Source organism: Arachis stenosperma, chromosome 10 (assembly GCF_014773155.1).
Source record: "Arachis stenosperma cultivar V10309 chromosome 10, arast.V10309.gnm1.PFL2, whole genome shotgun sequence".
In the NCBI taxonomy this organism is placed as follows: domain Eukaryota; kingdom Viridiplantae; phylum Streptophyta; class Magnoliopsida; order Fabales; family Fabaceae; genus Arachis; species Arachis stenosperma.
Window position 1 is genome coordinate 75,574,324 of NC_080386.1, and position 72,089 is coordinate 75,646,412.

General features: G+C 38.4%; 1 protein-coding gene and 2 non-coding genes across 9 annotated transcripts; 2 read left to right on the plus strand and 1 right to left on the minus strand.

Annotated features, from left to right (window-relative positions):
* The first annotated feature begins 6,336 nt into the window (after positions 1–6,336).
* Positions 6,337–6,440, plus strand: LOC130958793 (small nucleolar RNA R71). The gene has a single exon (XR_009077898.1). It is a non-coding gene; the product is annotated as a small nucleolar RNA R71 (small nucleolar RNA).
* A 7,732-nt stretch (positions 6,441–14,172) lies between these two features.
* On the minus strand, positions 14,173–14,280 carry LOC130958490 (small nucleolar RNA R71). Its single transcript, XR_009077609.1, has one exon. It is a non-coding gene; the product is annotated as a small nucleolar RNA R71 (small nucleolar RNA).
* Positions 14,281–41,214: 26,934 nt separating this feature from the next.
* On the plus strand, positions 41,215–45,743 carry LOC130954738 (uncharacterized). Of its 7 annotated transcripts, none has more exons than XR_009076397.1 (5): positions 41,215–41,900; positions 42,268–42,328; positions 42,563–42,661; positions 42,862–43,032; positions 45,296–45,743. XR_009076397.1 is itself a non-coding variant. In XM_057881503.1 (4 exons), the coding sequence occupies exons 1-3, from the start codon at positions 41,664–41,666 to the stop codon at positions 42,880–42,882; spliced, it is 357 nt and encodes a 118-aa protein (XP_057737486.1). In that variant the 5' UTR covers positions 41,215–41,663; the 3' UTR covers positions 42,883–43,032; positions 45,283–45,743. The 7 variants fall into 7 exon arrangements, 4 of the variants coding, with proteins under 4 accessions (XP_057737486.1, XP_057737484.1, XP_057737487.1 ...); XR_009076396.1 differs by having other exon boundaries at positions 42,862–42,963; XR_009076398.1 differs by having other exon boundaries at positions 42,568–42,661; positions 42,862–42,963.
* The last annotated feature ends 26,346 nt before the right edge of the window (positions 45,744–72,089 follow it).

A 72,089-nucleotide genomic window follows, 5' to 3' on the forward strand; every position in this document is an offset into this window, starting at 1 on the left:
CATCAATTGGACCTCTGTAGCTCAAGTTATGATCAATTAAGTGCGAAGAGGTCGGCTTGACAGCTTTTTGGTTCCATCATTTCTTCATGAGTTCTCCAACTTTACATGCTTTTTCTTCATTCCCTTGATCCAATCTTTGCCTCCTAAATCTGAAATCACTTAACAAACATATCAAGGCATCTAATAGAATCAAGGTGAATTAAATTTAGCTATTTTGAGTCCTAAAAAGCATGTTTTCACTCTTAAGCACAATTAAAGGAGAATATACAAAACCATGCTATTTCATTGCATAAATGTGGGTAAAAGGTTATAAAATTCCCTAAATGAAGCATAAGATAAGCCCTACAAATGGGGTTTATCAATCGACCCTTACTCGCGTAAGGTTTATTACTTGGACGACCCAGTGCACTTGCTGGTTAGTTGTGCGAAGTTGTGATAAAGAGTTGAGATTGCAATTGAGCGTACCATGTTGATGGCGCCATTGATGATCACAATTTCGTGTACCAATTACATTAGTAGTTATTCTAAATTTTATAAGAAGAAAGAATCCACTTCTTTCACTATATCTATAATTTTTAAATATATATTATATAATATATTAGGATAAAATATGATATACTCTGAATCCCGCACTTGATCCTATTTACAAAAAACTCGCACCTGGTGGACGAAATTGTGATTCATACTTAAATTGTTGTTTGAAGTTGATTCCCCAATAATGGCCCCAAAAACTTGGTGCTCAATACCATGGTCTAAACATAATTTCACAAATTTGCTCAACTAACCAGCAAGTGTACTGGGTCGTCCAAGTAATAAACCTTACGTGAGTAAGGGTCGATCCCACAGAGATTGTTGGTATGAAGCAAGCTATGGTCATCTTGTAAATCTCAATCAGGCGGATAATGGATGGTGATAGAGTTTTCGAATAATAATAGTAAATAAACAGAAAATAAAGATAAAAATACTTATGTAGATCATCGATGGGAATTTCAGATAGGCGTATGAAGATGTTGTGCTCCTTCTGAATCTCTGCTTTCATACTGCCTTCATCCAATCCTTCTTACTCCTTTTCATGGCAAGTTGTATGTAGGGCATCACCCTTGTCAATGGCTACATCCCATCCTCTTAGTGAAAAAGGTCCAAATGCTCTGTCACGGCATGGCTAATCATCTGTCGGTTCTCGATCATGTTGGAATAGAATCCCTTGATTCTTTTGTGTTTGTCATCACGCCCAGCAATCGCGAGTTTAAAGCTCGTCACAGTCATTCAATCCCGGAATCCTGCTCGGAATACCACAGACAAGGTTTAGACTTTCCGAATTCTCATGAATGCCGCCATCAATCTAGCTTATACCACGAAGATTCTGGTCAAGGAATCCAAGAGATATGCGCCCGGTCTAAGATAGAACGGAAGTGGTTGTCAGTCAAGCATTCATAGGTGAGAATGATGATGAGTGTCACGGATCATCACATTCATCATGTTGAAGTGCAACGAATATCTTAGAACAGGAATAAACTAAATTGAATAGAAAATAGTAGTAATTACATTAAAACTCGAGGTACAGCAGAGCTCCACACCCTTAATCTATGGTGTGTAGAAACTCCACCGTTGAAAATACATAAGTGATGAAGGTTCAAGCATGGCCGAATGGCCAGCCCCCAAAACGTGATCACAGGATCAAAAATACAATTCAGGATCCAGGATCGGTCAAAAGACTCTAAATACAATAGAAAAATGTTCTATTTATACTATACTAGCTACTAGGGTTTACAAGAGTAAGGAATTGATGCAGAAATCCACTTCCGGGGCCCACTTGGTTTGTGCTTGGGCTGAGCTTGAGCTTTACACATGCAAAGGCTTCTTTTGGAGTTGAACGCCAAGTTGTAACTTGTTTTTGGCGTTCAACTCTAGATCGTGACGTGTTTCTGGCGTTTGACTCTAGAATGCAGCATGAAACTGGTGTTGAGCGCCAGTTTACATCATCTAATCTCGAATAAAGTATGGACTATTATATATTTCTGGAAAGCTCTGGATATCAACTTTCCAACGCCGTTGAGAGCGCACCATTTCGAGTTATGTAGCTCCAGAAAATCCATTTCGAGTGCAGGGAGGTCACAATCCAACAGCATCAGTAGTCCTTTGTCAACCTCCTTATCAGAGTTTTGCTCAGGTCCCTCAATTTCAGCCAGAAATTACCTTAAATCATAGAAAAACATACAAACTCATAGTAAAGTCCAAAAATGTGAATTTAGCATAAAAACTAATGAAAACATCCCTAAAAGTAACGAAATTATACTAAAAACTATCTAAAAATAATGCCAAAAAGCGTATAAATAATCCGCTCATCACAACACCAAACTTAAATTGTTGCTTGTCCCCAAGAAACTGAAAATCTATTAGGATAAAAAGAAGAGAATATACTATAAATTCCAGAATATCAATGAATATTAGTCCTAATTAGATGAGCAGGACTTGTAGCTTTTTGCCTCTGAACAGTTTTGGCATCTTACTTTTTCCTTTGAAGTCTAGAATGATTGGCATCTATAGGAACTTAGAATTTCAGATAGTGTTATTGATTCTCCTAGTTAAGTATGTTGATTCTTGAACACAGCTACTTTTATGAGTCTTGGCCGTGGCCCTAAGCACTTTGTTTTCCAGTATTACCACCGGATACATAAATGCCACAGACACATGGCTGGGTGAACCTTTTCAGATTGTGACTCAGCTTTGCTAAAGTCCCTAGTTAGAGGTGTCCAGAGCTCTTAAGCACACTCTTTTTGCTTTGAATCATGACTTTAACCACTCAGTCTCAAGCTTTTCACTTGGACCTGCATGCCACAAGCACATGGTTAGGGACAGATTGATTTAGCCGCTTAGGCCTGGATTTTGGTTCCTTGGGCCCTCCTATCCATTGATGCTCAAAGCCTTGGATCCTTTTTACCCTTGCCTTTCAGTTTTAAGGGCTATTGGCTTTTTCTGCTTGCTTTTCCTTTTTCTTTCTAATTTTTTTTTTGCCATTTTTTTCACTGCTTTTTCTTGCTTCAAGAATCAATTTTCATGATTTTTCAGATTGTCAATAACATTCTCTTTGTTCATCATTCTTTCAAGAGCCAACAATTTTAACATTCATAAATAACAAGATCAAAATTATGCACTGTTCAAGCATTCATTCAGAAAACAAAAAGTATTGTCACCACATCAATTTAATTAAACTAAATTCAAGGATAATTTCGAAATTCATGTACTTCTTGTTCTTTTGAATTAGAAACATTTTTCATTTAAGAGATGTGAAGGATTCATGGAATTATTCATAGCCTTAAGACATAGTTACTAAATACTAATGATCATGTAATAAAGACACAAAACATAAACAAACATATAGCATAAAAATCAAAAAACAGAGAGATAAGAACAAGGAAGTTAAGGAATGAGTCCACCTTAGTGACGGTGGCGCCCTTTGAAGGACCAATGGTGCTTTTTGAGCTCCTTTATGTCTATTCCTTGCCTCTGTTGCATGATCCCTAGTGATTTTGGTGCTCCTATCCTTAGTTGCTCCCAATAGTTGTGGAGGAAAATGTATCCCCCGAGGTATCTCAGGGATTTCTTGATGAGGGAATTCCTCATGTCCGGCCTCTTGATGTGCAGTCAAATGCTCTATTACTGAGCTATGGACCCTTGAGATGAATCTCTCCATCTCCCATGACTCAGAGATGGAAGCAATTATCTTCCCTTTTCTCTTCTTCTTCTCTTTTTTTTTTTGAGATTTCTCTGGCCTTAGGTGCCATCAATGGTTATGGAAAAGCAAAAAAAGCTATGCTTTTACCACACTAAACTTAGAATGTTACTCGCCCTCGAGCAAAGAAGAAAGAATGGAAGGAAAAGAAGATATGGGGGAGAGGGAGAGATGTGTATGGTGACTGGAAAACAGAAGGGATGACTGATTATGGGGAAGAGAGTTTGAATGTGAAGAAGAGGAGAGAAGGTGAGTTGAGGTAGGTGGGGATCCTATGGGGTCCACAGATCCTGGGATGATCCTGTGGGGTCCACAGATCCCGAGGTGTCAAGGATTTACATCCCTGCACCAATTAGGCATGTAAAACGCCTTTGCATTCAATTCTGGCGTTTAAACGCCGAAGTGATGCTTATTTTGGGCGTTCAACGCCCAATTGTAGCATGTTTCTGGCGTTGAACGCCAGTTCCATGCTTGTTTCTGGCGTTCAGCGCTAGCTCTCCTCAGGGTATATTCCTGGCGTTTAAATGCCAGGATATTGCTTGTTTCTGGCGTTCAACGCCAGCTCTCCTCAGGGTATATTCCTGGCGTTCAAACGCCAGGATGTTGCTTGTTTTTGGCGTTCAATGCCAGATCCATGCTCTGTTCTAGCGTTGAACGCCAGCCAGATGCTCCTTACTGGCGTTTGAACGCCAGTAAGTCTTTCCTCCAGGGTGTGATTTTTCTTCTACTGTTTTTTTGTTCTGTTTTTAATTTTAGTATTTTTTTTTGTGACGCCACATGATCATGAACCTAATAAAACATAAAAGAACAATAAAAATAAAATAAAATTAGATAAATAAAAATTGAGTTGCCTCCCAATAAGCACTTCTTTAATGTCAATAGCTTGACAGTGGGCTCTCATGGAGCCACACAGGTGATCAGGTCAATGTTGTAAACTCCCAACACCAAACTTAGAGTTTGGATGTGGGGATTCAACACCAAACTTAGAGTTTGGCTGTGGCCTCCCAACACCAAACTTAGAGCTTAATTGTGGAGGCTTTGTTTGACTCTGTATTGAGAGAAGCTTTTCATGCTTCCTCTCCATGTATACAGAAGAACACCCTTGAGTCTTGAACACAAGGTAGTCCCCATTCAATTGAAGGACTAATTCTCCTCTGTTAACATCTATCACGGCTCCTGCTGTGGCTAGGAAAGGTCTTCCAAGAATGATGCATTCATCTTCTTCCTTCCTAGTGTCTAAGATTATAAAATCAGCAGGGATGTAAAGGCCTTCAACCTTTACTAACACATCCTCTACCAATCCATAAGCTTGTCTTACTGACTTGTCTGCCAATTGTAATGAGAATATGGCAGGTTGTACTTCAATGATCCCCAGCTTCTCCATTACAGAGAGTGGCATTAGATTTATGCATGACCCTAGGTCACACAGAGCCTTTTCAAAGGTCATGGTGCCTATGGTACAGGGTATTAAGAATTTACCAGGATCTTGTTTCTTTTGAGGTAAAGTTTGTTGAACCCATGTATCTAGTTCACCAATGAGCAAGGGAGGTTCACCTTCCCAAGTCTCATTACCAAATAACTTGGCATTCAGCTTCATGATAGCTCCTAGATATTGAGCAACTTGCTCTCCAGTTACATCTTTATCCTCTTCAGAAGAAGAATAGTCTTCAGAGCTCATGAATGGCAGAAGGAGGTTTAATGGAATCTCTATGGTCTCTATATGAGCCTCAGATTCCTTTGGGTCCTCAATAGGGAACTCCTTCTTGGTTGGGAGATGTCCCAGGAGGTCTTTCTCATTGGGATTCACGTCCTCCCCTTCCTCTCTAGGTTCAGCCATATTGATTATATCAATGGCCTTGCACTCTCTTTTTGGATTTTCTTCAGTATTGCTTGGGAGAGTACTAGGAGGAGTTTCAGTGACTTTCTTACTCAGCTGGCCCACTTGTGCCTCCAAATTTCTAATGGAGGACCTTGTTTCACTCATGAAGCTTAAAGTGGCCTTAGACAGGTCAGAGACTATAATTGCTAAGTTAGAGGTGCTCTGCTCAGAATTCTCTGTCTGTTGCTGAGAAGATGATGGAAAAGGCTTGCCATTGCTAAACCTGTTTCTTCCACCATTATTAAAGCCTTGTTGAGGCTTTTGTTGATCCTTCCATGAGAAATTTGGATGATTTCTCCATGAAGAATTATAGGTGTTTCCATAAGGTTCACCCATGTAATTTACCTCTGCCATTGCAGGGTTTTCAGGATCATAAGCTTCTTCTTCAGAAAATGCCTCTTTAGTACTGTTGGAAGCATTTTGCCATCCATTCAGACTTTGAGAAATCATGTTGACTTGTTGAGTCAACATTTTGTTCTGAGCCAAAATGGCATTCAGAGCATCAATTTCAAGAACTCCCTTCCTTTGAGGCATCCCATTATTCACGGAATTCCTCTCAGAAGTGTACATGAACTGGTTATTTGCAACCATGTCAATAAGTTCTTGAGCCTCTGCAGGCGTTTTCTTTAGGTAAATGGATCCATCTGCAGAATGGTCCAGTGACATCTTAGAGAACTCAAATAGACCATAATAGAATATATCTATCATGGTCCATTATGAAAACATGTCAGCAGGACATCTTTTGGTCATCTGCTTGTATCTTTCCCAAGCTTCATAGAGGGATTCACCATCTTTTTGTTTGAAGGTCTGAACATCCACTCTAAGCTTGCTCAGCTTTTGAGGAGGAAAGAACTTAGCCAAGAAGGCTGTGACCAGCTTATCCCAGGAGTCCAGGCTATCTTTAGGTTGAGAGTCCAACCATGCTCTAGCTCTGTCTCTTACAGCAAAAGGGAAAAGCATGAGCCTGTAGACTTCAGGATCTACTCCATTAGTCTTAACAGTCTCACAGATCTGCAAGAACTCAGATAAAAACTGGTAGGGATCTTCTGATGGAAGTCCATGAAACTTGCAGTTTTGTTGTATTAGAGCAACTAATTGAGGTTTCAGCTCAAAATTGTTTGCTCCAATGGCAGGAATTGAGATGCTTCTTCCATCAAACTTGGACGTAGATGTAGTATAATCACCAAGCATCCTTCTTGCATTATTGTTGTTGGGTTCGGCTACTGATAAACCACTATTTTATGGTTTATCTTGTGCTCAATTGAGTGGATTTTTTCAACTCTTTACCCACTTATTCATACTATTTGCATGATTTTATATTTCCTTCCTAATTATGTGTTTTGATTGAAAACATGCTTCTTTGATCTTATATTTACTTATTATTAATCATATCTTATTACCATTAGATGCCTTGATATGGGTGTTAAGTGTTTTCAGAGATTATAGGGCATGAATGGCTCAGAGGATGGGAAGAAAGCATGCAAAAGAGGAAGGAATGCAAGAAGTTGGAGAAATTGCTAAGCTGTCCAGCCTGACCTCTCTGCACTCAAACGGCTATAACTTTAGCTACAGAGGTCCAAACGACGCGGTTCCAGTTGCGTTGAAAAGCTAACGTCCGGGGCTTCGATTTGATATATAATTTGCCATAGCTGCCCCGACGCCAGGCGACGCGAACGCGTGACCTGGCAGGAGCACAACCCGCGCGGCCGCGTGAGCCACGCGGCCGCGTCACTTTTCTGCGACCTGTACGGACCAGAAAGCGCTGGAAGTGACTTCTGGGCTGTTTCTGACCTAGTTTTCGGCCCAGAGTACATAGATTAGAGGCTATAAAGTGGAGGAATACATCCATTCATAATCATGCTTTCATAATTCACTTTCCATGATTTAGATCTAGTTTGGAGAGAGGTTCTCTCCTCTCTCTCTTTTTAGGATTAGGATTTAGGATTTAGGATTTCTTCTTGTTTTAAGAGTAACTCTGGATCCCAGGTTCAATGTTCTTTTACTTTATATTTATTTCCTATTTTCAGATACTTCATTGCTTGTATTAGATATGTTGCCTAATTGGCTTATGAACTTTTCCATGTTAAGATTTGAATATTTTATTTAATGATATTTGAAGCATTTCAGTTTATGATTGTTTCTTTTTATTATTCCCAATCTGAGGATATTATTATTCTAGTAGATTTAGTTTTTCCCCTTTTGGCTTTGGTTAAATAATTGGTAACTCTTGATTTATCAAACTCATTGTTGATTGAAAATTGGAATTAATTCATCCACTTAACTTACCTTCATAGTTAGAGGTTAACAAAGTGGGAGAAGAATCAAATTCTCATCACAATTGATAAGGATAACTGGGATAGGACCTCCAGTCTTTATACCTTGCCAAGAGTTTATTTTACAGTTATTTATTTATTTTTATTGCTTTGAAAATATGCTTGTGCCCATTGCCCAAATTCTCAAAACCCCCAATTTACAATCTCCATAGCCAATAATAAGAACATACCTCCTTGCAATTCCTTGAGAAGACGACCCGAGGTTTAAATACTCGGTTAACAATTTATTTAGGGGTTTGTTACTTGTGACAACCAAAACGTTTGTACGAAGGGATTTCTGTCGGTTTAAAGACTATATCTACAACGCGACTGTTTTTATGACATTCTTTACTGGCAAAAATCCTAACGTCAAAATGGCGCCGTTGCCGGGGAATTGCAAACGTGTGCCTTATTATTGGTTATTGTAAATATTTAAAAAAAATATTTTTCTTTTACTTGTTTATTTGTTTTCTCTTTTTCCCCCTTATTTCTGATAACTACTATGAATTCTCACCCCTCTCGCTTTGAGTTTGGTTCTAACTTTGTTGAAGGAAATAGAAACCACAGCAGGAATATGCATCAAGGTCAGACCAATCAAGGATGGATGGAGCCAAGAGGATCTAATCAACCCTTTAGGCAACAACACCATCCTAGATATCATGGACAAAGACCAGGCTATAATGCATCCCAAGCTGATAGATATGGTGGACCATCTTGTAGCTACCAACAAGCCCCACCCTATGCTCAGAGATCATCCTTTCAACACAACCTCAACACACCACACTCACAAGCCCCTTTCCACCATTCACCTCCATATGACCCTAACCCTCAACCACCATACCAACCACCTTATGAGCCATATGAACCATATATAGAACCACCCCAATTCCAACCCAATTACTCACAAGAACCACCACTTCAATATTCACCATCTCCATATCCATCAATCCAAGAGCATTATGATCCTACTTATGAAAACTGAGTGAATCAAGAGGCAAAGGATCGTCTCAAGGAAACAATGGATCGATTTCAGGCAACCACTCAACAACTGGGGCAAGTATTAATTCAATGGGCTTCTCGACGCTTAAATACACAAGGATCAGCCACAGCCCCATGTGGACAGTCTAGTGAAGAGCATAGTATGAAGGAGATACTAGAAACTCCAGTGAACAGTATGGAGCATGACTTTGTACTGGAACAAGTAGAGGAAGCCGGAATTATTGAAGAAGAAGAAGTGGTTGAAGACTTAGGAGATGCAAAACCTCCATTGGAAAGTCAAGACATCGAGCCTCCTTCCAAGACGGTTGAAATTGATGCTGAAGAGGGTGTACAACCTCCAAAGCATATCATAGTTGAAGACTTGGAAGAGGTTGATCAAGAGATGGAGATTCAAGAAGAAGAAGCACAACCTCCCATGCCCTTGGAAAGCAATGAAAAGATGATTGAATTGGAAGAAAGCTACCAAGAGGAAGAGGTTGAAATTGAAGAAGCTTGCAAAGAGGTGGTAATTATCAGAGAAGAGCACAAGGGAGTGGAGCTTGCAATTTCATTAAAAACGCCTCCCCCTAAGTTACCATCATACTTCACAACATTCAAGTGGGTAAAATTCATATCCCTTAGCTTTCTAATTCCACTTGAATATGGGCTACTGGAGACGGATGGTCAACTTAGAGCTCTTTGTGGCATTAAGAGTAAAAGGAAGATGGTCAGTGGTAAGAATTGTCCTGCAAGGTTCATTATGGTTGGAAGCTTTAAGTTTAAACGCAAAGGTTGGTATAGAGCTCAACTGAATGGGTCTAGGAAGCTGTTTGGTCGCTGCAGTGAGAATTCAGATCACCTTTCACCCAGCTGGAACAATGCAGATCAAGACAAAAACGGGTGTAAAGGTAAAGTTTGGGATCCTGGAATCTGTTCTGACATTTGTCACCCCGGGAGCCTAAGAATCTATTTGAAGCTTCGTAAGGGCTTTATGTGCTTAGTTTGGGACCCCGGAGGTTACTGGAATCACAAACACTGGTGGAGATTCCTGGATCAGTTCAAGCATAAGCCACCATGACAGGAAGCTCATCAAATGTCCAACTTAAGGACTTTAACTAAAAGTGCTAGGTGGGAGACAACCCACCATGGTATGATTGTCCTTTTTCATTTTTATTTAGTTTTATTTGTTTTTGAATTTTATTTTATTTTGTTATATTGAACCTGGAATTTTGCATCTCATTCACATTAAGCATTGCATTCTGCATTCTGCATTTTTCAATTATTAAAAAAAAAATTCGCTACGCGACGCGATCGCATCAGCGACGCGTTGATGAGCGGATAATTTGTATACTTTTTGGCATTGTTTTTAGTATATTTTTAGTATGATCTAGTTAGTTTTTAGTATATTTTTATTATTTTTTAGTTAAAATTCACTTTTCTGGACTTTACTATGAGTTTGTGTGTTTTTCTGTGATTTCAGGTATTTTCTGGCTGAAATTGAGGGACCTGAGCAAAAATCTGATCCAGAGACTCAAAAGGACTGCAGATGCTGTTGGATTCTGACCTCCCTGCACTCGAAGTGGATTTTCTGGAGCTACAGAAGCCCAATTGGCGCGCTCTCAACGGCATTGGAAAGTAGACATCCTGGGCTTTCCAGCAATATATAATAGTCCATACTTTGCCCAAGATTTGATGGCCCAAACCGGCGTTCAAAGTCACCTCAAGAAATTCCAGCGTTAAACGCCGGAACTGGCACCTAATTGGGAGTTAAACGCCCAAACTGGCACTAAAGCTGGCGTTTAACTCCAAGGAGAGTCTCTACACGAAATTTATTCATTGCTCAGCCCAAACACACACCAAGTGGGCCCGGAAGTGGATTTTTATGTCATTTACTCATCTCTGTACACCCTAGGCTACTAGTTTTCTATAAGTAGGACCTTTTACTATTGTATTGGAATCTTTGGACATCTAGTTCTTAGATCATTTGGGAGGCTGGCCATTCGGCCATGCCTAGACCTTGTTCTTATGTATTTTCAACGGTGGAGTTTCTACACACCATAGATTAAGGTGTGGAGCTCTGCTGTACCTCGAGTATTAATGCAATTACTATTGTTCTTCCATTCAATTCCGCTTGTTCTTTATCCATGATATCACTTGTTCTTCAACATGATGAAGGTGATGATTGACGCCCATCACCATTCTCACCCATGAACAAGGTGACTGACAACCATTCTTGTTCTACAAGCATCTGAGGCTTAGTGAATCTCTTGGATTCCTGATTGCACGATGCATGGTTGATCGCCTGACAACCGAGTGCTCGCCTGACAAACGAGCCAACCATTCCGTGAGATCAGAGTCTTCGTGGTATAGGCAGGACCTGATGGCAGCATTCAAGAGAATCCGGAAGGTCTAACCTTGTCTGTGGTATTCTGAGTAGGATTCAATGATTGAATGACTGTGACATGCTTCAAACCTGTAACCTACTGGGCGTTAGTGACAGACGCAAAAGAGTGATTCTATTCCGGTAGGGGAGGGAACCAAACCGGTGATTGGCAGCACTGTGACAGAGTGCGTGCATTAGCTTTCACTGCGCGGATGGGAGGTAGCTGCTGACAACAGTGAAACCCTACACGAGCTTGCCATGGAAAGGAGTAAGAAAGGATTGGATGAAGGCAGTAGGAAAGCAGAGAGACGGAAGGGAAGGCATCTTCATACGCTTGTCTGAAGCTCTTACACCAATGATATACATAAGTATCACTATCTTTATCTTCTATGTTATTTTCGTTCATCATCATATACATTTGAGTTTGCCTGACTAAGATTTACAAGATGACCATAGCTTGCTTCAATGCTAACAATCTCCGTGGGATCGACCCTTACTCACGTAAGGTATTACTTGGACGACCCAGTGCACTTGCTGGTTAGTTGTGCGAAGTTGTGTAATGCCATGGAATTGAACCACCAAGTTTTTGGAGTTCATGACCAGGGATTATGAGAGTTGTGAAAAGTATTGTTCACAATTTCGCGCACCAAGTTTTTGGCGCCGTTGCCGGGGATTGTTCAAGTTTTGAGCAAGCTTTTGGTAACAATGCCTGGGATTGTTCTAGTTTGGACAACTGACGGTTCATCTTGTTGCTTAGATTAGGTATTTATTTTTTTTCGAAATTCTTGAAGATGAATTCTAGAGTTTCATGATGATTTATTGAAATCTGGCTGGCTGAGAAGCCATGTCTAATCTGATTGGACCGAGGTTTCAACTTATCACCACAAGAGCTTGTTGATTCTCATCAATTTTGCACTTGGAGCAGTGATCTGCTAAGATTTGGCTGACCTTAGGTCATGTCTAGTGTTTTGGACCGAAGCTTTCCTTGAAAGCTTGGCTGGCTGTGAAGCCATGTCTAATTCCTGGACCGGAGTCTTAGACTAGCATTGCACTGATTCCTGGAATTCTCATCAAGGATTTTGATACCTTTTCCCACTTAATTTTCGAAAAACACAAAAAAAAAAATTTTACAAAATCATAAAAACCAAAAATATTTGATGTTTCATGCTTAAGTCTAGTGTCTCATCTTAAGTTTAGTGTCAATTGCATGCATTCATTCATGTGTCTTAAGGATCCTCAAGTAATTCTTGATGATTTTTGTGTTCTAATCTTTGAATTCTATTGACTTGAAGCATTTTGTGTGTCTCATATGCATTCTCATATTGTTAGTGTCAATAGTATACAAACTGCTAAGTTTGGTGTCTTGCATGCATTGTTAATTGATTCCTTTTGCATTTTGATTATTAAAAATCCAAAAATATTTTTAATTTGTGTCTTTTCAAGTCAATGATACAAAGAATTGAAGATTCAGAACATACTGCAGAGGAATTATACAGAAAAAGCTGAGCATTCAAAAATGCCCAGTGAAGAAGGCAGACTGGCGTTTAAACGCCAGCCAGGGTACCTGGTTGGGCGTTTAACGCCCAAAGAGGTAGCATTTTGGGCGTTAAACGCCAGAATGTATACCATTCTGGGCGTTTAACGCCAGGATGGTGCTAGGGGGAAGATTTTGTTTTCAAATCAATTTTTTTTCAAGTTTTCAAAGTTTTTTTCAAAATCAAATCTTTTTCAAATCATATCTTTTCAATCAAATGTTTTCAAAATCAATTTCTTTCCTTTTTCAAAGATACTTACTAACAATTAATGATTTGATTGAACATCTCAAATTTGTTGCCTTTTCTGTTGAGAAAGGTTTAATGTTTTGAATCATATCTTTTCTTGTTAGGCAAGTCATTAATTTTTAAAATCAAATCTTTTTAAATTGTTTTCAAATCATATCTTCTCAATCACATCTTTTTAAAACCATAACTTTTCAATCAAATCTTTTTATCACATCTTTTTCAAATAGTCTTCAATCAAATCTTTTTAAACTTCTAATTTCAAAATCTTTTTCAAAAATCACTTGATTTCTTTTGCACTTTGAATTTTCGAAAATTATCAATCAAATTTTCAAAATGTTTTCAAAATCTTTTAATTGAATTTTCGAAAATTCTCTTCCCTCCTTCCCACATCCTTCTATTTATGGAGTACCACTCCTTCTTAATGCACAATTCGAACTCTAAACTAATCAAGTTCGAATTCTTCTACCTTCTTTTCTTCTATTTTTCTTTTCCTCTGACATTTCAAGGAATCTCTATACTGTGACATAGAGGATTCCACACTTTCTTCTTCTCTTCTCTTTCATATGAGCAGGAGCAGAGACAAAGGCATTCTTGTTGAAGCTGACCCTGAACCCGAGAGAACCTTGAAGAGAAAGCTAAGAGAAGCCAAGGCACAACTCTCTTTAGAGGACCTGACCGAATTCTTCAAGGAAGAAGAACACATGGCAGCCGAAAACAACAACAATGCCAATAATGCAAGGAAGGTGCTGGGTGACTTCACTGCACCTACTCCTGATTTCTATGGGAGAAGCATCTCTATCCCTGCCATTGGAGCAAACAACTTTGAGCTCAAGCCTCAATTAGTTTCTCTAATGCAACAGAATTGCAAGTTCCATGGACTTCCAATGGAAGATCCTCATCAGTTCTTAGCTGAATTCTTGCAAATCTGTGACACAGTCAAGACTAATGGGGTTAACCCTGAGGTCTATAGACTGATGCTATTCCCTTTTGCTGTAAGAGACAGAGCTAGAATATGGTTGGATTCTCAACCTAAAGAAAGCCTGGACTCTTGGGAAAAGCTAGTCAATGCCTTCTTGGCAAAGTTCTTTCCACCACAAAGATGGAGTAAGCTTAGAGTGGAAGTCCAAACCTTCAAACAGAAGGATGGAGAATCCCTCTATGAAGCTTGGGAAAGATACAAACAATTAATCAGAAGATGTCCTTCAGACATGCTTTCTGAATGGAGCATCATAGGTATTTTCTATGATGGTCTCTCTGAACTATCCAAGATGTCTTTGGATAGCTCTGCTGGAGGATCTCTTCATCTGAAGAAGACGCCTAAAGAGGCTCAAGAGCTAATTGAAATGGTTGCAAATAACCAATTCATGTACACTTCTGAAAGGAATCCTGTGAACAATGGGACTAGTCAGAAGAAAGGAGTTCTTGAGATTGACACTCTGAATGCCATATTGGCTCAGAACAAGATATTGACTCAACAAGTCAATTTGATTTCTCAAAGTCTGTCTGGAATGCAAAATGCACCAAGCAGTACTAAGGAAGCTTCATCAGAGGAAGAAGCCTATGATCCTGAGAACCCTTCAATGGAAGAGGTGAATTACCTAGGAGAACCCTATGGAAACACCTACAATTCTTCATGGAGAAATCACCCCAATTTCTCATGGAAGAATCAAGAGAGACCTCAACAAGGTTTCAATAACAATAATGGTGGAAGAAACAGGTTTAGCAATGGCAAGCCTTTTCCATCATCTTCTCAGCAACAGACAGAGAGTTCTAAGCAGAATACTTCTGACTTAGCAACAATGGTCTCTGATCTAATAAAGACCACTCAAAGTTTCATGAATGAAACAAGGTCCTCCATCAGAAATTTGGAAGGACAAGTGGGTCAGCTGAGCAAGAAAGTTACTGAACTCCCTCCTAGCACTCTCCCAAGTAATACAGAAGAAAATCCAAAAGGAGAGTGCAAAGCCATAGACATGGCCGAATATGGAGAAGAAAGAGAGGAGGAGGACGCCACTGAGGAAGACCTCAGTGGGCGTGAACCAATCTCCTCTGAGTTCCTCAATGAGGAACAATGGGAATCTGAGGCTCAAAATGAGACCATAGAGATTCCATTGGACTTACTTCTGCCATTCATGAGCTCTGATGAGTATTCTTCCTCTGAAGAGGATGAGTATGTCACTGAAGAGCAAGTTGCTAAATACCTTGGAGCAATCATGAAACTGAATGACAAGTTATTTGGAAATGAGACTTGGGAGGAAGAACCACCTTTGCTCACCAAAGAACTGGATGACTTGTCTAGGCAGAAACTGCCCCAAAAGAGGCAGGATCCTGGGAAGTTTTCTATACCTTGTACCATAGGCACCATGACCTTCAAGAAGGCCTTGTGTGACTTAGGGTCAAGTGTAAACCTCATGCCCCTCTCTGTAATGGAGAAATTAGGGATCCTTGAGGTGCAAGCTGCAAGAATCTCATTAGAGATGGCAGACAATTCAAGAAAACAAGCTCATGGACTTGTAGAGAATGTTTTGGTGAAGATTGAGGACCATTACATCCCTACTGACTTCATAGTCCTAGAGACTGGGAAGTGTATGGATGAATCCATCATCCTTGGCAGACCCTTCCTAGCCACAGCAAAGGCTGTGATTGATGTTGATAGAGGAGAGTTGATCATTCAAGTGAATGAAGAATCCTTGGTGTTTAAGGCCCAAGGACATCCCTCTATCATCATGGAGAGGAAGCATGAAGAGCTTCTCTCAAAACAGAGCCAATCAGAGCCCCCACAGTCAAACTCTAAGTTTGGTGTTGGGAGGCCACAACCAAACTCTAAGTTTGGTGTTGAACCCCCACATTCAAACTCTAAGTTTGGTGTTGGGAGGTTCCAACACGGTTCTGAGCATTTCTGAGGCTCCATGAGAGTCCTCTGTCAAGCTAATGACATTAAAGAAGCGCTTGTTGGGAGGCAACCCAATGTTTTATGGTTAACTATTTTCTTTTGTTATTTTATCTTTTTTTTGTAGGTTGATGATCATAAAAAGTCACAAAAACAATGAAAAAAGCAAAAAACAGAATGAAAAATAGGAAGAAAAACAGCACACCCTGGAGAAGAAGAAGCTGGCGTTCAAACGCCAGTAATGCTAGCTGTTGGGCGTTTAACGCCCAGTCTGGCACCATTCTGGGCGTTTAACGCCAGAAAGGGGCACCAGACTGGCGTTAAACTCCAGTAAAGGGCAACAACCTGGCGTTAAACGCCAGGAATGGGCACCAGCCCGGCGTTTAACGCCAGAAATAGCTCAAAACGTGATTTTGAGCAACATTTGGTGCAGGGATGACTTTTCCTTGACACCACAGGATCTGTGGACCCCACAGGACCCCACCATCACTCTCTCTCTTCTTCCCCCATTCACCAATCACCTCAATACCTCTTCCCCAAAAAAAAAAACCCTTCACCTATCAAATCCCATCTTTCTCTTCACCACTCACATCCATCCTTCATAAATCCCCACCAACCTCACCCTTCAAATTCAAACCACTTTCCCTCCCAAACCCACCCTCCATGGCCGAACCATTACCCCCCTCTCTCCTATAAATACCCTTCTCCAACCCTTCATTTTCACACAACCTAAACACCCTTTCTTACCCTTCTTGGCCGAACACACCACCTTCCCCCTCTTCCTCATTTCTTCTTCTTCTACTCTCTTCTTTCTTCTTTTGCTCGAGGACGAGCAAACATTTTAAGTTTGGTGTGGTAAAAGCGTTGCTTTTTCATAACCATTTATGGCATCCAAGGCCGGAGAAACCACTAAAAAGAGGAAAGGGAAGGCAAAAGCTTCCACCTCCGAGTCATGGGAGATGGATAGATTCCTCTCAAGGGTGCATCAAGTCCACTTCTATGAAGTTGTGGCCTTGAAGAAGGTGATCCCCGAAGTCCCCTTTTCACTCAAAAAGGGTGAATATCCGGAGATCCGCCATGAGATCCGAAGAAGAGGTTGGGAAGTTCTTACCAACCCCATTCAACAAGTCGGAATCTTGATGGTTCAAGAGTTCTATGCCAATGCATGGATCACCAAGAACCATGACCAAAGTGTGAACCCGAATCCAAAGAATTATCTCACTATGGTTCGGGGGAAATACTTGGATTTTAGTCCGGAGAGTGTGAGGGTGGCGTTCAACTTGCCTATGATGCAAGGAGATGAGCATCCTTACACTAGAAGGGTCAACTTTGATCAAAGGTTGGACCAAGTCCTCACAACCATATGTGAAGAGGGCGCACAATGGAAGCAAGATTCAAGAGGAAAGCCGGTTCAATTGAGAAGGCATGACCTCAAGCCCGTGGCTAGAGGATGGTTAGAGTTCATACAACGCTCAATCATTCCCACTAGCAACCGGTCCGAAGTTACCATAGACCGGGCCATCATGATTCATAGCATCATGATTGGAGAAGAAATAGAGGTTCATGAGGTTATAGCCCAAGAACTCTATAAGGTGGCGGACAAGACCTCCACCTTGGCAAGGTTAGCCTTTCCTCATCTCATTTGTCACCTCTGTTATTCAGTTGGAGTTGACATAGAAGGAGATACCACCATTGATGAGGACAAGCCCATCACCAAGAAAAGGATGGAGCACACAAGAGACCCCTCTCATCAAGAGATCCCTGAGATGCCTCAAGGGATGCACTTTCCTCCACAAAACTATTGGGAGCAAGTAAACACCTCCCTAGGAGAATTGAGTTCCAACATGGGACAACTAAGGGTGGAGCATCAAGAACACTCCATTCTCCTCCATGAAATTAGAGAAGACCAAAGAATCATGAGGGAGGAGCAACAAAGACAAGGAAGAGACATTGAGGAGCTCAAGCACTCCATAGGATCTTCAAGAGCAAGAAAGAGCCGCCATCACTAAGGTGGACCCGTTCCTTGATTTCCTTGTTCTTTATTCTTCTGTTTTTCGATTTTTATGCTTATGGTTATCCATGTTTGTGTCTTGTGATCATTAGTGTCTTAGTGTCTATGCCTTAAAGTTATGAATGTCCTATGAATCCATCACCTTTCTTGAATAAAAAAGTGCTTAATTGAAAAGGAAAGAATTGCATGAATTCTGAATTTTATAATAGTTTAATTATTTTGATGTGGTGGCAACACTTTTGTTCTCTGAATGTATGCTTGAACAGTGCATATGTCTTTTGAATTTGTGGTTCATGAATGTTGGCTCTTGAAAGAATGATGAAAAAGGAGACATGTTACTGAGGATCTGAAAAATCATTAAAAATGATTCTTGAAGCAAGAAAAAGCAGTGAATACAAAAAAAAAAGAGAGAAAGAAGCAAACGAAAAAAAAAAAGAAAGGAAGAAAAAGAAAGAAATAAGAGTTGTGATCCAAAAAAAAAAAAAAAAAAAGAGTGTGCTTAAGAACCCTGGACACCTCTAATTGGGGACTTTAGCAAAGCTGAGTCACAATCTGAAAAGGTTCACCCAATTATGTGTCTGTGGCATGTATGTATCCGGTGGTAATACTGGAAGACAGAGTGCTTTGGGCCACAGCCAAGACTCAATAAATAGCTATGTTCAAGAATCATCATACTTCACTAGGAGAATCATTAACACTATCTGGATTCTAAGTTCCTAGAGAAGCCAATCATTCTGAATTACAAGGGATAGAGTGAGATGCCAAAACTATTCAGAGACAAAAAGTTAAAAGCCCCGCTCATCTAATTAATACTGATCTTCATAGATGTTTTTGGAGTTCATTGCATATTCTCTTCTTTTTATCTTATTTGATCTTCAGTTGCTTGGGGACAAGCAACAATTTAAGTTTGGTGTTGTGATGAGCGGATAATTTGTATACTTTTTGGCATTGTTTTTAGTATATTTTTAGTATGATCTAGTTAGTTTTTAGTATATTTTTATTAGTTTTTAGTTAAAATTCACTTTTCTGGACTTTACTATGAGTTTGTGTGTTTTTCTGTGATTTCAGGTATTTTCTGGCTGAAATTGAGGGACCTGAGCAAAAATCTGATCCAGAGACTCAAAAGGACTGCAGATGCTGTTGGATTCTGACCTTCCTGCACTCGAAGTGGATTTTCTGGAGTTACAGAAGCCCAATTGGCGCGCTCTCAACGGCATTGGAAAGTAGACATCCTGGGCTTTCCAGCAATATATAATAGTCCATACTTTGCCCAAGATTTGATGGCCCAAACCGGCGTTCAAAGTCACCTCAAGAAATTCCAGCGTTAAACGCCGGAACTGGCACCTAATTGGGAGTTAAACGCCCAAACTGGCACTAAAGCTGGCGTTTAACTCCAAGGAGAGTCTCTACACGAAATTTATTCATTGCTCAGCCCAAACACACACCAAGTAGGCCCGGAAGTGGATTTTTATGTCATTTACTCATCTCTGTACACCCTAGGCTACTAGTTTTCTATAAGTAGGACCTTTTACTATTGTATTGGAATCTTTGGACATCTAGTTCTTAGATCATTTGGGAGGCTGGCCATTCGGCCATGCCTAGACCTTGTTCTTATGTATTTTCAACGGTGGAGTTTCTACACACCATAGATTAAGGTGTGGAGCTCTGCTGTACCTCGAGTATTAATGCAATTACTATTGTTCTTCCATTCAATTCCGCTTGTTCTTTATCCAAGATATCACTTGTTCTTCAACATGATGAAGGTGATGATTGACGCCCATCACCATTCTCACCCATGAACAAGGTGACTGACAACCATTCTTGTTCTACAAGCATCTGAGGCTTAGTGAATGTCTCTTGGATTCCTGATTGCACGATGCATGGTTGATCGCCTGACAACCGAGTGCTCGCCTGACAAACGAGCCAACCATTCCGTGAGATCAGAGTCTTCGTGGTATAGGCAGGACCTGATGGCAGCATTCAAGAGAATCCGGAAGGTCTAACCTTGTCTGTGGTATTCTGAGTAGGATTCAATGATTGAATGACTGTGACGTGCTTCAAACCTGTAACCTACTGGGCGTTAGTGACAGACGCAAAAGAGTGATTCTATTCCGGTAGGGGAGGGAACCAAACCGGTGATTGGCAGCACTGTGACAGAGTGCGTGCATTAGCTTTCACTGCGCGGATGGGAGGTAGCTGCTGACAACAGTGAAACCCTACACGAGCTTGCCATGGAAAGGAGTAAGAAAGGATTGGATGAAGGCAGTAGGAAAGCAGAGAGACGGAAGGGAAGGCATCTTCATACGCTTGTCTGAAGCTCTTACACCAATGATATACATAAGTATCACTATCTTTATCTTTTATGTTATTTTCGTTCATCATCATATACATTTGAGTTTGCCTGACTAAGATTTACAAGATGACCATAGCTTGCTTCAATGCTAACAATCTCCGTGGGATCGACCCTTACTCACGTAAGGTATTACTTGGACGACCCAGTGCACTTGCTGGTTAGTTGTGCGAAGTTGTGTAATGCCATGGAATTGAACCACCAAGTTTTTGGAGTTCATGACCAGGGATTATGAGAGTTGTGAAAAGTATTGTTCACAATTTCGCGCACCACGCGTCCGCGTTGCTTGGAGAGAAAAGAAAAATAAAAGTGAACAAAGAGTCACGCTGGAGCGTGGTTGGAGGCGTGCTAATGGCACATATCGACCCACGCGACCGCGTCGCTGACGCGTCCGCGTCGAATGGGAAGTATGGCCTCCCACGCGACCGCGTGCCCTGCATTTTCGACGTAAAAGGGTGCACAATGCCATATTGTGCGAGAGTGGTGCTGGATTGGTGCTGGAAGCACAATCCTTGTCACGCGACCGCGTTGCCGACGCGGCCGCGTCAGTTATTTTCTGATGCACACTCATGCGATCCCGCGACCCACGCGATCGCGTCCCCCAATTTTGGCAATTAAATTGAATCGAACAGAGAGTTGTGCTGGAGCGAGGCTGCACTCGCGCCAGCAGCGCAACACGGGTCACGCGACCGCGTGACTGACGCGATCGCGTCGTCTTATCTGACGCGCACCCACGCGAACGCATGCCTTTCGCGGCCGCGTCGCATGCGTCACACAGCTCACCCTAAAATTGCCACATATCTTATCTTTCTCTCCTCCAAATCCTATTTTTTTTTCTTCTTCTCCTTTCATATTTACTTCCTCTTCCCTTCTTTCCCTTCTCATTCTTCTTATTTTTCTTTTTATTTTATTTTTATTTATTTGCATATTTCATTCATTGCATTTTAATTTTGCGCACATTTTTATTTTTCCATTGGTGTTAAAAAATTTTCTTATTCAACTGTTGCTTCTTTTCTTTAATTTATTTTGGTAACTTGTTTTACACTGTGGGATGATATTAATTATATGCCAATGCCAATCTTTTATGATACTTGCACTCCATTTTGCATTGACATGAATTTATATTGTCTTCCACTCTCTTCCCCATTGTTGTACATTTTGTACCACTGGCATGCCATGGCTTCTATTATTTTCTCACGTACATGTTGAAGCTTCCATGTAAATGAGACCCTTATTTTTGGCATTAACCAACCCCTGTTTTATTTGTTTTCTATCTTTGCTTTGGGTTACTTTCCTTCCCTTTTTCTTTCAGGATGGCCACCAGGAAGAGACCGGAAGACGTTTACATGGGAGAGACAAACAAGTTCCTACGCACATTCCTTGATGAGAAAAGCATCAGTTGGAGCAACCCGTCCACCTGCACATCTCAGCATGCACCGAGGACGGTACAATCTTTAAGTGTGGGGAGGTCGATACCGATCTCCATGGGTTAGTACTTTCCTATCTCAAACACCAATATTTTATTTTCTTTGTTAATTGTTGCATTTGCATATTTAATTTCATGTTTATTTGATTTTTGCATTTAGTTACTGCTTGGTTAAAATAATAAGTTTCTTCTTAAGATCCTATTTTTTTGAAAAATTTCACTAATTTAAATTGAAACTTTTTGTATAAAACTTGTTTGAAGTTGTAATTGGAACATGGTTTTTAAGCCAAAGAACACACAACCTGTGAGAATTGAGCTTAATTACATGGTTACATTATTTAACCATAAATATTTTATTCTTGTGTGTTCACTTCTCTATAATTGCAATCTTTATTTTGTTCCATTCTATATGTCCATTATTTAGTATATTTACATGCTTGCATATGATTGAGGCCATTATTTGTTATTAGCTCACTTATCCCAAATAAGCCTACCTTTTACATCACCTTTGTTAGCCCCTTGAGCTTTTAATCCCCTCTTGTTCTATAACCACATTACTAACCTTAAGCAGAAAAACAAATTAATTATCCCAAATTGAATCTTTGGTTAGCTTAAGTTAGAGAATGTGCATCAATTAAGTATGGGAAATTGTGGGAACATGGATTGATAAGGGAATGTAACATGTTTCTAATTTATTTGAATATTAGGAATTTGGGAACCTACTCATGAAAAAATCAAAATAAAAAAATAATAAAAAATCCATGTGCATTGATAAGTTATGTTTATTTCTCTACAAAAAAAAAAGAGAAAAAAAAAGAGAAAAAGAAAAAAAATAAATATATATAATATAAATAAATAAATAAGGGGACAAAATTACCCCAATGTTAAGTTAATAAAAAGATCAATGCACATGTGAAAAAAAAATTAAAGAAAATTTGGTACATGAGTATGGGAATTATACAAAAGTGGGAATTATGGGTAGCTAGGCATGAATTTAAAAGTATATAGAGTATATGTATATTAGGTGAGAGCTTAGGTTAATTGAAGATTCATATTATAGCTCACTTGGCCATACATATATCCTTACCTTTACCTCAGCCCCATTACAACCTTGAAAAGACCTCATGATGTTTGCATTAGTATGCTAAATTTTTGTTGATTGGTTAGATGAAGAACAAGGTTTAGAAAGCATGACTAGAGAAGAGTAGAGTGAATAACCCTATACACTTGAGAGATTAGAGTGATACACACTACCAGTGAGGGTTCAATGCTTGATTCTATGTTCCCTGCTTTCATGAGTTGTCTTCTTACAAGTTTACTTGCTTTTTATTGTATGATTTGAATTAGTGAAATCTGTTTTATGTTTGTCTTGAAGAGCTTCTTTACTTTTAACCAAGTAGGTAGAAACATTTTTTTGCATGTAGTTGCATTTCATACATTCTACCATTTCTCTTCATCTTTATAGTTTCTCTTGAGCTTAGCATGAGGACATGCTAATGTTTAAGTGTGGGGAGGTTGATAAACCACTATTTTATGGTTTATCTTGTGCTCAATTGAGTGGATTTTATCAACTCTTTACCCACTTATTCATACTATTTGCATGATTTTATATTTCCTTCCTAATTATGTGTTTTGATTGAAAACATGCTTCTTTGATCTTATATTTGCTTATTATTAATCCTATCTTATTACCATTAGATGCCTTGATATGTGTGTTAAGTGTTTTCAGAGATTATAGGGCATGAATAGCTCAGAGGATGGGAAGAAAGCATGCAAAAGAGGAAGGAATGCAAGAAGTTGGAGAAATTGCTAAGCTGTCCAGCCTGACCTCTCTGCACTCAAACGGCTATAACTTTAGCTACAGAGGTCCAAACGACGCGGTTCTAGTTGCGTTGGAAAGCTAACGTCCGGGGCTTCAATTTGATATATAATTTGCCATAGCTGCCCCGACGCCAGGCGATACGAACGCGTGGGTCACGCGGACGCGTGACCTGGAAGGAGCACAACCCGCGCGGCCGCGTGAGCCACGCGGCCGCGTCACTTTTCCGTGACCTGTACGGACCAGAAAGCGCTGGAAGTGACTTCTGGGCTACCAAGTTTTCGGCCCAGAGTACACAGATTAGAGGCTATAAAGTGGGGGAATGCATCCATTCATAATCATGCTTTCATAATTCACTTTCCATGATTTAGATCTAGTTTGGAGAGAGGTTCTCTCCTCTCTCTCTTTAGGATTAGGATTTAGGATTTAGGATTTCTTCTTGTTTTAAGAGTAACTCTGGATCCCAGGTTCAATGTTCTTTTACTTTATATTTATTTCCTACTTTCAAATACTTCATTGCTTGTATTAGATATGTTGCCTAATTGGCTTATGAACTTTTCCTTGTTAAGATTTGAATATTTTATTTAATGATATTTGAAGCATTTCAGTTTATGATTGTTCCTTTTTATTATTCCCAATCTGAGGATATTATTATTCTAGTAGATTTAGTTTTTCCCCTTTTGGCTTTGGTTAAATAATCGGTAACTCTTGATTTATCAAACTCATTGTTGATTGAAAATTGGAATTAATTCATCCACTTAACTTACCTTCATAGTTAGAGGTTAACAAAGTGGGAGAAGAATCCAATTCTCATCACAATTGATAAGGATAACTGGGATAGGACCTCCAGTCTTTATACCTTGCCAAGAGTTTATTTTACAGTTATTTATTTATTTTTATTGCTTTGAAAATATGCTTGTACCCATTGCCCAAATTCTCAAAACGCCCAATTTACAATCTCCATAGCCAATAATAAGAACATACCTCCCTACAATTCCTTGAGAAGACGACCCGAGGTTTAAATACTCGGTTAACAATTTATTTAGGGGTTTGTTACTTGTGACAACCAAAATGTTTGTACGAAGGGATTTCTGTCGGTTTAGAGACTATATCTACAACGCGACTGTTTTTATGACATTCTTTACTGGAAAAAATCCTAACGTCAGCTGCCATATCATTTTCTTGTTCGAAAATTTTAGCAAGGTTGTCTCTGGATTGTTGTAATTTAGCTTCTCTTAGTTTCCTCTTCAGAGTCCTTTCATGTTCTGGATCAGCTTCAACAAGAATGTCTTTTTTCCTTGTTCCTGCTCATATGAAGGAGAAGAGAATAGAAAAAGAAGAGGAATCCTCTATGTTACAGTAAAGAGGTTCCTTATTGTTAGTAGAAGAAGAAAGGGAATAAAGAAAGGAGAATCCAAACACAAGGGTGAGGATAGGGGCAGTGATTTGAGATGAAGATAAGTGTTAGTAAATGAATGAATAAATAGAATAAGATATGAGAGAAGTTTTCGAAAACAATTTTGAATAGGAGTTAATGATTTTCGAAAATTAAGATAAGAAATAAAATTAAAATTAAATTTAAAATAATTAATTAATTAAAAAGAATTTTTGAAAAAGAGGGAGGTATTTTCGAAAATTAGAGAGGGAAGAGTAGTTAGGTGGTTTTGAGAAAGATAAGAAACAAACAAAAAGTCAAATAGTTAGTTGAAAAAGATTTAAAAATTAATTTTGAAAAGATAAGAAGATAAGAAGTTAGAAAAGATATTTTAAAATCAAATTTTTGAAAAAGATAAAATTTTGAAAAAGATATGATATAAAAGATAAGATAAAAAGATATGATTAAAATTAAAATTGATTACTTTACTAACAAGAAACTGAAAGATAAGATTCTAGAATTTAAAGATTGAACCTTTCTTAACAAGAAAGTAACAAACTTCAAATTTTTTAATCAATCATATTAATTGTTAGCATAATTTTCGAAAATAAAGATAAAACTAAGAAAAAGATTTTTGAAAAAAGTTTTAAAGGATTTTCGTAAATTAATAAGAAAAATGAAAAAGATTTCATTTTTGAAAAAGTTTTAAAAAAGATTTTTAAAATTTGAAAATTTGACTTGACTTACAAGAAACAACTAATTTTAAAAAAAAAATTTGATTAAGTCAACCCAAATTTTTGAAATTTTGAGAGAAAAAAGGAAAAGATATTTATTTATTTTTTTGAATTTTTAATTATGAGAGAGAAAAACATAAAAAATGACTCACAACATGAAAATTATGAATCAAAACACATGATGCATGCAAGAACACTATGAATGTCAAGATGAACACCAAGAACACTTTGAAGATCATGATAAACATCAAGAACATAATTTTGAAAAAAAAATTTATGCAAAGAAAACATGCAAGACACCAAACTTAGAAATCTTTAATGCTTAGACACTATGAATGCAAAAATGCATATGAAAAACAACGAAAGACACAAAACAAGAAAACATCAAGATCAAACAAGAAGACTTACCAAGAACAACTTGAAGATCATGACGAACACTATGAATGCATGAATTTTCGAAAAATGCAAGAATAAGATGAATATGCAATTGACACCAAACTTAAAACATGACACTAGACTCAAACAAGAAACACAAAATATTTTTGGTTTTTATGATTTTATTAATTTTTTTGTATTTTATTTTATATTTTTTCAAAACATATAGGAAAAAGGAAGTAATGAATTCAAAGTCCTCAATCAAAATTCCAGGAATCATACGAGGTTACTCTAAAGCTTGATGGCTAGCCAAGCTTCAGCATACCATTTTGAAACTCTAGAATTCATTCTTAAAAACTCTGAAGGATTTTTCAAAAATAAAGAGAAAATTTTGAAAAATATTTTTGAAAACTTTTTTAAAAGGGAAATAAAAAAGAAAATTACCTAATCTGAGCAACAAGATGAACTGTCAGTTATCCATACTCGAACAATCCCCGGCAACGGCGCCAAAAACTTGGTGGAAGAAATTATGATTCATACTTAAATTGTTGTTCGAAATTGATTCCCCAGTAATGGCCCCAAAAACTTGGTGCTCAATACCATGGTCTAAACATAATTTCACAACTTCGCTCAACTAACCAGCAAGTGTACTGGGTCGTCCAAGTAATAAACCTTACGTGAGTAAGGGTCGATCCCACAGAGATTGTTGGTATGAAGCAAGCTATGGTCATCTTGTAAATCTCAGTCTAGCGGATAATGAATGGTGATAGAGTTTTCGAATATTAATAGTAAATAAACAGAAAATAAAGATAAAAATACTTATGTAGATCATCGATGGGAATTTCAGATAGGCGTATGAAGATGTTGTGCTCATTATGAATCTCTGCTTTCCTACTGCCTTCATCCAATCCTTCTTACTCCTTTTCATGGCAAGCTGTATGTAGGGCATCACCGTTGTCAATGGCTACATCCCATCCTCTCAATGAAAAAGGTCCAAATGCTCTGTCACGGCATGGCTAATCATCTGTCGGTTCTCGATCATGTTGGAATAGAATCCCTTGATTCTTTTGCGTTTGTCATCACGCCCAGCAATCGCGAGTTTGAAGCTCGTCACAGTCATTCAATCCCGAAATCCTACTCGAAATACCACAGACAAGGTTTAGACTTTTCCGGATTCTCATGAATGCCGCCATCAATCTAGCTTATACCACGAAGATTCTGGTCAAGGAATCCAAGAAATATGTGCCCGGTCTAAGGTAGAACAGAAGTGGTTGTCAGTCACGCGTTCATAGGTGAGAATGATGATGAGTGTCATGGATCATCACATTCATCATGTTGAAGTGCAACGAATATCTTAGAACATGAATAAACTGAATTGAATAGAAAATAGTAGTAATTGCATTAAAACTCAAGGTACAGTAGAGCTCCACACCCTTAATCTATGGTGTGTAGAAACTCCACCGTTGAAAATACATAAGTGATGAAGGTTCAGGCATGGCCGAATGGCCAGCCCCCAAAACATGATCACAGGATCAAAAATACAATTCAGGATCCAGGATCGGTCAAAAGACTCTGAATACAATAGTAAAATGTTGTATTTATACTAGACTAGCTACTATGGATTACAGGAGTAAGTAATTGATGCAGAAATCCACTTCCGGGGCCCACTTGGTGTGTGCTTGGGCTGAGCTTGAGCTTTACACGTGCAGAGGCTTCTTTTGGAGTTGAACGCCAAGTTGTAACGTGTTTTTGGCGTTCAACTCTGGTTCGTGACGTGTTTCTGGCGTTTGACTTCAGAATGCAGCATGGAACTGGCATTGAGCGCCAGTTTACGTCATCTAATCTCGAATAAAATATGAACTATTATATATTGCTGGAAAGCTCTGGATGTCTACTTTCCAACGCCATTGAGAGCGTGCCATTAAGAGTTTTGTAGCTCCAAAAAAATCCATTTCGAGTGCAGGGAGGTCACAATCCAACAACATCAGCAGTCCTTTGTCAGCCTCCTTATCAGAGTTTTGCTCAGGTCCCTCAATTTCAGCCAGAAATTACCTGAAATCACAGAAAAATACACAAACTCATAGTAAAGTCTAGAAATGTGAATTTAGCATAAAAACTAATGAAAACATCCCTAAAAGTAACTAAATTATACTAAAAACTATCTAAAAACAATGCCAAAAAGCGTATGAATTATCCGCTCATCAGCACCATAAATTGAATTGGGTCAGATTAAATACCCACGACTAGGACATATGTTGTCAACCCTAGTTCATATTTTGTAGATTATGTTACCACTTTAGAATACGGTGATACCAGCGCAATGAGTCTAGAATGCATTTTGTTAAAGTTATAGGAAAAGTTTCACATGTACTAATGTACTTGACTGATACACTGGTATATAATAATTTTGGATCGATTGATGTTAAATAAAATATGTTGAATGGTCAGATTTTGTTGACTATTTTTGACGTGATGATGTGATTATGCAGAACATTATGAGATGATTTCTGAATGTTTCCTTAACTAAAGCTTGTAGATTGGAAATTCTAAGTGGATGTCCTGAGTGTACAAACCTTGCGACGACGGCTCAGTGTATGTGCAGCTGCATTATGAATCTGAAATTTGTGTTGCTGACATTATCCCTGAAGGGTGTAATCAAATAAGGCAATTAAGGAATTAGTTGAAAATATTTAGTGGAAAAAAGTAATTCATACATTGATTGAGAGAGTAATTGAGTAATTTTCGTGATAAAAGTATGTGCATGAAGGATTTTGTAACACCCTACCACCTAGAGCTTTACGCTTAAGTCATAAAGCAGAGGTGGTGTGGTATTACGACCTCTAAAATAAAATGTAAATATATAATAGCAGAAGAATTATAATATGCTAGGAGCCTTGAAGAATAGAGGAAATAAAAATCGCGAAAGTAAAAGCGCAGCGCTCGAGAAACGAGTTAACTTGCGTGCTAAGAAAGCTACAACTATCAAGTGTAAAATAACCCAAAGCAGGAACAGAGAATCAAAGATACAAAATAACGAGCTCCTAACTCAGCCTGCGAAGTCAAGACTGGTCGGAGAATATACACACATATATACATATATATACATATCCAAAACCTAAATGTACATAAACAAAATCCTGCCTCTCCTACACCTCTAAGAGGATAAAAAAGAATAAGTTATGTAGAGAGAAAGCTAAGTACATATATATATCATAGTATAACAACCAGTAACCATTCCACTTCAAGAGTCCAGACGCCTAACGAGATGCCTCTCGACCTGCATCTGAAAAATAACAATATAGTATGGAATGAGAACCGGAGGTTTTCAGTATGATAAAGGTGCCACACACATAATATATAAGGTCCTGGGAATGCCAAAGGCAATCCTAGAATGCCGACACTCAGATTATAGAGCTTGAAGTATTAAACAGAAGCCATAAAAGATGATTTTGTAAGAATATGTAAACCTGACTTAACTTAACCTTAAACCTAAATCCCATACTGCCATTCCTCCACACCTCCACCTCCATCAGTATTTCACAAACAAATAAAAAGATAAAGGCAAGTACAAGAAGGTTACAAATATTGCTGGTAATAAATATACATTTAGAATGGCAAATACATTTAAGCACACCCAATTAAAGCACAAGCAAGTAGTTCAAGTAATATGCATATGATGCATGCCTGTCCTATGGCTGATGAGGCTCATCTGTCGGTTATCCAGCCAACCCGACAAGTCATAATTGTACTTAGACTGTCCCCCGACGTGCATCCCCAAGAGTCTATGCATAGCTTTTTCTCAAATAATCAATATTGCTCAATGGGGATAACATTCTCGGGAATTTATATAGTGCCCGCTCACACTTACGTCGTAGGGTCAACAGAGTATCGAGTTTTCAACCTGGTACACATGGTGGCAAGCCACGGCACTTAATCCAAGGAATCTCGTATCTCAAATCATTCAAATTCATTAGCCATATAAATAAATCAATTATAATTCATCAATATCCACATCATTCTCAATCGCATCTCATACATCAATCATATTCAATCCTTATCCTTCATTGTCACACCTCTCATTCCGTCCATCAATAGTTCTATTTCAAAACATAATTCATTCTTTTCTAAATGAATCAAACTTAAAACATACTCATTTTTTTAATAAATCAAAATCAAACCATATAACCTTTGAATCTAAATCTTTTTAAATAATCATATAAGCAAAATCTCTAATTTTTATAAAATTTCAGCAGCATCTCCTCTAAAACTCGAACTTTGCCACCGTTTTCGAGTCCAAACCTGCATTCTTTTCAATTTAACATACCCTTCCTCATCATCATAACAATCACCACAATAAATCTACCTCAAATCAACAATTATACTCATACAATATTTAAATCCAACAACCAAAATTCAACTAAGAATCATAGTTCACAAATCCTAGGCTTTTAACACAAAATACCTCATTATCACAACAACCTCCACAATAATTATACCTCAAATCAATAATTCACCAAATCACCAGTTAACCAACAAGCACCAAACCAACCATGTTCATCAACAGGATACTAAGCATTAAATATACACATGCAATCCAACCTATCCTATGGTCATCTAGCCTAAGTTTTCACAGAATATTATATATTAAATGCAAGAAACCTAAACCATATCTTAGCCGATTCCCAAGTATTATACCAAGACAATTTTTCTAAAAGAACACAGCCCTCAAAACCTCAACTAATTCGCTTCCTCCAAGTTCCAATATTCACAATTTTAAGCTCCAGTTTTTTATTCACAACCTAATACACATTCATAACACATATATATCCAATGTAATACTCAAAGCTCAAATTTAATGAAATTAAAATAAAATTATCGTATCCTCACCTTACCCAAACTTCACATAAGCAAGAGTGAACGTTTTTCTCAAGCTAATTGGATCCTAAAACATCAGAAATCAAAGAAATTCAACCTTCCCATTAAAAATTTGAAAATTGGGGGAAAAGAAGGCTAAGAGTGATTAAACAAGTTATCAGTGAAATTTTTCCGGTAGAAATGTAGAGCTCGACGTGGTGAACGCGTGGCCGCAAACGGTGCAGCAATTGGAGCTCGGATGGAGAAGTTACGGCGTACGAAAGATTGCCGTAAGGGTTCGGTGAAGTTTTCGTTCTTCCCTCCCCTTTGTGCTGCAACTTCCGCTTCTGTTAAAATGAAGGGGAAGAAAGGCTTTGGGCCCACTTAAAAGGTTTGGTCCGGTTGGACCGACAGCCCGGTTCGGGCCCAATTCAACCGGTTCGGTCTATTCGGTCCAATTTTGGACCGTTTTCTTCGAAATTAGTGTCAAAATTCTCGTTTTGATGAGATCTATCCTAATTTGATATAATATTCATGTTTCTAATCTTTCTTATTAAAAACTAATTTATTGACTAATTATCTACTAATTTAACCGGGGTTTACATCCTACCCACCTAATAAAGAATTTTGTCCTCAAAATTCAAATTCAGTTACCTGAAAAAAGATGTGGGTAGTCCTTTCACATATCTGATTCGAGCTCCCAGGTATGTTCCTCGATACCAGCTCGACTCCAAGCTATTTTTACCAATGATACTTTCTTTCCGCGTAATCGTTTAATGTTAGTATCATCAATTCTCACTGGAATTACTGGAAGTGTTAGATCTTCTCTTACTTGGATTGGTTCTGGTTCCAGAACATGTCTTACGTCAGGAGTATACTTCCAAAGCTGTGATACATGAAACATGTCGTGCAAATTTGAAAGATATGGTGTTAAGGCAATTCTATAAGCCACTGGTCCAATTCTCTTCAGGATCTCAAACGGCCCAATATAACGGGGATTCAGTTTCTTAGTCTTAATAGCTCTTCCCACTCCAGTGGTTGGTGTAAAGTTCAGAAAGACATGTTCTCTTTCTTCGAATTCCAAAGGCTTTCGCCTCTGGTCAGCATAGCTCTTTTGGCGGCTTTAGGCTATAAGCATTCGACTACGAATCTTCTTTATCTGCTCAGTCGTCACAGCTATCATCTCAGGCCCTAATAGACTCCTTTCTCCAGTTTCATACCAACACAATGGAGATTGACATTTCCTGCCATACAGAGCCTCATATGGAGCCATTCCAATGATCGCATGATAGCTATTATTATAAGCAAATTCTATTAATGGCATATACCGATCCCAGCTTGTTAGCTGGTCCAAAATACAAGCCCTTAGCATATCCTCCAAGGTTTGAATAGTTCTCTCTGACTGACCATATGTCTGAGGGTGATACGCAGTACTCAAACTTAACTGAGTCCCAAATGCACGCTAAAAAGCTCCCCAGAATCTTGATGTAAAGCGAGGATCCCTGTTAGATATAATGGTAGAAGGCACGCCATGCAACCTGACAATCTCTTTAATATACATTCGAGCTAATTCTTCCATTGTACAACTTATTCGGATAGGAAGAAAATGAGCTGATTTTGTCAGTCGATCCGTCAGTCGATCCACAACCACCCAAATAGCGTCACAACCAGACCGGGTTCTAGGCAAACCTATCACAAAATCCATTGCGATGCTCTCCCATTTCCATTGTGGAATCTCCAAAGGCTGAAGGATCTCTGATGGTCTCTGATACTCAATCTTAACCTTCTGACATGTTAAACATTTAGATACATGCAATGCCACATCATTCTTCATACCTGGTGACAAACCCCAAATTGACGGTTTGTCTTGTATTAAATTTAGGGTATTTTGATAACCTTTTGTCACATTTAGCCTATGAATTGGCATGGTTTTGTAATCTCTTCCGTATTTGTGCCTAAGTGTAAAAACATGCTTTTTAAGCCTTATTTTGATGAATTCTAGTTTCTCTTTGATTCCATAAGATGCCTTGATGTGTTTTCTAGTAATTCCAGGATTGGAATAGGCTAGGCATGGGTCAAAGGAAGCAAGGAAGGAAGCATGCAAGTGGAGAGAAGCATAAAAAGTCAAAGAAGCAAAGTCAGCCATGCACGCGCACGCGCACAAGGCGCTCACGCGCACATTGCAAAACAAGCCAGGGACGCGCAAGCGCACCGTGCGCGCACGCGTCAATGACGGCACATGACCCCACTAATGCAACACGTGCCTGGTGATTTGAGAGGGTTTCTAAACCCATTTTTGGCGCCAATGACCAAGGGAAAGGAATATAAGGATGAAGGATTAAGGGGAAGGCATGATGGAAATACAATTAATCAAGGAGAATAGTTTTGAGGATTAGTTTTAGAGTTTTAGAGAGAGAAGCTCTCACTTCTCTCTAGAATTAGGATTAGGTTTAGTTCTTAGATCTAGGTTTTAATCTTTGCTTTCTTCTACTTCTCTCCTCTTAATCCATTGTTGTTACATTCATCTTCTTCTATTCTTTTGTTGTAATTTCTTTTTTCCTTTATGTTGTTCTTAGACTTTGTTGTAGATCCACTTTTGTTCCTTCCTTTCTCTTTCAATTCAATAAAGGTAAATCATAATAATTGTGTTCCTTTTGATTTGTGTTGTTAATTCCTTTCAATAATTGTTGCTTGATTTTGTTCTTGTTGTTGATTTACTATGTTTTCCTTTTATGCCTACCAAGTGTTTGATAAAATGCTTGTTTGGATTTTAGTGTAGGTTTTGTTCCTCTTTGCCTAAGTAGAGTAAGTAGTGACTCTTGAGTTATCTAATTCTTTTGTTGGTTGATAATTAGAAGTTGCTAATTGATTTGAATGCCTCTAAAGCTAGTCTTTCCTTTAGGAGTTGATTAGGACTTGAGGAATCACATTGATTCATCCACTTGACTTCCCTTCATAGGTAGAGGTTAACTAAGTGGTAGCAATAAACAATTCTCATCACAATTGAGAAAGGTAACTAGGATAGGATTTCTGGTTCTCATATCTTGCCAAGAGCTTTGTTAGTTGTTAGTTTATTTCCATTACCATTTACTTTCATGCCTCTTATCCAAAACCCCAAAATAACTCACGACCAATAACAAGACACTTTATTGTAATTCCTAGGGAGAACGACCCGAGGTCTAAATACTTTGGTCTATAAATTTTAGGGGTTTGTACTAGTGACAAACAACTTTTTGTATGAAAGGATTATTTTTTGGTTTAGAAACTATACTTTACAACGAAATTTCATTAGTGAAATTCTAAACCGTCAAAAATCCAATCATCAAAATGGCGCCATTGCCGGGGATTTGCAATGGTGTTGTGTTATTGGTTATTGTACATATGTGAATATTGTGAATAGGTTTATCTTTTGTTTGTTTCTTAATTTCATGTTAGTTTTATTTTGTTCTCTCACTATGAATTCTCACTTTGGTTTTGAGTTTGGTTCTAATTGTGTTATAGGAAATGTGAACTTTAATGGCAACATGTACCATGGATGGAACCAACAAAGATGGGAGGAGCCTCAAGGAATTGATCACTCCTATTGGCAACAACCTCCGGATACTTATAGGTATAATTTCCATCCTAATGCATGCCAATTTAACGGCTATGATGATTCTTTTTGTGACACTCAACAACCACCATCATATGCCTATGAATCCTATCCTCAACATGAACCTCAACCATTCTCACAAGCCTTTCATTACCAAACACCGCCCTATGATCCATATCCATCATATGACCAAACCCCCCATACCATGCTCTTATGACCATTATGAGCAAGAACCCTTAGAACCACCACAACCCTATCAAGATTACTCCCAAGAACCACCTCAATACACACAATCTCCACAACCTTACCAAGAAGAACCACCTTCCTATTATGAACCCTCTCTCCAAAATGATGAATCTTCCTACCCACCACAAGCCCCAATAGACGATTCTCTCACTTTGTTACTTCAAGGACAAGAGGCCATGAAGCAGGATACACTTGAGTTTGTGACCAACTTGACCAAGGTAGTGTCTACCTTAGCCTACCAATGCTTGAATACTCAAGGTACTTCCATGACCACATGTGAAAGGTCAAAAGAAGAGCAAAGCATGAAGGAGAAATTGGAAAATTCGGTGGAAAAGGAGGAGTCAAATTTTGTGTTGGAACAATTGGAGGAGCCTATGATCATTGAAGAAAAGGGAGACGTGGTTGAAGATTTAGGAGATGTTGAAAGTCCATGGGAATGTAGCATCATGGAGAACTCTTCCAAGAAGCTTGATATTGATGTTGAGGAGGGTGCGCAACCTCCAAGGCATGTCATCGTTGGAGACTTGGAAGAAGCTTATCAAGAGATGGATTCAATCATGGATGAATTTCTCTCTACAATGGAATCCTCTCCCATTGGACATGAAGTTGAAGTTATAGAAGAGTGTGCACAACCTCCCATACCCTTGGGGAGCAATGAGAAAGAGAGCTACCAAGAGGAAAACGTTGGCACGGTGTATGTTGAGATTGAAGAATATGAAGAGGCTGATCAAGAGATGGATTTATTCATCAATGAATTTCTATCCAAAATTGAGTCACCTCCCATTAGGCAAGAAATCAAAGTTCTTGAAGACAACACCAAGCCATGTGATAAAAGGGGAAAGGTTGAAATCGAGGAAGCTCGCAAAGAGGTGGAAATACACAAAGAAGAGCACAAGGAAGTGGACCTTGCATTATCTAAGTGTGGGGAAGCCTCCCTTCCCAAGTTACCATCCAACACAACATTCAAGTGGGTAAAATTCTTATCCATACGCTTTGTTTTCTTGCTTGAATATGGTTTGATTGAAACGGATGGACAACTTAGAGCTCTTTGTGGAATTAAAAGCAAGAATGAGTTGTGTAGTGGTTGGAAGTTTAGAATTAAGCTCATTGAGGTCAAAGCTTCAAAATGTGGGAACTATGATTGGATGCATGCTACCTTGTGTTGGTCTAGGAGGAAGACTTGGTATACTCAAGAGAATTCTATGTCTCAACCACCCGGATGGAAGAATCATGATAATCAACTAGAAGATGGGTGTGAGAATAAGATATGGGATCCCGGATCGAAGCATGTCAACCAACTATGGGAGCTCATTTCTTGGGTAGAACTTTGCCCAAGGATGGTGAATTTGGTTGGAATTTCTGTCAACCATTTGAAGAACAATGATCCTTGGAGATTCAAGGATGAGTACAAGCATAAGCCACCATGACAAAGAGCTTCTCAAAATGTCCAACTTAAGGACTTAAACTAAAAGTGCTAGGTGGGAGACACCCCACCATGGTAAACTCTTTCCATCCTCTTTTAGTTTTGTTTAATAAGTGATTTGAGTTGCCATTGTAGGTAGATTTTCATTTCATATTGATTTGTTTGTAAAGATTGGTTGTTAGTATGTTGTATTCATTAGTAGTAGATGAATAAATTCTAAAATCAAATTGCATTTTTGTGAATTGTTTGATATTTGATTGAATAAAGAAGAGTTTTGGACATTATAGGGAGCTCTTGGGCATTTTTTCTGCTTTTTGGGCAAAAAAAAAAAAACGGCCATCGGCGCGCGAGCACGCTGTGCGCGCGCGCGCACATTGCACTTCTGCAACTTCTGGTACAAAAACCAGAGAGTTGTGCGCGCGTTGTGCCAGCATTGTGCTGGGAGCACAAGCTCATCCATGCGTAAGCGCGCTGTGCGCGCGCGCGGATCGTCCCTGCTGCATCCACGCGTGAGCGCGCTGTGCGCGCGCGCGCGGATTGTCCCAACCTCATCCACGTGTAAGCGCGCTGTGCACGTGCGCGCGGATTTGCTCCCTGCTTTTCCCCTTCCTCCTTTCTCCTTCTTTCCTCTTCTCTTCTTCTTTCTTTCTCATTTTTTTTCTTCTTCCTCTCTTGAAAGATTTTTTTCTTTTCTCTTTTAATATAAAAAAAAAAGAAAAAAAAATTTTAATAAAAAAAATATAATAATAAATAAATAAATAAAATACTAAAAAAATAAAAAAAATTAATTTTTTTTCTCTTCTTCCATTTTCTTTTGTCTATTACATTCGCATACTTTTATTCTTTGCATTTTAATTTTGTTTCTATAATTTGTTCTCATTTTATTTTCTAAATTTCTCATTTTAATAATGGTGTTGAATTCTCTCACTCAATTGTTGAGAATTTCTTGCATTTGTTTTGGTGCTTCATGACTTGTGTTACATTAATTGTAATATTTGTCAATACACAAAGTTAGTGCTTTAGTCCTTCCTAATTCATTATCCTTTGTTTTTGTACTTCTTCATCATTGAGTTAGGATGGGACCAAATGCTCTCATGCTACCACAAATCTTGTTCGTGTCTATTCTTGTTTGATCTTGATGCTCAACATGCTTTTCATGCTTTGACTTTAATCTTGCATCAAGTATTAGTTGATATGCCCTTTGCTTATATTGTTTTCTTACTCACATGTTGTAGCTACCATGTAGTAGAGAACCATACTCTTATTTGGCATTAGCCCCCGCCTATGTTCTAATTGCTTTGATGTCTTTGTTATAGGCTTAATTTTCTTTCTTTTTCTCTCCTTCTAGGTTGGCCACCAAGAAGGAAAGGAATGAGAAAGCTTCTAAATGGGGCAACAAACAAGTTCATCCGCACAACCCTTTGAAGAAACTCATCAATTGTAGCAACCCGTCCACCTTGCTCTTCTTTGCATGCACCGAGGACGGTGCAATATTCAAGTGTGGGGAGGTCGTCCGACCGATCTCCATGGGTAACAATTTCCTTTTTCAACACCTCCTATTAGGACTACTTGGTTAGGGTGATGATTTCTTTTCCAAGAAACTGTTTTAGGGCACCCTACCAATTTGAAAAAGAAAAATTTTTGTTGAACTCGCTTGAAAGAATGTATTTTGGAACATGGTTTTGAGCTAAGAACACAAGCAAGTGAGATTTGAGCCTAATGATGTGGTTACATCTTATAACCACTTATTTTTCCTTCTTGTGTGCATTATTCTCTTCCTATGATTGTAATCTTCGATTTGTTTGATTCTTTATATCCATTATTTTGTGTATTCATGCATTTATATGATTGAGGCCATCATTTCATTAGCTCACTTACCCAAATGGCCTTACCTTTTATCTTCCTTTGTTAGCCAACTTTGAGCCTACGCTTAACCCACTTATTCTTATTTTAGCACATTACAAGCCTTAAAGCGGAAAACAATGAATGTCCTTTATTTGGATCTTTGATTGGCTTAGGCTAGTGAGTGTGAGTGTCATCCAAGAGTGGGAAGACTTTGGGACATTGGTTGGGATAAAAGGGTGTTTGTGTTTTGTATTTTTATATTGGGAAATTGGGTACATGCTCATGTATTGATTAAATGTATAGACCTTATGCATTGATGTTCTTGTATATAGTTTGAAAAAAAAAGAAATAAAAGTTAAAAAGAAAAAAAAAAGAAAAAGAAAAGAAAAGAAAATGTATATAGAAAAAGAAAGAAAAAGAAAAGCAATAAAGGGGACAAAATGCCCCAAAGTGAAGCTCAATAAGAATCAATGCATAAGTGTTGTGAAATGAAAAGAAAATGCATGAGTATGTGAAAAAGTGAGGAATGGGTAGTTAGGTTAGTACTTAATTGTATAGGTCATTATATAGGTTAGGTGGGAAAGTTTAAGTTAATCAAAGATTCAAATCCTAAGTCCACTAGCCATATATGATCCTACCTTGACCCTAGCCCCATTACAACCTAAAGAAAAGACCTCATGATACATGTATGCATGCATTGAATAATTGTTGATTGTTAGATGAAAAACGAATCTTAAAAAGCATGATTAGGGGAGGATTGAGTGAATCAACCCCAAACACCGAGCGACTAGAGTGTAAACACTTCCGGTGAGGGTTCGATGCTCAATTCCATGATTCCCGGCTTTCATAAGCTTTCTTCTTGCAAGTCTATTTGAACTTCAATTTTTATATTTGAATTGGTATGATTCATGAATCGTTATATGATCTTGACCCTACTTGTGCATGTATGACTTGGAGGATTGATTTATTTTTAACCAAGTAGGTAAAACCATTTTGCATTTAGTTGCATATAGTTTAGGTTGCATATAGCTCATTTACATGGGATAAATGTTGATACCCTTTGTTTCTCTCTTGGCTTAAGCATGAGGACATGCTAAGGTTTAAGTGTGGAGAGGTTGATAAACCCCAATTTGACGGTTTATCTTGTATTGAATTTAGGGGATTTTATCACCTTTTACCCACATTTATTCAATGAAATAGCATGGTTTTGTATATTCTCCTTTAATTGTGCTTAAGAGTGAAAACATGCTTTTTAGGTCTTAAAATAGATAAATGTAATTTACCTTGATTCCATTAGATGCCTTGATATGTTTGTTAAATGATTTCAGATTTAGGAGGCAAAGATTGGATTAAAGGAATGAAGAAAAAAGCATGTAAAGTTGGAGAACTCATGAAGAAATGAAAGAACCGGAAAGCCATCAAGCCGACCTCTTTGCACTTAAACGACCATAACTTGAGCTACATAGGTCCAAATGATGCGGTTCCAGTTGAGTTGGAAAGCTAACATCCGGGGCTTCGAAATGATATAAATTTTGCCATATGTTGCTTCGCGTTCAGGGGCGCGCACGCGCACTTTGCGCGCGCGCGCCGATTCTGTCCGTGGCCCACTTTAATGAAATAGTCCCCAGTGGTTTTAGGAGCCTTGTGGGCCCAATCCAACTCATTTCTGATGCTATTTAAGTCAAGTATTGAAGGGGAATCAACATACTTTGGATATTTTTGATCATTAGCTTAGTTTTAGGAGTTAGAGTTAGTTTTAGAGAGAGAAGCTCTCACTTCTCTCTAGGATTAGGAATTAGGTTTAGTTCTTAGATCTAGGTTTTAATCTTTGCTTTCTTCTACTTCTCTCCTCTTAATCCATTGTTGTTACATTCATCTTCTTCTATTCTTTTGTTGTAATTTCTTTTTTCCTTTATGTTGTTCTTAGACTTTGTTGTAGATCCACTTTTGTTCCTTCCTTTCTCTTTCAATTCAATAAAGGTAAATCATAATAATTGTGTTCCTTTTGATTTGTGTTGTTAATTACTTTCAATAATTGTTGCTTGATTTTGTTCTTGTTGTTGATTTACTATGTTTTCCTTTTATGCCTACCAAGTGTTCACTACAACAAATATGGCCTTTAGCAACGCCAAATTTCGCAACGCCTTAAAACCGTTCTCTTAGATAGGTTTAGACAACGGTTTTTTAAAGTGTTACTGTTGAATTCAGTTTTTCATCAGTTTCTAGCAACAAAACAAAACCGTTCTCTTTGACTATTTTAAAGAACGGTTTTATAACCGTTACCATGATTTGGCTTTAAACAACGGTTTTTTATTGTTGTTTAAAGAATTGTACAAAAGAAACGCATTAAAACTGTTGCCAAAATGCTACACTTTAAAACCGTTCCATTAGATGGTCTTAGACAACGGTTTCTACTGTGTTATTGTTGAAATTCATTTTTTCATTATGCTATAGTAACAAAATAAAACCGTTCTCTTTGATTATTTTAAAGAACGATTTTATAACCATTACAACAATTATTTATGAAACAATTATTTTCTAATATTATTTAAATAATTGTACAAATTAAACAATACTAATAAAAATAATTTCAGATAATTATATAAATTGAAACTATTTTTTCTATAAATACTGAATTTATAAAATACTCAAAAACTATTCTTATAAATAAATAACAAATATTATTTTAAAAAAATAAAATTAAAATAAATTTATTATAAATATTATATATTATTATAAATATATAAAAAATATTATATTTTAAACACGTAAGGCTAAAATAAATTTATAATAAATATTATATATTTTTATTATAAATATATAATAAATATTAATATAAAGAAATAAAATTAAAATAATTTTAAAATAAATATTATATATCTATTATTGATTATTATATAGCAAATATTATTTTTGAAAAAAATAAAATTAAAATAAATTTATAATTATTTTGTTATAACAAATATATATTTTTTGTTAGAAATAATTATTTGAATTCAGCAATAGATTGATAAATAATATTTTTAAATAATTTTAATATAGTATATTAAATTTTTTTGGTGACTATAGTATATTAAATTTTAAAATTATTATTCTATCCACCCATTTTTATCAATATATCCATTTTATCTATATTCTTTTATAAAATCTCTCATTCCTAACTAAATTCCCAAATTAAATAAAAAACCCTAATTTCCAAATTCTAAAACCCTAAACACCAACCCCCCACACTGAGCACACAACCCCCACTCATAAGCGTAACACATACACACACACGGACAAGAGAGGAGGAAGGAGAAGAGGACAGCGCCGGCGGGTTAGGTGCCGCCGTCGCCGTCGTTGCCAAGCCCGAAGGAGAAAGAGAGTCCGCAAAGGGAGAGTGAGGGACGGAGAAGAGAAGCCGCGCTAACCCCGCAACGCCACTGCGTCGTCGCCTCCGTTGAGCGGTCGCCATCATCGTGAGAGAAAGGAGAAGGAGCCGTCGAGGGGTCGCCGAGCCGCTGCCGTCGCCGTCGCGTTCGTTTCTGTCACAGAAGCTTCCATTTTCGTCACTTTCATATTGCGGAGAGAAAGAACTACGCATGAGCCAGGGGCCAGGGAAAGGGAGCCACCGCCGTTGCATCCTGGCTACACCGCCATTCAATTCGTTGTTTCATCATGGCCATGGAGAGGAACGTGAATGGAAAAGGAAACAGGGAAGCTGCTACTTGGGATTTGAGGAAAACGGCTCTTTTCTGCCTCGCCTCTAGGTTCTGCAAGTTGCCGGAGTCCTCAGCCACCGGGAACCAGCACTGGAGCTGCCCAGAATCACTACTGCTGCTGCCATGGGAGCTGGTATTGGAACCACTGATGGAGCTGCTGTGTTTAGTGATTTTCGCGAGTTGTGACATCGAGGTAGGGAATATTTTATTAAATTAAATATTTTAAACTTTGAATGCCTGAAAAGTTTACTGGATTATTACTAATAGTTGAATGCTTCATATGTAATGGATTTTGGTTGTAGATTAAATGTGTGACTGGTTGTGCCTCTTGTTGATTTTACGATAGTAAGGTAGAACATGTTGATATGTGTATGCTGTAGTCTGCAAGAGTGTGTTGAGAAGATACATGTCTAATGTTGTTCTGATTTTGATTTGGAAACTGGTTCTCTGAAAATGAAAATTTCCTATAGCTGTTTAGATGCTCTCTTTACTAACTTTGTTTCTTATATTCTGATTCACAGTTTATGATAGCCCTTTTTTCTACTTTTCATTTTCTTCAGGATTGAAATTGTAGATAAATGCTTTTGCCATGACATAATGGAACAGATTGTTGATTCTTTGGTGAGCTTTACATCTTCCATTAAATTTAAGTACCTCTAGCATAACTTTATTTTAGAATTTCATTTATTCTGCTGCTAAAATGTCTTTAGTGTTGCTTTTAGTTGTAGTCTCTTATCTTGTTAACTCTATTTGTACCAGCTAGTCTTGATTAACATCTATCTAGTTTGAGTGGCTTAACTTTCTGGTAACAGTTCACGGTTTCTTTTTCCATCTAATTACTTAAATTTCCATTAGGAAAGAGTGGCAAGTGAAACAAATGATGCATGGTGCATTTCTACCCTAAATAGACTTAAAGAAGCTTCGCCATTGAGCTTGAAGGTTTCCCTGAGATCAGTGAGTTTCTTTTTCTTGTCAAAACTCATTTGAGTTCTTGATTACTATGCTTTCTTCCTTCCATACGAGAAGCTACTTACTATAATGTAAACCGTCTTAACATTTTCTTGTCAAAACTCATTTGAGTTCTTGATTACTATGCTTTCTTCCTTCCATACGAAAAGCTGCTTACTATAATGTAAACTGTCTAACTGATGCAGATACGAGAGGGTAGATTTTAAACTCTTGACCAGTGCTTGTTGCGTGAGTACCATACGACTTTACAAGCAAAATCTAAGCAGATTTCTGGTGACTTTTGTGAGGTAATGAACATTGCCAGCATTACAAATCCAACATCATTCAAAGATGAGGTTTCTAGGTGGTTTATAAATGTGAGACATTCTTTGCCTTTGAGCTAGCTTTGGGGTTGAGTTAAAATAGGTTATAGATTTCCTGTCTCTTGGCAATTTGTCCATCAATTGTTGTTACTTTTACGTTTACAGTTGAGTTAAAGACTCCTGATATTATTCTTAATTTCTACTATTTACTTTGATGTTGTCAAATGATGGCCTTATTCTGAGCTATTTTATTAGTGCTGATTTGATTTTAGTGAGTTCATATGGGTTGATTTTGCTGTTTAGTGCTGCTTTATCCTTGTTAATGGTTGATTTCATGCCTTGTTTTGATTGAGCAATGATGCTGATGGCCTTATTCTGAGCTGTTTTTTTAGTGCTGATTTGATTTTAGAGAGTTCATATAGGTTGATTTTGCTGTTTAGTGCTGCTTTATCCTTGTTAATGGCTGATTTTATGCCTTGTTTTGATTGAGCAATGATGATGATGGCCTTATTCTGAGCTGTTTTATTAGTGCTGATTTGATTTTAGTGAGTTCATGTGGGTTGATTTTGCTGTTTAGTGCTGCTTTATCCTTGTTAATAGCTGATTTCATGCCTTGTTTTATTTGAGCAATGATGATGATGGCCTTATTCTGAGCTGTTTTATTAGTGCTGATTTGATTCTAGTGAGTTCATATGGGTTGATTTTGCTGTTTAGTGCTGCTTTATCCTTGTTAATGGCTGATTTCATGCCTTGTTTTGATTGAGCAATGATGATGATGGCCTTATTCTGAGCTATTTTATTAGTGCTGATTTGATTTTAGAGAGTTCATATGGGTTGATTTTGCTGTTTAGTGCTGCTTTATCCTTGTTAATGGCTGATTTCATGCCTTGTTTTGATTGAGCAATGATAATGATGGCCTTATTCTGAGCTGTTTTATTAGTGCTGATTTGGTTTTAGTGAGTTCATATGGGTTGATTTTGCTGTTTAGTGCTGCTTTATCCTTGTTAATGGCTGATTTCATGCCTTGTTTTGATTGAGCAATGATGATGATGGCCTTATTCTGAGCTGTTTTATTAGTGCTAATTTGGTTTTAGTGAGTTCATATGGGTTGATTTTGCTGTTTAGTGCTGCTTTATCCTTGTTAATGGCTGATTTCATGCCTTGTTTTGATTGAGCAATGATGCTGATGGCCTTATTCTGAGCTGTTTTATTAGTGCTAATTTGATTTTAGAGAGTTCATATGGGTTGATTTTGCTGTTTAGTGCTGCTTTATCCTTGTTAATGGCTGATTTCATGCCTTGTTTTGATTGAGCAATGATGATGATGGCCTTATTTAGAGCTGTTTTATTAGTGCTGATTTGGTTTTAGTAAGTTCATATGGGTTGATTTTGCTGTTTAGTGCTGCTTTATCCTTGTTAATGGCTGATTTCATGCCTTGTTTTGATTGAGCAATGATGATGATGGCCTTATTCTAAGCTGTTTTATTAGTGCTGATTTGATTTTAGTGAGTTCATATGGGTTGATTTTGCTGTTTTGTGCTGCTTTATCCTTGTTAATGGCTGATTCCATGCCTTGTTTTGATTGAGCAATGATGCTGATGGCCTTATTCTGAGCTGTTTTATTAGTGCTGATTTGATTTTAGTGAGTTCATATGGGTTGATTTTGTTGTTTGTTTAAATTCAGAAACGTCCTATTTACTGCCATAATGTTGCCGAAATTTCTAAAAATTTGTGTGTTAATTGAATTTCAATTTGTGAATTGAATTTGGTAATTTGTTGCTTTAGTTTAATTAGTTTCTGTTTCTTCTTGCCATTTTCTGTTTCTGCTTCTTCTGCAGGTTCTCAATTTTTTTCCCTGGTTACATTTTCTTAGTTTAATTAGTTATATTGCTGCTGATTGCCATTTTCGCTTGCTGCCGTTTGATTTTAGTGCTGATTAGTGCTGATTTGGTTTTAGTGAGTTCATATGGGTTGATTTTACTGTTTGTGCTGATTTGGTTTTTTTGCTGATTTTGCTGTTTAGTGTTGATTTTGCTGATTAGTGCTGATTTGGTTTTAGTGAGTTCATATGGGTTGATTTTGCTGTTTGTGCTGATTTGGTTTTAGTGTTGATTTTGCTGTTTAGTGTTGATTTTGCTGATTAGTGCTGATTTGGTTTTAGTGAGTTCATATGGGTTAATTTGTTAAATTCAGAAATGTCATATTTAATGCCAGAATGCTGCCGAAATTTCTAAAAATTTGTGTTAATTGAATTCCAATTTGTGAATCGAATTTGGTAATTTCTAAAAATGTCATATATAATTAGTATCTTTGTATAGAGAAAACAGTGAAGAAAACACGAGGACCTACACAATGCTTGAAGATTCATGCAAGACAGCTGGAAGATAGAGAAGAAATTACTCTAGATAGTGAAGGAGAGGCAATTGGTCCTACTGATGAAGTTGGAAACAACTTGAGCAAATTTTTGGGCACAGTGACAAGGAATTTAGATTTTTGTCCATTAATTTACACAAATTGGAAGGGGTTAAAGATAAAGAAGCCATTTGGGAATATATTCAAGTGAGAACTTTAGTCTTGTTTCTTTTAGAAAGTATCTGAAAATGTACACATGTATTTTATTCTTACTAACATGATGACTATTTGCTACTTAGCTATTTCAACTCTCTTTTGTTATTATATTTTTTGCAAACTTAGATGATATTGTGGATCTTACAACAATTTTTATAAGTTAAATTTGATGGGAAATGTTCAATTTTTTTTTCTTTAGTGACTTCATTCAAATAGTTTAGATTATTTATTGACATTAAATAATTTAAAAAAAACTGAAATTAAGTTCATTCACAAGAAAACTATTGTAAATAAAAAATTATATATCACAAAAAAATCGTTGTCAATAGTTACAAAAGACAATGGTGTTAAAACCGTTGCCAAAACACGACTCCAAAGGTAACGCTTTAAAATCATTGTTTTAGATGACTATAAAATGGCAATGGTATTAAAACCGTTGCCGAAAACGACATCAACAGTAACGCTTTAAAACCGTTGTCCTAGATGGCTATAAACTGGCAACAGTTTTAAAACCGTTGCCGAAACCTGGAGCCAACGGTAACGGTTTAAAACCGTTGGCTATGTGAATAATAAAACCACAACAGTTTAAAACCGTTGCCTATCCAGTTACGATTTTAAACCGTTGTCATGTTAATAGGAACGGTTAGAAACCGTTGCTTGTTGAGTAACGGATCAAAACCGTTGTCTAAAATTTTCCGTCAAAACCGTTGTCTATGCCACTAACTGTGACAACGATTTTTCTGTTACCGTTGCCTTAGGTAAAAAACCGTTGCCTTTGAGCATTGGTAACGGCCGTAAATACCACAGGTCAAAAACCGTTGCCAAAGCGTTGCCTAAAGTTTTGGGAACGGTTTTTCAATCTACGGCAACGGTTTTTGACCGTTGCGAAAAGCCTTGTTTGTTGTAGTGGTTTGATAAAATGCTTGTTTGGATTTTAGTGTAGGTTTTGTTCCTCTTGGCCTAAGTAGAGTAAGTAGTGACTCTTGAGTTATCTAATTCTTTTGTTGGTTGATAATTAGAAGTTGCTAATTGATTTGAATGCCTCTAAAGCTAGTCTTTCCTTTAGGAGTTGATTAGGACTTGAGGAATCACATTGATTCATCCACTTGACTTCCCTCCATAGGTAGAGGTTAACTAAGTGGTAGCAATAAACAATTCTCATCACAATTGAGAAAGGTAACTAGGATAGGATTTCTGGTTCTCACATCTTGCCAAGAGCTTTGTTAGTTGTTAGTTTATTTCCATTACCATTTACTTTCATGCCTCTTATCCAAAACCCCAAAATAACTCACGACCAATAACAAGACACTTTATTGTAATTCCTAGGGAGAACGACCCGAGGTCTAAATACTTCGGTTTATAAATTTTAGGGGTTTGTACTAGTGACAAACAACTTTTTGTATGAAAGGATTATTGTTTGGTTTAGAAACTATACTTTACAACGAAATTTCATTAGTGAAATTCTAAACCGTCAAAAATCCAATCATCACCTGGCCACTAGAACATCGCTTTCAGATCCTGATACATTTTAGTACTCCCTGGATGAATTGAAAACCCGCTCTTATGAGCCTCCTTCAAGATACTCTGTCGTAGGTCCCCAATATTTGGCACACTAATCCGGTTCTTGAACTTCCACAAACCATCCTGTCCTTCTGACACTCTCCACTGTTTTCTCTGTTCAACTGTTGGTAATACCTTACGTAACGCTTCACTGTCTTGATGAGCCTTCAGAAGTTCCGACTTAAAATCACTTGAAATCTGCAACTGACTCAAACACAAAATTCCAAATTCTTCTCTAATTCCCAAATTCAAACCTTGAAATGCTCTTAGTAACTCTTCTTCCCGTAGCATCATCCAAGCTGCATATAAAGACTTCCGACTCAAGGCATCCACCACAACGTTTGCTTTTCCTGGATGATAATTCAATTCAAAATCATAATCTTTCAGAAGCTCCATCCACCTCCTCTGATGCATATTCAACTCTTTCTGCTAAAAAAGATACTTCAAACTCTTATGGTCTGAGAAAATATGAAACTTAACGCCATAAAGATAATGCTTCCAAATCTTTAAAGCAAACACAACAACAACAAGTTCCAAATCATGTGTCGGATAGTTCATTTATGCAGTCTTAATTGCCGTGAGGCGTATGCTACAACATTCTGGTGCTGCATTAGAACGCATCTCAAACCCTTCAGCGATGCATCACAGTACACTTCAAACGGCTCACTTCAGACTGGCTCCAGGCACCAACTCAATTGCAAATTCCACTTCTCAGTTAGGTGGAAATTCATTAATATCATCCGGAAACACATCTAAAAATTCACATACAACCGGAATCTGCTCTAAACTTTGATCATCACCTGATACTCCTATAGTTAATAACATAATACCCTGACATTGAGTTCTAGAATAGTTTACTATCATAGAATTCAAATAGTAACTATTCACCACAACCGGTGCTTTTGACCCTTCTGACATAAATTGTACTGACTTCTCAGAACAATCAAGCAAAACATGATTCTTGGATAACCAATCCAATCCCAAGATGAGATCAAGACCAGTCATAAGCAAACAAATCAAATCATGTACAAATTCACGCTGTTGCACTCGAAAGGGAACTTGTGGACATCCTATCCTAGTCATCATAGCTTCATGAGTAGCATTATATACTTTCAAATCATAACCTAAAACCACCATTGTCAATCCTAATTCATTGACCTTTTCAAATGCAATAAATGAATGAGTTTCTCCTGAAACAAATAAAGCATTAAAGATTTTATCAGCCATTTCATAATTACCTCTAATCAGTGTCTCAGATCCCTCAGCACCTATGGTAGAAGTGGTGTATACTCTCCCTGGCTGCTGCACCCTACCAGTCTCATACTTCTTTTTCTCCAGACAATTAGTGGCTATATGCCCGGGCTGTCCACAGGAATAGCATACTCCAAGTCCTAACTTGCACGGAACTCCAGGGTGATACTTTCCGCACCTTTGACAATTCAGATCCTGATGTGGCTGCTTCCTGATGAGCGGATAATTTATACGCTTTTTGGCATTATTTTTAGTATGTTTTTAGTATGATTTAGTTAGTTTTTAGTATATTTTTATTAATTTTTAGTTAAAATTCACTTTTCTGGACTTTACTATGAGTTTGTGTGTTTTTCTGTGATTTCAGGTATTTTCTGGCTGAAATTGAGGGATCTGAGCAAAAATCTGATTTAGAGGCTGAAAAGGACTGCAGATGCTGTTGGATTCTGACCTCCCTGCACTCGAAGTGGATTTTCTGGAGCTACAGAAGCCCAATTGGCGCGCTCTCAACGGCGTTGGAAAGTAGACATCCTGGGCTTTTTAGCAATGTATAATAGTCCATACTTTGCCCGAGATTTGATGGCCCAAACTGGCGTTGCAAATCAGCCTCAGAATTCCCAGCGTTTAACGCTGGAACTGGCATAAAAATTGGAGTTAAACGCCCAAACTGGCATGAAAGCTGGCGTTTAACTCCAGAAAAGGTCCCTACACATGAAAGCTTCAATGCTCAGCCCAAGCACACACCAAGTGGGCCCGGAAGTGGATTTTTCTGTCATTTACTCATTTCTGTAAACCTTAGGTTACTAGTTCACTATTAATAGGATCTTTGGACATTGTAACTGTACCTCATGACACTTTACACGTTTCTTTGTGTACTTCTTACAGCATGAGTCTCTAAACCCCATGGTTGGGGGTGAGGAGCTCTGCTGTGTCTTGATGGATTAATGCAATTACTACTGTTTCTCATTCAATCATGCTTGCTTCCATTCTAAGATATTACTTGTTCTTAAACCGGATGAATGTGATGATCCGTGACACTCATCATCATTCTCAACTATGAACGTGTGCCTGACAACCACCTCCGTTCTACCTTAGATTAAGTAGATATCTCTTGGATTCTTTAACCGGAATCTTCGTGGTATAAGCTAGAACTGATGGCGACATTCAAGAGAATCCGGAAGGTCTAAACCTTGTCTGTGGTATTCTGAGTAGGATTCAATGATTGAATGACTGTGACGAGCTTCAAACTCCTGAAGGCGGGGCGTTAGTGACAGACGCAAAAGAATCACTGGATTCTATTCCGGCCTGATTGAGAACCGACAGATGGATAGCCGTGCCGTGACAGGGTGCGTTGAACATTTCCACTGAGAGGATGGGAGGTAGCCACTGACAACGGTGAAACCCTTGCATACAGCTTGCCATGGAAGGAGCCTTGCGTGCTTGAAGAAGAAGACAGTAGGAAAGCAGAGATTCAGAAGATGGAGCATCTCCAAAACCTCAACCTATTCTCCATTACTGCTAAACAAGTACTTATTTCATGTTCTTTTGCTTTTCACAATCAATCCTGATAATTTCTGATATCCTGACTAAGATTTACAAGATAACCATAGCTTGCTTCAAGCCGACAATCTCCGTGGGATCGACCCTTACTCACGTAAGGTATTACTTGGACGACCCAGTGCACTTGCTGGTTAGTTGTGCGGGATTGCAAAAGTGTGATTGCAATTTCGTGCACCAAGTTTTTGGCGCTGTTGCCGAGGATTGTTCGAGTTTGGACAACTGACGGCTTATCTTGTTGCTTAGATTAGGACTGTTTTATTTTTGTTGGTTTAGAGTCTTTTAGTTGAGTCTAGTTTCATATTTTAAGTTTGGTGTCAATTGCATGCTTTTGTTTTTCTTCTAATTTTCGAATTTGCATGTCTTTAGTCCCTTTTTGATCCGTAAAAATTCTAAGTTTGGTGTCCTCTTTGTGTTTTTCCTTTAAAATTTTCGAAAAAATTGTGTTTGATTTTCTAAAATTTTAAGTTTGGTGTCATTTTGTTGTTTTTCTCTTTCCTCTTTTCAAAAATCAAATCTTTTTCATAAAAATTTTTTTCAATCATATCTTTCTAATTGATAATCTCAAAATCTTTTTGATTAACTAATTGATCCAGTTTTCAATTTGCTTTGATCTTATTTTCTTTTAATTTTCGAATTTTTATTTTATTTTCCTTTTATTTTATTTTATTTTATTTTTTTTCGGTTAATTCAAAAAAAAAAATTTTCTACTTGCAATCCATATCATTCCCTTTATCCATCATGGACCTAAGTGGGATTGATCAGTCCAGAAGGACTCTGGGGTCATATGCTAACCCCATTACAGCTGCATATGGGAGTAGCATCTGTACACCTCCCATCAAAGCAAGCAGCTTTGAGCTAAACCCTCAACTCATTATCATAGTGCAGCAAAATTGCCAGTATTCCGGTCTTCCTCAGGAAGAGCCTACTGAGTTTCTGGCACAGTTCTTACAAATTGCTGACACAGTACATGATAAAGAGGTGGATCAGGATATCTACAGACTATTACTGTTTCCATTTGCTGTAAAAGATCAAGCTAAGAGGTGGTTGAATAACCAACCTACAGCAAGCATAAAGACATGGAAACAGTTATCAGATAAATTCCTGAATCACTTTTACCCTCCAAAGAGGATGACACAGCTAAGGCTGGACATCCAAGGCTTTAAACAAGAGGATAATGAATCCTTTTACAATGCCTGGGAGAGGTATAGAGGTATGCTAAGAAAATGCCCCTCTGAAATGTTTTCAGAGTCGGTACAGCTAGACATCTTCTACTATGGGCTTACAGAAAAAGCTCAGATGTCTTTAGACCACTCAGCTGGTGGATCTATACACATGAGGAAGACAATTGAAGAGGCTCAAGAGCTTATAGACACTGTTGCTAGAAACCAATATTTGTACTCTAGCAATGAGTTCTCTCCAAAAGAGGAAGTCATGGCAGTAGTCACTGATCCTAATCCTCAAGAACAGATGACTGAGCTTAATCAACAGTTGCTCCTGATGACAGAACAGTTAGCAGAATTTAAAGAGATGCTCCATGAAACTAAAGTTGCTAACAAGAACATAGAACTACAGTTGAATCAAGCAAAACAGCAGATATCTAAACAGATAACAGAAGAATGTCAAGCAGTTCAACTAAGGAGTGGGAAGACATTGAATAACACTGCTCAAAGTAGCAAAAAACCAAACAAGGAACAATTGACAGAGGATAACCAAACCACTGTTCAAAATTCCTCTGAGGACAGTAAGAGCCCAGAGAGGAATGCTATTGGCGTTCAAACGCCAGAAAAGAAGAGAAAGCTGGCGTTAAATGCCCATTCGCTGCCCAGTTCTGGCGTTCAAACGCCAGAAAAGGGGGAAAAGTTGGCGTTAAACGCCCATTTTCCACCCAATCCTGGCGTTCAGACGCCAAGGGAGGATCAGACACCTGAGAGTGCTGATAGTAATCCCTCTAAAAAGGCTTCGTCAACCACTTCTGTAAGGAATAAACCTGCAGCATCTAAGGTTGAAGAATATCAAGCCAAAATGCCTTATCCTCAGAAACTCCGCAAAGCGGAACAGGATAAGCAATTTGCCCTCTTTGCAGACTATCTAAGGACTCTTGAAATAAAGATTCCGTTTGCAGAGGCACTTGAGCAAATACCCTCTTATGCTAAGTTCATGAAAGAGATCTTAAGTCATAAGAAGGATTGGAGAGAAACTGAAAAAATATTTCTCACTGAAGAATGCAGTGCAGTCATCCTGAAAAGCTTACCAGAAAAGCTTCAAGATCCAGAAAGCTTTATGATACCATGCACATTAGAAGGTGCTTGCACTAAGACAGCCCTATGTGATCTTGGAGCAAGCATCAATCTAATACTTGCATCCACTATCAGAAAGCTTGGGTTGACTGGAGAAGTCAAACCAACCCGGATATGCCTCCAACTTGCTGATGGCTCCATTAAATATCCATCAGGCATAATAGAGGACATGATTGTCAAGGTTGGGCCATTCGCCTTTCCAACTGACTTTGTGGTGCTGGAAATGGAGGAGCACAAAAGTGCAACTCTCATTCTAGGAAGACCTTTCCTAGCAACTGGACGAACTCTCATTGATGTGCACAAAGGGGAAGTAACCCTGAGAGTCAATGAGGATGAGTTCAAGTTAAATGCTGTAAAAGCTATGCAGCATCCAGACACACCAAATGACTGCATGGGCGCTGACATCATTGACTCTCTGGTAGAAGAGATCAATATGACTGAAAGCCTAGAATCAGAGCTTGAGGACATCTTCAAGGATGCTCAACCTGATCAAGAAGAACCAGAGGAAACAAAGGAATTTTCGAAAATTCCTCAGGAGGAAGATAAGCCTCCCAAAACTAAACTCAAACCACTACCACCATCCCTGAAGTATGCATTTCTGGGAGAAGGTGACACTTTTCTAGTGATTATAAGCTCTGCTTTAAATCCACAGGAAGAGGAAGCACTGATTCAAGTGCTAAGAACACACAAGACAGCTCTTGGGTGGTCCATAAGTGATCTTAAGGGCATTAGCCCAGCTAGATGCATGCACAAGATCCTGTTGGAGGATAATGCCAAACCAGTGGTCCAACCACAGAGGAGGCTAAATCCTGCCATGAAGGAGGTGGTGCAGAAAGAGGTCACTAAATTACTAGAGGCTGGGATTATTTATCCTATTTCTGATAGTCCCTGGGTGAGCCCTGTACAAGTTGTCCCCAAGAAGGGAGGCATGACAGTGGTTCATAATGAAAAAAATGAACTGGTTCCTACAAGAACAGTCACAGGGTGGCGTATGTGTATTGACTACAGAAGGCTCAATACAGCCACCAGAAAGGATCATTTTCCTTTACCATTCATAGACCAAATGCTAGAAAGACTAGCTGGTCATGATTATTACTGCTTTTTGGATGGCTATTCAGGTTACAACCAAATTGCAGTAGATCCTCAGGACCAAGAGAAAACAGCATTTACTTGCCCTTCTGGCGTGTTTGCCTACAGGAGGATGCCTTTTGGTCTGTGTAATGCTCCTGCAACCTTTCAGAGATGCATGTTATCCATCTTCTCTGATATGGTGGAGAAATTCCTGGAAGTCTTCATGGATGACTTCTCAGTATATGGAGACTCATTCAGCTCCTGTCTTAATCACCTAGCACTTGTCCTGAAAAGGTGCCAAGAGACTAACCTGGTTTTAAACTGGGAAAAATGTCACTTTATGGTGACTGAAGGAATTGTCCTTGGGCACAAAATTTCAAGCAGGGGAATAGAGGTGGATAAGGCAAAGGTAGAGGTAATTGAAAAATTACCACCACCTGCCAATGTTAAGGCAATCAGAAGCTTTCTGGGGCATGCAGGATTTTACAGAAGGTTCATAAAGGATTTTTCGAAAATTGCAAAACCTTTGAGTAACTTGCTAGCTGCTGACACACCATTTGTGTTTGACACACAGTGTCAGCAGGCGTTTGAGACCCTGAAAGCTAAGCTGGTCACAGCACCAGTCATCTCTGCACCAGATTGGACATTGCCATTTGAATTAATGTGTGATGCCAGTGACCATGCCATTGGTGCAGTGTTGGGACAGAGGCATAACAAGCTTCTGCACGTCATTTATTATGCCAGCCGTGTTCTAAATGACGCACAGAAGAATTACACAACCACAGAAAAAGAGTTACTTGTAGTGGTCTATGCCATTGACAAGTTTAGATCCTATCTAGTGGGATCCAAAGTGATTGTGTACACTGACCATGCTGCTCTTAATTACTTACTCACAAAGCAGGATTCAAAACCCAGGCTAATAAGATGGGTGTTGCTTCTGCAAGAGTTTGATATAGAAATAAGAGACAGAAAAGGAACAGAGAACCAAGTAGCTGATCATCTGTCCCGAATAGAACCAGTAGCTGGGACGTCCCTCCCTTCTACTGAGATCTTTGAGACTTTCCCAGATGAGCAACTCTTTGCCATTCAGGAAGCTCCATGGTTTGCAGATATTGCAAACTATAAAGCTGTGAGGTTCATACCCCAGGAGTACAGCAGAGTGCAAAGAAAGAAATTAATTTCAGATGCCAAGTACTACCTATGGGATGAGCCATATCTCTTTAAGAGATGTGCAGACGGAATGATCCGTAGATGTGTACCCAGAGAAGAAGCACAAAGGATCCTATGGCATTGCCATGGATCACAGTATGGAGGACATTTTGGAAGTGAGCGAACAGCCACTAAAGTCCTCCAATGTGGCTTCTACTGGCCTACTCTCTATAAAGACTCCCGAGAGTTTGTGCGTAACTGTGACAGTTGCCAAAGAGCTGGTAACTTGCCTCACGGATATGCCATGCCTCAACAAGGGATATTAGAGATAGAATTGTTTGATGTATGGGGAATTGACTTCATGGGTCCATTCCCACCATCATACTCAAACACTTACATTCTGGTGGCAGTGGACTATGTATCTAAATGGGTAGAAGCAATTGCTACACCCACTAATGATACCAAGACCGTGCTGAAATTCCTCCAGAAACACATCTTCAGCAGGTTTGGTGTTCCCAGAGTACTAATCAGTGACGGGGGCACTCATTTCTGCAATAGACAGCTATACTCTGCTATGGTCAGATATGGAATTAGCCACAAGGTGGCAACTCCGTATCATCCACAGACAAATGGGCAAGCTGAAGTCTCTAACAGAGAACTAAAAAGAATCCTAGAACGGACTGTGATAGCCCGAAGAAAGGATTGGGCAAAGAGTTTGGATGATGCTCTGTGGGCATACAGAACAGCATTCAAGACTCCTATAGGAACCTCTCCATACCAACTGGTGTATGGGAAGGCCTGTCATCTGCCTGTGGAACTGGAACATAAAGCCTACTGGGCAAACCAGATTCCTAAACATGGATGCCCAGTTAGCTGGTGAAAAAAGATTGCTCCAGCTAAATGAGCTAGAAGAGTTCAGACTCAATGCCTTTGAAAATGCAAAAATTTATAAGGAAAAGGCAAAGAAGTGGCATGACAAGAAGTTGTCAACCAGAGTCTTTGAGCCAGGACAAAAAGTTCTGCTCTTCAACTCTAGGCTCAAATTATTTCCAGGAAAACTTAAATCCCGGTGGAGGGGTCCGTATGTGATTACAGGAGTGTCACCATATGGATATGTTGAGCTTCAGGACATTGATTCTGACAAAAAGTTCATTGTTAATGGACAGAGAATCAAGCATTATCTTGAAAGCAATTTTGAGCAGGAATGCTCAAAACTGAGACTTGAGTGATTCTCAGTAAATGTCCAGCTAAAGACAGTAAAGAAGCGCTTGCTGGGAGGCAACCCAGTCATTAGCAGGTTATATGTTTTGTTTTTACAAAGGCAAGTATCAAAAATGAAGGAATTCACAGAGTTACAGAAGGATTCAGCACGAAAAGCAGAGAAAACGAGCCTACTGGCGAAAAAACGCCAGTAAGGGGCATTTTGGGCGTTAAACGCCAGAATGGGCACCATTCTGGGCATTTAACGCCAGGTGTGCAGCATCCTGGGCGTTTAGAAAAACGCCCAGTGACAAAGGGGATTCTGGCGTTTAACGCCAGCCAGGGCACCTGGCTAACGCCCACAATGGGCAACAAATGGGCGTTAAACGCCCAGAATGGGGGACCAAGATTTTGTTTTCCAATCAAATTTTTTTCAAACTTTCCTTTTCTTACCTATACTTTTCTACATAAACACACTTCAACCTTTCATCATTCACTTTCAAATCTTCAAAACCATTCTTCAAATCTCTCTCAAATCAATCCCAAATCTTGTTTAAAAACTCACCCTTCTCTCAAATTCTCTCCATATCTTCTCAAATCTCTTTTCAATTTTTTCGAAATCTCCTTCCCCCCTTATAAAAACATGTTCGGCCTCCTTATTCCCCCACACCATTCGAATTTACTCTTCTCCTCTCTCTCTTCTTTCCTTTCTTTTGCTTGAGGACAAGCAAACCTCTAAGTTTGGTGTGCTTTTCCGTGATCACTAAGCCAAGATTCATCAAGATCATGGCTCCTAAGGGAAAACAAACCAATTTAAGAGGAAAGAAAGAGAATAATCCAAAGAATCTTTGGAATCAAGAGAAGTTCTTAACCAAAGAACATGAAGACCATTATCACAAAATAATGGGTCTGAGGTCAGTGATCCCGGAAGTTAAATTTGATCTGAAAGAAGATGAATATCCGGGGATCCAAGAGCAAATTCGAAACAGAGGATGGGAAGTTCTAACCAATCCTGAGATAAAGGTTGGAAGGAATATGGTTCAGGAATTCTACTCAAATTGTGGCTAACAGATAAGCAGAGAATGACTGGAACCGCTTACCATACTTACAGAACCATGGTCAGAGGGAAAGTTATGTACTTCCATCTGGACAAAATAAGAAATCTTCAAATTGCCTCAACTGCAAGATGATCCTGAATCCTTTAATAGGAGAATGGTGAGAGCAGATAAAGGGTTGGATCAAGTTCTAGAGGACATATGCCTCCCTGGAACTAAGTGGATAACCAATTCAAAGGGTGTCCCAAACCAACTCAAGAGGGGAGACCTCAAACCAATTGCAAGAGGTTGGCTAGACTTTATTGGGCGTTCCATATTGCCCACTAGCAACCGTTCTGAGGTCACTATCAAGAGAGCAGTGATGATTCATTGCATTATGCTTGGAAAAGAAGTGGAGGTTCATCATGTGATTGCTTGTGAGATCTACACAATTGCAAATAAGAATTCCACTGAAGCCAAACTGGCTTACCCAAGCTTGATCTCCTTGCTCTGTAAAGAGGCTGGGGTAAAGATGGGAGTAGATAAATTCATACCCATTGAACATCCAATCACCAAGAAGTCAATGGAAGGACAAATGCAAGACAACTCTATCAAAAGGAGGGCGCAGGAGTTCCTCCCTGAATTCCCTGAAATTGGCTACTGGGCCAGCCTAGAAGCATCTATCACCAAGTTGCAAGAGACTATGGAGCAACTTAAGGAAGAACAGCAGAATCAGAACTGCATGCTCTGCAAATTGCTGAAGGAACAAGAGGAGCAGGGGCGTGAACTTCAAGAACTGAAACGCCAAAAGTTCTCCCCTCAATTTGAGGGAGCATCCACTTCTCAAAATCAATGTTGTTGAGTCCTAACTCTGTGAAAACCTCTATCATTAGGAGCCTATTTAAATTTTTTCTATTTTTAGTTTCATTTTATATCTATTTTTAAGTCTTGTTCTTAATTCATAATTAATAAAATTTAAAATTCATGTCTTAAAGCTATGAATGTCCTATGAATCCATCACCTTTCTCAAATGAAAAATGCTTTAATCACAAAAGAACAAGAAGTACAGGATTTCGAATTTATCCTTGAAACTAGTTGAATTAGTTTGATGTGGTGACAATAATTTTTGTCTTTCCGAATGAATGCTTGAACAGTGCATATGTCTTTTGAATTTGTTGTTTTGAGAATGTTAAAAATTGTTGGCTCTTGAAAGAATGAGGGAAAAAGAGAACTGTTATTGAGGATCTGAAAAATCATCAAATTGATTCTTGAAGCAAGGAAAAACAGTGAATTCAAAAAAAAATTTCGAAAAAAAAAGAGAAAGAAAGAAAAAGAAAGAAATAAAGTTGTGATCCCTGGACACCTCTAATTGGGGACTCTAGCAAAGCTGAGTCACAATCTGAAAAGGTTCACCCAATTATGTGTCTGTGGCATGTATGTATCCGGTGGTAATACTGGAAGACAAAGTGCTTTGGGCCACAGCCAAGACTCATGACATAGCTATGCTCAAGAATCATTATACTTAAACTAGGAGAATCAATAACACTATCTGAGTCTGAGTTCTTATAGATGCCAATCATTCTGAACTTCAAAGGATAAAGTGAGATGCCAAAACTGTTCGGAAGCAAAAAGCTACTGGTCCCGCTCATCTAATTGGAACTATGTTTCTTTGATATTTTGGAGTCTATAGTATATTCTCTTCTTTTTATTCTATTTTGATTTTCAGTTGCTTGGGGACAAGCAACAATTTAAGTTTGGTGTTGTGATGAGCGGATAATTTATACGCTTTTTGGCATTATTTTTAGTATGTTTTTAGTATGATTTCATTAGTTTTTAGTATATTTTTATTAATTTTTAGTTAAAATTCACTTTTCTGGACTTTACTATGAGTTTGTGTGTTTTTCTGTGATTTCAGGTATTTTCTGGCTGAAATTGAGGGATCTGAGCAAAAATCTGATTTAGAGGCTGAAAAGGACTGCAGATGCTGTTGGATTCTGACCTCCCTGCACTCGAAGTGGATTTTCTAGAGCTACAGAAGCCCAATTGGCGCGCTCTCAACGGCGTTAGAAAGTAGACATTCTGGGCTTTCCAGCAATGTATAATAGTCCATACTTTGCCCGAGATTTGATGGCCCAAACTGGCGTTGCAAATCAGCCTCAGAATTCCCAGCGTTTAACGCTGGAACTGGCATAAAAATTGGAGTTAAACGCCCAAACTGGCATGAAAGCTGGCGTTTAACTCCAGAAAAGGTCTCTACACATGAAAGCTTCAATGCTCAGCCCAAGCACACACCAAGTGGGCCCGGAAGTGGATTTTTCTGTCATTTACTCATTTCTGTAAACCTTAGGTTACTAGTTCTCTATTAATAGGATCTTTGGACATTGTAACTGTACCTCATGACACTTTACACGTTTCTTTGTGTACTTCTTACAGCATGAGTCTCTAAACCCCATGGTTGGGGGTGAGGAGCTCTGCTGTGTCTTGATGGATTAATGCAATTACTACTGTTTCTCATTCAATCATGCTTGCTTCCATTCTAAGATATTACTTGTTCTTAAACCGGATGAATGTGATGATCCGTGACACTCATCATCATTCTCAACTATGAACGTGTGCCTGACAACCACCTCCGTTCTACCTTAGATTAAGTAGATATCTCTTGGATTCTTTAACCGGAATCTTCGTGGTATAAGCTAGAACTGATGGCGGCATTCAAGAGAATCCGGAAGGTCTAAACCTTGTCTGTGGTATTCTGAGTAGGATTCAATGATTGAATGACTGTGACGAGCTTCAAACTCCTGAAGGCGGGGCGTTAGTGACAGACGCAAAAGAATCACTGGATTCTATTCCGGCCTGATTGAGAACCGACAGATGGATAGCCGTGCCGTGACAGGGTGCGTTGAACATTTCCACTGAGAGGATGGGAGGTAGCCACTGACAATGGTGAAACCCTTGCATACAGCTTGCCATGGAAGGAGCCTTGCGTGCTTGAAGAAGAAGACAGTAGGAAAGCAGAGATTCAGAAGATGGAGCATCTCCAAAACCTCAACCCATTCTCCATTACTGCTAAACAAGTACTTATTTCATGTTCTTTTGCTTTTCACAATCAATCCTGATAATTTCTGATATCCTGACTAAGATTTACAACATAACCATAGCTTGCTTCAAGCCGACAATCTCCGTGGGATCGACCCTTACTCACGTAAGGTATTACTTGGACGACCCAGTGCACTTGCTGGTTAGTTGTGCGGGATTGCAGAAGTGTGATTGCAATTTCGTGCCCTACTTCCCAAACCTTCTTCCCTGATTGACATTAGTATTCGGCCTTCTGTAATTACCCTGGCCCTGAGTCTGCTACAGAACAAAGCCTCCACGCTTGAAATTCTTACCTCTCGGAGCAAAGTTCCTCCTTGAGGCCTCTGAAAAGGCACCCTCAAACTTCCTTTTTCTGCTGCCGCCTTTCTCACACACTCTTTAGCCACCTACTCTTATTCACCAATTCAGAAAACACTCTGATCTCCATTGGGGCAACGAAGCTCAGAATATCACTTCGAAGACCACCCTCATATTTAATACACTTCTATTCAGCAAAATCTTCAGGCACACCTTGACAGATACGAGAAAAGCGACATAACTCCTCAAACCGGCAAGTATACTTAGTGACGATCGGATTCTCTATCGGTAAAAAAATATAAAAATATAATCGCGTTGTAAGTATAGCTTCTAAACCAACAAAAAATCTTTTTGTACAAACGTTTTGGATGTCACAAGTAACAAACCCAATAAAATTTATAAACCGAAGTATTCAAACCTCGGGTCATCTTCTCAAGGAATTGCAGGGAGGTGTGTTTTATTATTGATTATGGAAAACAGTATTTTTGGGTTTTAAAAAGGTTTTGAACAAGAAAAATGTATTGCAGAAATTAATAAATTAATAACTAATAAAACTCTTGGAAAGATATAAAAACTGGAAGTCCTATCCTAGTTATCCTTATCAATGGTGATGAGAATTATATTTTTGCTCCCACTAAGTCAACCTCTAACTATGAAGGTAAGTCAAGTGGACTAATCAATCTAACATCTAAAGTCCTAGTCAACTCCTGAGGAAAGACTAGAGTTATAGGAATCTAAATTAATCAGCAAAGATACAATTATCAACCACGATGAGTTTTGATAACTCAAGAGTTACCAATCAATCAACCAAAGCCAAGAATATAAGAAACTAAATAAAAATCATATGTCTGAAATACCTCAATTATCAATAAAAGAAATCACATCTAACATGGGAAAAATTCATAAGTCAAATTGAGAAAATAAATAAAAAGAACATTGAACCTGTAATGAAGAAATAATCCCAATAAGATAAATCCTAATCCTAATCCTAAGAGAGATGAGAGAACCTCTCTCTTAAAACTACATCTAGATCCTAAAACTATGTATGAATGTATGTTGTATTTTGTTCGCCTATGAATGGATGCATTCTCCCACTTTATAGCCTCTAATATGTGTTTTCTGGGCCAAAAACTGGGTCAAAAACAGCCTAGAATTCGCTGGTTATGAAATCTGCCACGCTGGTTTTTCGTCACTGTGATGCATCCGCGTGGAGCACGCATTCGCGTTGCCTATCTATACGGCCACTATGACATATTATTTATCAAATCCAAGCCCCGGACGTTAGCTTTCCAACACAACTGGAACCGCCTCATTTGGACCTCTGTAGCGCAAGTTATGACCGTTTGAGTGCGAAGAGGTCAGGCTGACAGCTTTGGCAATTCCTTCAGTTTCTTGTATTACTTCCACTTTTGCATGCTTCCTTTCCATCCTCTGAGCCATTCCTGCCATGTAATCCTTGAAAACACTTAACACACATATCACGGCATCGAATGGTAATAAGAGAGGATTAAACATAGGAAATTTAAGGCCAAAGAAGCACGTTTTCAATCATAGCACAAAATCAGGAAGGAAAACGTAAACTCATGCAAATCATATGAATAAGTGTATGAAAGATTGATAAAATCCACTCAATTGAACACAAGATAAACCGTAAAATAGTGGTTTATCAATCTCCCCACACGTAAACATTAGCATGTCCTCATGCTAAACTCAAGAGAAACTATAAAGGAGTGAAGAGGAATGATAGAGAGTATGCAATGCAACCTATCTATGTGAATGCAACTACATGCAAAATGTTACTACCTACTTAGTTAAAAGTTAATAAGTTCTCCAAGACAAATATGAATCAAATTCCACTAATTCAAATTACACAATAAAAGACAAGTAAACTTGTAAGAAGATAGCTCATGAAAGCAAGGAACATAGAATCAAGCATTGAACCCTTACTGGTAGTGTATATCACTCTAGTCTCTCAAGTGTATAGGGTAATTCACTCTACTCTTCTCTAATCATGCTTTCTAAACTTTATTCTTCATCTAACCAATCAATAAATATTTAGAATACCAATGCAAACATCATGAGGTCTTTTCAGGGTTGTAATGGGGCTGAGGTAAAGGTAAGGATGTATATATAAGGCTAAGTGAGCTAACAAAGTGAATCTTTGATTAGTCTAAGATCTCACCTAACATACACACTTTATATAATTTTAAAGTTCTTTACCTAGCTACCCAAGTTTTCCCACTTTTGTATTACATGCTCATGCACCAAATTTATTTTTGAATTTTGTCCCATGTGCATTGGTTCTTTTTATTTTGCATTGGGGTGAAATAACTTATTCAATTTAATTCCCTTTTTTTCCTATCATCCCATGTTCCCATAAAATTCCCCATACTTAAATTATACACAATATCTATCTTAAGCTTACTGGTGGACGAAATTGTGATCACTGTTCTTTGATTTGCATTTATTGTAGAATTGTGGAACTTAGGATTTTTGGCACGAGTGGACACAACTCCGTTCAACTAACCAGCAAGTGTACTGGGTCGTCCAAGTAATAAACCTTACGTGAGTAAGGGTCGAATCCACAGAGATTGTTGGTATGAAGCAAGCTATGGTCACCTTGTAAATCTCAGTTAGGCAGATTAAAAGGGTTATGGGTTTCGAAAATAGAAATAATAAAATAGAAATAATAAAAGGGATAGAATACTTATGCAGATTCATTGGTAGGAATTTCAGTTAAGTATATGAAGATGCTGTATGGCTCAAGGACGCCTGCTATTCTCCTGCTTCAACTCAATCCTTCTTAATCCTTTCCATGGCAAGCTGTGTATAGGGGTTCACCATCAACGGTGGCTACTTTCAATCCTCTCGGGAAAATGGTCCTCTGCGGCTGTCACTCGCATGGCTAATCGTCTGGAGGCATCACCCATGGTTGATGGCTACATCCCATCCTCGCAGTGAAAACTACGCTCACGCACTCTGTCACAGCACGGCTAATCACTGGTTGGTTCCTGCGCCTACTGGAGTAGAATCCCTTGATTCTTTTGCGTTTGTCACTAACGTCCAGCACTTGCAAGTCTGAAGCACGTCACAGTCATTCATTACCGGAATCCTACTCGGAATACCACAGACAAGGTTAGACTTTCCGGATTCCCAGGATCCTACTCGGAATACCACAGACAAGGTGAGACTTTCCGGATCCTCATAAATGCCGCCATCTATCTAGCTTATACCACGAAGATTCTGTTGGGGAATCTAAGAGATACACATTCAAGCTCTGTTGCATGTAGAACGGAAGTGGTTGTCAATCACGTGCGTTCATAAGTGAGAATGATGATGAGGGTTATTTACTCATCACGTTCATCATGTTCTTGGGTGCGAATGAATATCTTGGAATAAGGACAAGAGAGATTTGAATAAAAGAAAATAGAACTTCATTAATACTTGAGGTACAGCAGAGCTCCACACCCTTAATCTATGGTGTGCAGAAACTCCACCGTTGAAAATACATAAGTGAAAGGTCCAGGCATGGCCGAATGGCCAGCCCCCTAAAACGTGATCAATAGCCTCTTAGGATGAAGAATAAAACAAAACTGAGACCAAAGATGTCTAATACATTAGTAAATCATCCTATTTATAATAAACTAGCTCCTAGGGTTTACATGAATAAGTAATTGATGCATAAATCCACTTCCGGGGCCCACTTGGTGTATGCTTGGGCTGAGCTTGATCAATCCACGAGCTGAGGCTTCTCTTGGAGTTGAACTCCGAGTTATGACGTGTTTTGGGCGTTCAACTCCGGATCATGACGTTTTTCTGGCGTTTAACTCCAGACAGCAGCATGTACTTGGCGTTCAACGCCAAGTTACGTCGTCATTCTTCGAATAAAGTATGGACTATTATATATTGCTGGAAAGCCCTGGATGTCTACTTTCCAACGCCGTTGAGAGCGCACCATTTGGAGTTCTGTAGCTCCAGAAAATTCATTTCGAGTGCAGGGAGGTCAGAATCCAACAGCATCAGCAGTCCTTTTGTCAACCTTTTTCAGAGTTTTGCTCAAATCCCTCAATTTCAGCCAGAAATTACCTGAAATCACAGAAAAACACACAAACTCATAGTAAAGTCCAGAAATGTGAATTTAACATAAAAACTAATGAAAACATCCCTAAAAGTAGCTTGAACTTACTAAAAACTACCTAAAAACAATGCCAAAAAGCGTATAAATTATCCGCTCATCACAACACCAAACTTAAATTGTTGCTTGTCCCCAAGCAACTGAAAATCAAATAGGATAAAAAGAAGAGAATATACTATAAATTCAGAAATATCAATGAATATTAATTATAATTAAATGAGCGGGACTTGTAGCTTTTTGCTTCTGAACAGTTTTGGCATCTCAATTTTTTCCTTTGTAGTTTAGAGGGATTGGCGTCTCTGGGGAACTTTAGAATTTGGGATAGTGTTATTGACTTTCTTAGTTAAGCATGTTTGATTCTTGCACACAGCTACTTATGAGTCTTGGCCGTGGCCCTAAGCACTTTGTTTTCCAGTATTACCACCGGATACATAAATGCCACAGACACATAACTGGGTGAACCTTTTCAGATTGTGACTTAGCTTTGCTAAAGTCCCCAGTTAGTGGTGTCCAGAGCTCTTAAGCACACTCTTTTGCCTTGGATCACGACTTTAACCACTCAGTCTCAAGCTTTTCACTTGGACCTTCATGACACAAGCACATGGTTAGGGATAGCTTGATTTAGCCGCTTAGGCCTGGATTTTATTTCCTTGGGCCCTCCTATCCATTGATGCTCAAAGCCTTAGATCCTTTTTACCCTTGCCTTTTGGTTTTAAGGGCTATTGGCTTTTTCTATTGCTCCTTCTTTTTCTATATACTCTTTTTAGATATATTTTTTTTTTGACTGCTTTTTCTTGCTTCAAGAATCAATTTCATGATTTTTCAGATCATCAATAACATTTCTCTTTGTTCATCATTCTTTCAAGAGCCAACAATTTTAACACTCATAAACAACAATATCAAAAGACATATGCACTGTTCAATCATTCATTCAGAAAAACAAAAAGTATTGTCACCACATCAATATAATTAAACTAAATTCAAGAGCTATTTTCGAAATTTATGTACTTCTTGTTCTTTTGAATTAAAACATTTTTCATTTAAGAGAGGTGAAGGATTACTGGATTTTATTCATAGCTTTAAGGCATGGTTACATACTAATGATCATGAAATAAAGACACAAAACATAGATAAACACAATAATTAAAAACCGAAAACAGAAAGAAATAAAGAACAATGAATGAATCCACCTCTAGTGGGGTCTTCTTCTTGAAGGACCAATGATGTTCTTCAACTCTTCTATGTCCCTTCCTTGCCTTTGTTGCTCCTCCCTCATTGCTCTTTGATCTTCTCTTATTTCTTGGAGAATGATGGAGTGCTCATGATGTTCCACCCTTAATTGTTCCACATTATGGCTCAGATCTTCTAAGGAGGTGTTGAGTTGCTCCCAATAGTTGTTGGGAGGAAAGTGCATTCCTTGAGGCATCTCAGGGAATTGTTGATGATGAGCTTCCTCATGCACTTCTTGAGGGCCGTGAGGAGCTTCTCTTGCTTGCTCCATCCTCTTTTTGGTGATGGGCTTGTCTTCTTCAATGGAGACATCTCCCTCTATGATAACTCCAGCTGAGTAACATAGATGGCAAATAAGGTGAGGGAAGGCTAGCCGTGCCATAGGTGAGGACTTGTCGGCTATTTTGTAGAGTTCATTGGAGATGACCTCATGAACTTCTACTTCCTCTCCAATCATGATGCTATGGATCATGATGGCCCGATCCACAGTAACTTCAGATCGGTTGCTTGTAGGGATGATGGATCTTTGGATGAACTCCAACCATCCTCTAGCTACAGGCTTGAGGTCCAGTCTTCTTAGTTGGACTGGCTTGCCTTTGGAGTCTATTCTCCATTGGGCGCCTTCCACACATATGTCCATTAGGACTTGGTCCAACCTTTGATTAAAGTTGACCCTTCTTGTGTAGGGGCGTTCATCACTTTGCATCATAGGCAAGTGGAATGCCAACCTTACATTTTTCGGACTGAAATCCAAGTATTTCCCCCTAACCGTTGTGAGATAATTCTTTGGGCTTGGGTTCATACCTTGGTCATGGTTCCTAGTGATCCATGCATTGGCATAGAACTCTTGGACCATTAAGATTCCAACTTGTTGCATGGGGTTGGTTATGACTTCCCACCCTCTTCTTTGAACTTCATGTCGGATCTCCGGATACTCATTCTTCTTGAGCTTGAAAGGGACCTCAGGGATCACCTTCTTCTTTGCCACAACATCATAGAAGTGGTCTTGATGGCTCTTGGAGATGAATCTTTCCATCTCCCATGACTCGGAGGTGGAAGCTTTTGCTTTCCCTTTCCCTTTTCTTGAGGAAACTCCGGCCTTAGGTGCCATTGGTAATGGAAAAACAAAAAAAAAAGCTTATGCTTTTACCACACCAAACTTAAAATTTGCTCGTCCTCGAGCAAGAAAGAAAAGAAAAGTAGAAGAAGAAGAAGAGAATATGGAAGAGAGGGAGAGAAGTAGGTTCGGCTATATGGGAGAAGAAGGGATTTGTGTTGTGTGAAAATGAAGAAGAATGGAAGGGTATTTATAGGGAGAGGGAGGGTGGTAGTTCGGCCATTTTGGGTGGGAATGGGTGGGAAATTGAATTTGAATTTTATGAGGGTAGGTGGGGTGTATGGGGAAGAGGAGGTTGATGTGAATGGTGAATGGAAGAATTGGGAAGAGGACTTGAGGTGATTGGTGAAGGTTTTTGGGAAGTATGATATGGGGAAGGGTGAAATGAGATTTGGATTAGGAGAGTGTGATTAGGATTAAAAGGTAAGGTGGGAATATGGTAGGTGGGGATCCTGTGGGGTCCACAGATCCTAAGGTGAAAACAAATACCATTCCTTCACCATATAGGCATGTAACATGCCTTTATGCATCATCCTGGCGTTCAAACGCCCATTGGTGCATGTTCTGGGCGTTCAACGCCCATGTAATGCATGTTTCTGGCGTTGAACGCCAGTTTCATGCTTGTTTCTGGCGTTCAACGCCAGTTTGTCCTCTTTGTGCACGTTCCTGGCGTTTAACGCCAGGTTATTGCTTGTTTCTGGCGTTCAGCGCCAGAATGGTGCTCTGTTTTGGCGTTGAACGCCAGCCAGATGCACCTTACTGGCGTTGAACGCCAGTCTGCGCTACCTCCAGGGTGAAAAATTTTTTCTTCTGTTTTTGACTCTGTTTTTTAATTTTTTTTGATTTTTTTCGTGACTCCTCATGATCATGTACCTAATTAAACACAAAAATAACAAAGAAACAAAATAAAATAAAATTAGATAAATAAAATTGGGTTGCCTCCCAACAAGCGCTTCTTTAATGTCAATAGCTTGACAGTGGCTCTCATGGAGCCACAAGGTGATCAGGTCAATTTAAGTGTGGTCCCAACACCAAACTTAGAGTTTGGATATGGGGTATGAACACCAAACTTAGAGTTTGGTTGTGGCCTCACAACACCAAACTTAGAGTTTGACTGTGGAGGCTCTTCTTGACTCTGAACTGAGAGAAGCTCTTCATGCTTACTCTCTTTTGTCACAGAGGGATGGCCATGTGCCTTAAACACAAGGTAGTCCCCATTCAATTGAAGGACTAACTCACCTCTGTTGACATCTATCACAGCTCCTGCTGTGGCTAGGAAAGGTCTTCCTAGGATGATGCATTCATCATCTTCCTTCCTAGTGTCTAGGATTATGAAATCAGTAGGGATGTAAAGGCCTTCAACCTTTACTAGCACGTCCTCTACTATTCCATAAGCTTGTCTCATGGACTTGTCTGCCAATTGTAATGAGAACAAGGCAGGTTGTACCTCAATGATCCCCAGCTTCTCCATTACAGAGAGTGGCATAAGATTTATCCCTGACCCCAGGTCACATAGAGCTTTTTCAAAGCTCATGGTGCCAATGGTACAAGGTATTGAGAACTTGCCAGGATCTTACTTCTTTTGAGGTAGAGTTCTCTGAATCCAAGTATCTAGTTCACTAATGAGCAAGGGAGGTTCACTTTCCCAAGTCTCATTACCAAACAGCTTGGCATTCAGCTTCATGATAGCTCCTAAATATTGAGCAACTTGCTCTCCAGTCACATCTTCATCCTCTTCAGAGGAAGAATAGTCCTCAGAGCTCATGAATGGCAGAAGGAGGTTTAATGGAATCTCTATAATCTCTGTATGAGCCTCAGATTCCTTTTGATCCTTAATAGGAGATTTCTTCTTGCTTGAGGGACGTCCCAGGAGGTCTTCCTCACTAGGATTTTCGTCCTCTTCCTCCCTTGTGCATTCGGCCATATTGACTATGTCAATGGCTTTGCACTCTCCTTTTGGATTCTCTTCTGTATTGCTTGGGAGAATACTGGGAGGAGTTTCAATGACTTTCTTACTCAGCTAACCCACTTGTGCCTCCAAATTTCTAATGGAGGATCTTGTTTCATTCATGAAACTGAAAGTGGCCTTTGACAGATCAGAGACTATATTGGCTAGATTAGAGTTGTTTTGTTCAGAATTCTCTGTCTGTTGCTGAAAAGATGATGGATATGGCTTGCTATTACCTAGCCTATTACGTCCACCATTGTTAAAGCCTTGTTGAGGCTTTTGTTGATCCTTCCATGAGAAATTTGGATGATTTCTCCATGATGAGTTATAGGTGTTTCCATAAGGTTCACCCATGTAATTAACCTCTGCCATGGTAGGGTTCTCAGGATCATAAGCTTCTTCAGAAGCTGCCTCTCTAGTACTGTTGGATGCATGTTGCAGTCCATTCAGATTTTGAGAGATCATGTTGACCTGTTGAGTCAACACTTTGTTCTGAGCCAATATGGCATTCAGAGCATCAATTTCAAGAACTCCTTTCTTCTGAGGTACCCCATTATTCACGGAATTCCTCTCAGAGGTGTACATAAACTGGTTGTTTGCAACCATGTCAATGAGTTCTTGAGCCTCTTCAGGCGTTTTCTTCAGGTGAATAGATCCACCTGCAGAATGGTCCAATGACATTTTCGAAAATTCAGAGAGACCATAATAGAATATCTAATATGGTCCATTCTGAAACATGTCAGATGGACATCTCTTGGTCAGCTGCTTGTATCTTTCCCAAGCTTCATAGAGAGATTCACCATCTTTTTGTTTGAAGGTTTGAACATCCACTCTCAGCTTGCTCAGCTTTTGAGGAGGAAAGAATTTATCTAAGAATGCAGTGACAAGCTTATCCCATGAGTCCAGGCTATCCTTGGGTTGTGAATCCAACCATACTCTAGCTCTGTCTCTTACAGCAAAAGGGAAAAGCATGAGTCTGTAGACTTCAGGATCAACTCCATTCGTCTTTACAGTCTCACAGATCTGCAAGAACTCAGTTAAAAACTGATAAGGATCTTCAGATGGAAGTCCATAAAACTTGCAGTTTTGTTGCATTAAAGCAACTAGTTGAGGCTTAAGCTCAAAGTTATTGGCTCCAATGGCAGGAATGGAGATGCTTCTTCCATCAAACTTGGATGTTGGCTTTGTGAAGTCACCAAGCATTCTCCTTGCATTATTATTAATATTTTTGTCTGCCATCTCTTTCTCTTGTTCAAAAATTTCTAAAAGGTTGCTTCTGGATTGTTGTAATTTAGCTTCTCTTAATTTTCTCTTCAGAGTCCTTTCAGGTTCTGGATCAATTTCAACAAGAGTGCCTTTATCCCTGTTCCTGCTCATATGAAAGAGAAGAGAACAAGAAAAGAAAGAGGAATCCTCTATGTCACAGTATAGAGATTCCTTTATGTTAGTAGAAAAAGAAGGGGGTAGAAGAAAGAAGAAGGATTCGGATTTTTGGATGAAGAGAGGTAGAGAGAAGTGTTAGTAATTAAATAATTAAATAGAAGTAGAAAAGAGAAGAGAGAATTCGAAAATAATTTTGAAAAAGAGGTTAGTAATTTTTGAAAATTAGAGATAAAATGTAATTAAAATTAAAACATGAAACAATTAATTAATTAAAAAGAATTTTTGAAAAAGAAAGAGAGATATTTTCGAAAATAGAAGAGGGAAAAGTAGTTAAGTGGTTTTGAAAAAGATAAGAAACAAACAAAAAGTTAGTTAGTTGATTGAAAAAGATTTGAAATCAAAATTGAAAAAGATAGTAATTTAGATAAGATATTTTTGAAATTAAATTTTGAAAAAGATAAAATTCTTGAAAAAGATCAAATAAAAGATAAAAAAAGATTTAATTCGAGAATTTTAAAATTATTTACTTAACTAACAAGAAACCACAAGATAAGATTCTAGAACTTAAAGATTGAACCTTTCTTAACAAGAAAGTAACAAACTTCAAATTTTTGAACTAATCACATTAATTGTTAGCTAATTTTTGAAAATTACATATAAAGATAAGGAAAAGATTTTGAAAATAATTTGAAAAAGATTTTTGAAATTTTCGAAAAATAGAAAAAAAATGAAAAATATATGATTTTTGAAAAAAAGATTTTGAAAAGATAAGATATTTTTAAAATTGAAATTTTGACTTGACTTGTAAGAAACAACTAATTTTGAAAATTTTTGACCAAGTCAACCCAAAAATTCGAAATTTTGGAGGGAAATAAGGAAAAGATATTTTTTTGATTTTTGAATTTTTAATGATGAGAGAGAAAAACAACAAAAATACTTTATGCATGAAATTTTTAGATCAAAACAATGAATGCATGCAAGAATGCTATGAATGTCAAGATGAACACCAAGAACACTTTGAAGATCATGATGAACATCAAGAACATAATTTTGAAAAATTTTTGATGCAAAGAAAACATGCAAGACACCAAACTTAGAAATTTTTAATGCATGAAAAATATGAATGCAAAAATGCACATGAAAAACAAGAAAAGACACAAAACAAGAAATCATCAAGATCAAACAAGAAGACTTGTCAAGAACAACTTGAAGATCATGAAGAACACTATGAATGCATGGATTTTCAAAAAAATGCAGGAAAAATTTTTAAAAGCATGCAATTGACACCAAACTTAAAAATTGACTCAAGACTCAAACAAGAAACACAAAATATTTTTTTATTTTTATGATTTTCTAATTTTTTTTTTGGATTTTTATTAATTTTTTTTCGAAAATAATGTGAAGAAAAACGAAAATTAAAAGAAAAATTTTGGAAAAGATTTTTAAAAAGAAAATTACCTAATCTGAGCAACAAGATGAACCGTCAGTTGTCCATACTCGAACAATCCCCGGCAACGGCGCCAAAAACTTGGTGGACGAAATTGTGATCACTGTTCTTTGATTTGCATTTATTGTAGAATTGTGGAACTTAGGATTTTTGGCACGAGTGGACACAACTCCGTTCAACTAACCAGCAAGTGTACTGGGTCGTCCAAGTAATAAACCTTACGTGAGTAAGGGTCGAATCCACAGAGATTGTTGGTATGAAGCAAGCTATGGTCACCTTGTAAATCTCAGTTAGGCAGATTAAAAGGGTTATGGGTTTCGAAAATAGAAATAATAAAATAGAAATAATAAAAGGGATAGAATACTTATGCAGATTCATTGGTAGGAATTTCAGTTAAGTATATGAAGATGCTGTATGGCTCAAGGACGCCTGCTATTCTCCTGCTTCAACTCAATCCTTCTTAATCCTTTCCATGGCAAGCTGTGTATAGGGGTTCACCATCAACGGTGGCTACTTTCAATCCTCTCGGGAAAATGGTCCTCTGCGGCTGTCACTCGCATGGCTAATCGTCTGGAGGCATCACCCATGGTTGATGGCTACATCCCATCCTCACAGTGAAAACTACGCTCACGCACTCTGTCACAGCACGGCTAATCACTGGTTGGTTCCTGCGCCTACTGGAGTAGAATCCCTTGATTCTTTTGCGTTTGTCACTAACGCCCAGCACTTGCAAGTCTGAAGCACGTCACAGTCATTCATTACCGGAATCCTA

Excerpts from the sequence above, each read along its gene's own strand:
- LOC130954738 (XM_057881503.1), top strand. The coding sequence starts at position 41,664 with ATGGCCATGGAGAGGAACGTGAATGGAAAAGGAAACAGGGAAGCTGCT. Across the intron at positions 41,901-42,562 it reads TCGCGAGTTGTGACATCGAG|GAAAGAGTGGCAAGTGAAAC; the intron begins GTAGGGAATATT and ends AATTTCCATTAG. Across the intron at positions 42,662-42,861 it reads TGAAGGTTTCCCTGAGATCA|ATACGAGAGGGTAGATTTTA; the intron begins GTGAGTTTCTTT and ends TAACTGATGCAG.